The sequence below is a fragment of the Solanum dulcamara genome, chromosome 2, assembly GCF_947179165.1.
Source record: "Solanum dulcamara chromosome 2, daSolDulc1.2, whole genome shotgun sequence".
In the NCBI taxonomy this organism is placed as follows: Eukaryota; Viridiplantae; Streptophyta; class Magnoliopsida; order Solanales; family Solanaceae; genus Solanum; species Solanum dulcamara.
The window spans coordinates 10,717,464-10,774,560 of NC_077238.1; the positions used below are offsets into that span (position 1 = coordinate 10,717,464).

The 57,097-nt window shown below is 33.0% G+C and overlaps 3 protein-coding genes across 3 annotated transcripts; all 3 read left to right on the top strand.

The window, feature by feature from the left end:
- Nucleotides 1–3,716: 3,716 nt before the first annotated feature.
- Nucleotides 3,717–5,789, top strand: LOC129875300 (protein NRT1/ PTR FAMILY 1.2-like). Its single transcript, XM_055950753.1, has 4 exons — nt 3,717–3,804; nt 3,897–4,114; nt 4,201–4,742; nt 4,889–5,789. Exons 1-4 carry the CDS (start codon nt 3,732–3,734, stop codon nt 5,784–5,786), a joined length of 1,731 nt encoding a protein of 576 aa, XP_055806728.1. The 5' UTR covers nt 3,717–3,731; the 3' UTR covers nt 5,787–5,789.
- Nucleotides 5,790–20,465: 14,676 nt separating this feature from the next.
- LOC129880303 (protein NRT1/ PTR FAMILY 1.2-like) lies at nt 20,466–24,539 on the top strand. The gene is made up of 4 exons (XM_055954278.1): nt 20,466–20,645; nt 20,727–20,944; nt 22,835–23,385; nt 23,565–24,539. The coding sequence occupies exons 1-4, from the start codon at nt 20,573–20,575 to the stop codon at nt 24,451–24,453; spliced, it is 1,731 nt and encodes a 576-aa protein (XP_055810253.1). The 5' UTR covers nt 20,466–20,572; the 3' UTR covers nt 24,454–24,539.
- A 550-nt stretch (nt 24,540–25,089) lies between these two features.
- Nucleotides 25,090–33,752, top strand: LOC129880305 (uncharacterized). Its single transcript, XM_055954279.1, has 5 exons — nt 25,090–25,856; nt 29,880–29,958; nt 31,809–32,358; nt 32,475–33,085; nt 33,257–33,752. Exons 4-5 carry the CDS (start codon nt 32,579–32,581, stop codon nt 33,695–33,697), a joined length of 948 nt encoding a protein of 315 aa, XP_055810254.1. The 5' UTR covers nt 25,090–25,856; nt 29,880–29,958; nt 31,809–32,358; nt 32,475–32,578; the 3' UTR covers nt 33,698–33,752.
- Nucleotides 33,753–57,097: the final 23,345 nt, after the last annotated feature.

Consider the following 57,097-nt stretch of genomic DNA (forward strand, 5'->3'; position numbering starts at 1 on the left):
AACTAGAGAGAGAAGAGAACCAGCTTGGCACTCAGATTATTCTATGGAGAGTAATATTGCATATTGTCTACTAATAGAAGATGGAGAGCCTTCAACTTTTTACGAGGCTATAGAAGGCCAAGAATCATCTCTGTGGGTGGCAGCAATGCAAGAAGAAATTGAAGCTCTTCATAAAAACAAAACATGGGATCTTGTTCAATTACCACAAGGAAGGAAGGCCATTGGAAACAAATGGGTCTACAAGATCAAACGCAATGATAATAATCAAGTGGAGAAGTATCGTGCAAGATTGGTGGTGAAAGGATTCGCTCAGAAAGAAGGTATAGACTTCAATGAGATATTTTCTCCGGTGGTTCGACTCATAATAATTCGAGTGGTCCTGGCGATGTGTGCTACATTTGACTTGTACTTGGAGCAGTTAGATGTCAAAATTGCATTTCTTCATGGAGAGCTTGAAGAAGAAATTTACATGCTCCAACCAGAAGGTTTTGAAGAACAGGAAAAAGAGAACTTGGTTTGCAGGTTGAACAAATCTCTATATGGCCTCAAACAGGCGCCGAGGTGTTGGTATAAGAGATTTGATTCCTTCATTATAAGCCTTGGATACAACAGACATAGTTCAGATCCTTGTGTTTATTACAAGAGTTTTGGTGATGATGATTTTGTTATTTTGCTGTTATATGTTGATGACATGTTGGTAGCAGGCCCCAACAAAGATCGCCTTACAAATTTAAAGGCACAGTTGGCTAGGGAGTTTGAAATGAAGGACTTGGGACCAGCAAATAAGATTTTAGGGATGCAAATTCACCAAGACAGAAATAATAGGAAGATTTGGCTTTCTCAAAAGAACTACTTGAAGAAAATCTTGAGATGCTTCAAGATGCAAGACTGTAAGTCAATTTCTACCCCACTTCATATTAATTTCAAGTTATCCTCAAGTATGAATCCTAGCAATGAAGCAGAGAGGATGGAGATGTCTCGAGTTCTGTATGCATCAACAGTGGGAAGTTTAATGTTCGCCATGGTATGTATAAGACCTGACATTGCACAAGCAGTGAGAGTGGTTAGTCGATACATGGCTAATCCTGGTAGAGAGCATTGGAATACTGTTAAGAGGATCCTGAGATACATCAAGGGTACCTCAGATGTTGCAATGTGTTTTGGAGGATCAGACTTTAATGTTAAAGGTTATGTTGATTCAGATTATGCAGGTGATCTTGATAAGAGCAAGTCCACCACAGGTTATGTGTTTACTCTTGCTGGAGGAGCTGTAAGCTGGGTTTCAAAACTGCAATCTATCGTGGCTACATCTACGACGGAAGAAGAATATGTAGCACCTACACAAGCTAGCAAAGAGGCAATATGGATGTAGATGTTACTGGAGGAGCTCGGGCACAAACAAGAGAAGGTTGCTCTGTTTTGTGACAGTCAAAACGCTTTGCATCTTGCAAAGAATTCAGCATTTCATTCAAGGACAAAGCACATACGAGTTTAGTATCACTTTGTTCGTGAGAAGGTGGAAGAAGGCAGTGTGGATATTTAGAAAATTCACACTAATGACAACCTAGCAGATATGTTTACAAAGCCGATCAACAGTAACAAGTTCATATGGTGTCGATCTTCTATTGGCCTAGCAGAAACGTAACATTACAGCAATTGGGTAGAAAGGATGGTGTGAAGACTTAATTGATTCTCAATTAAATCTTCAAGTGGGAGAATGCAAGAGAAAGAAAGTCAACAAAAGTATAAAGCAAAAGGAAAAGTCAAAAAACAGTTGCCTTTGCCTTTTTTTTAAAAGTCAAAAAAGGGGGCACAGCTGTGTTTGTTTGAAAAAAAGCAAAAACGTGTAAGAAAAATGTTGACAAAAATAACGCATAAAAATTTTACGCATTTTCTTCTCCTATAAATAGAGGCCTCTTGCCCTCATTTAGAACCATCCCAGAAAGAGAGAGTAGGAATACAAATAAAGAGTTATACACCAAGATAAAATATTGTAGTCTTGAGTGTCCTCTTTAGTAGTTGTTCCTTTTACAAGAGATAAGTGTTAATTGTTGTTTTCTCCTTGTATTTGAGAGCTGTGTACTCCATATTAAAATAGTAAGATCCTTCTACCCCGTGGTTTTTCTCCTCTATCAGTTAGAGGGATTTCCACGTAAAATTCTCGTGTCCAATTTATTTTCATATTATTTATCATATCAAACTTTAGTTATGGTGCTTCCTCCCCCAACAGCTACTACTATTATCATCTTGTTGGCCTCTTTCTCGTATAACGCTTATTTGGATAGAGAGTTTAACTATCCTTTACAACAGGGAATGATTATTCTTTGGCTCACTGCCATGATTCCACAACTCAAGCTTTCAATTCAGTGGCGGAGCCAGAATTTCAACTGAGAAATGTCAAAATATAAAAAAGTTAAATGATGTAGAAATCAAGAAATGTCATATATAAAAATATTTTATCTTGCTACACATGACACCCCTCAAGTGTACGTGGCTCCGCCACTGCTTCAACCTGCTCTCAGTTTCAACAACTGGCTGTTCTTTTATCATCTTTCGGGTTTATGTCCGTTGGAACTGATTTTGTTAGACCTTTTTCCATAATATTTGGTGCCGATCAATTGGAAAAAAAGAGAACCAGAGGCTTATTGATAGTTCTTTCAATTGGTATATACTATGCTAGCATAGGGATTTCAACTATTCTTGCATTTACTGTTGTCATTTATATGCAAGATCATTATGGTTGGCAATAAAGTGTTGTCATTTATATTCAACTATGTCTTGATGATATGTTGTACTGCATTGTTGAATGATGCACTACTAAGTTAGCTAATAAAGTGTTTTTACATTTTAACAAAAATGTGAACATACACTTTGGATTACTTAATTAGTTCCAACACATTTTCTTTTGTCAAATGGAGGCTTAATGCAATGGTATCATTGTGTGTTAAAATAGACACCAGTAATGAATCTTTTGGATTCATTTTCCAGAGTATTAGTTGCCTCTTCATTCTTCTAATGAGTGATGAGAATGGCAAAGTTAAAATCATCTTATTGGGAGTAATTTATGCTTCACTAGTTCTGTAAAAACTACAATCCTCTGTCATGATCAATTTTTTCCTACTAGACGGATTCTTGGAGAAAATGACAAAAATCTAAATTTGTCAAATTTGAACATTTTCAATTTTTGCAGACTTTAATTGTTAAATTTAATCATAACTATGAAGATAGAAAATATTTAGTGAAAACTTTTTGTAATAGTCGAGTGAATTTTACGTATGGTAAAAACAAATTACAAGACTATTTTGTCACATTTTCTACCATATCCTTTATTTTAATTTTTTTAATCTTATTTTCTTTATTAATTTATTTTTAAAAAAAAATCTATTTTTTCGACAATTCTTTCCCAACGAATTTACCCTCCATCACCATTAACCGCTCGAGCATCGACAAGAATTAATTTTCGACTTATCGGTATCTATGATCAACTAATTTCAACATAACACACCACGGCAACAAAATGCCGTGGATACTGCCTCGATAGGCCACGCGTTGCAATTGCATGTTTTTCTTGTAAGAATGTGGGCTCGTTGAATTCTTCAATCTGACATTTTTTACTTGCAGCCTTTTCAATGTGTGAATATTATTTTATTGTTTTGGAAGCATCGAATTTATAAGGCCAAGTATTTTGGGGTAAAAGGGAAGTGAAGAGGAAAAACAGAGTGTTAGTGAAAATGGAGAGAGAGGGAGAATTAGTTGATGAGAAGCCAAGAAAGGGTGGTCTTAGAACCATGCCTTTCATAATTGGTAATCTACTACTTCTCTTGCTTTTTTTTTGTTCTTTAAATTGTTTGCATGCATTGAATACTAACTACTAATTAATTATTTTTTGCTTGCAGTGAATGAATCATTTGAGATGATAGCAAGTTATGGTCTACAACCTAACATGCTAATCTATTTGATGACATTTTATCACATGAGTGCTGCCACTGGAAGTATCATTATTGGAATATGGAATGCACTTTCAAATGGATTGGCAATTTTAGGGGCCATTACTGCTGATTCTTACTGTGGTCGATTTAGAGCTGTTGCCTTTGGATCGATCTCCACTCTTATTGTGAGTTGTGAACCATGAGCAACTTATGTTATCTGAATTGGTGATTGATTAATAAATAGCACATCTTTAACATTCTTCTTTAACAGGGCATGATTATTCTATGGCTCACAGCCATAATTCCACAACTCAAGCCTTTACCCTGCTCTCAATTCCAACATGTTTGTAATGGAGCAACACTAGTCCAACTTGTTCTTCTATTTTCATCTATTGGGTTTATGTCCATTGGACCTGGTTTTGTTAGACCTTGTTCTATAATATTTGGTACCGATCAACTGGAAAATAAAGAGAACCAAAGGCTTCTTGATAGCTATTTCAATTGGTATTATGTTAGCACAGGGATTTCAAATATTCTTGCAGTTACCATTATCGTTTATATTCAAGATCGTTATGGTTGGAAAGTTGGCTTTGGAATCCCTGTTATCCTCATGTTTTTGTCTGTCTCAATGTTTCTAATCGGTTCTCCTCTTTATATCAAAGTGAAAGCTAAAGAAAACTTGTTCTTAGGATTGCTTCAAGCAGTTGTAGCAAATTTTAGGAAAAGAAATACCCGTCTTCCATTGAATGATTGTGATGACTACTATCGTTGGCCACTTGAATCAGGGGTCTTCACACCATCAAAGGACTTCAGGTTCGTGCCTCCATCTTTACCCCAATATGCTATGCTGCACATTGTCTGAAACAATCAAATATGAGTTGGAAGACTTTATGATATATATGTCAATCACACAACTGTATCTATAATTCCTTGTAATAAGATTTTATTGTACGATATAGGTGCTTAAATAGAGGTTGTATGATTGAAGATCCTCAAAGAGATTTGAATCCTGATGGATCAGATTCAAATCCGTGGAATACCTCTAGTTTGGAACAAGTTGAATCATTAAAGGCTCTTATTAGAATACTTCCTATGTGGTCCACCTGTTTCATGATCTGTGTGGACATGAATGTATTCTCATTTTCCCTACTTCAAGCAAAGACCATGGATAGGCATATCTTCCCTCACTTCGAAATACCAGCAGCATCATTCAGTGTGTTTATGATTATTCCTTTAACAATGTGGATTGCTTTCTACGACCGTGTTTTTGTCCCTTTGCTATCAAAATATACTGGACGGCCAAGAGGGCTAAGTCCTGTCACTCGAATGGGAATTGGCTTAGTAATCTCCGGTATGTCTATGGCATTGTCAGCAATAACAGAAAGCATAAGACGACAAAGGGCAATAGAGGAAGGGCATGAGGAAGACCCAAGTGCTTTAGTGAACATGTCTGCTATGTGGTTTATGCCACAATATGCACTATTGGGAGTGGCTGAGGCTGCCCATGTAGTTGGACAGGTTGAGTTCTTCTACGCTCTATTACCCAAAAGCATGTGCAGCCTCGCATCAGCTATGTACACTGTTGGGGTTGCTGTGTCGAGTTTAATTGGAAGTCTTCTGGTGTGTGGGATGAACTGGCTTTCATCAATCGGAGGTAAAACGAGCTGGCTTTCGAGCAACATTAATCAGGGTCACCTGGATTACTATTTCTGGTTGCTTGCTTTCTTGAGCTTGGTCAACTTCGTATATTTTCTGGTCGTCTGCCGGTTATATGAACCTGCCAATGATGGGAGCAGTAGCTTATCTCAATGGGCAGAAGAGAAAGAATGTGATCACAGGCTTTTACCTGAATCTTGATAATATGTTCTACTTCATTGTTAGAATGATGCACTACTAAGTCAGCTAATAAAGTGTGTTTATTTGTTTGTTTCTACTGTCACGATCTGAAGTTTTGTTTGACCCGTGAGGGCGTTCACCATATCCCGTAGGTGAACTCCATTCCTTTATTAATCATTTTGTTGGGAAAAAAACATCGATTAATTTTCGTTCTCTTCGAATCGTCTCCAAACAAAAAATAATAACAGAGAAATTAAAGAGAATAAAAATAACATAAGATATAACATGAAAATTCAATGCGGGAAAAACCACAATTATCTAGAAAAATACTAACTATATGAAAAATTGCTACAATCATATAATACACAATATTTCTCTCACACACTCCAATACTTAAAATACTATACCCAAGAGATATCATCCCTAAATCTCTCAATGGTAAAAAAATATTATACCATATATTTTATATATTTTGATTTTGATGTATTTTGATGTAGATACAAATAATGGAGCTAAGCTCAGTAAATATCTAACAAAAGTTATCTTTCATTTGCTATATACCAATGTGTGATAGCCATTTTTGACTAGTATTTTTTTCTCCATTTTCAAACCTGCCAATACATTTGACAGTTTCAAACAATGTGAAAATAATATAAAATTAAGCAACTAACTTTTATAACTGCGAACGCCAGTCACTATCTGAATGACTACAGAAATACCGGCTAACGAATCGAACTCCCACCAATAATTAAAATTGTTCGGGGTTGAATAATGTTAGAATATGTTAAAATATATTATGCCTTTAATAATATATTTTGAATATATTCTAATTAATATTGTATTTTTGTATTTATAGCAAGCATATATTTAGGTTCCTTAGTTTTAACCATTACTATCAATCTTTGTATTTAGCATATCTTGTAATTTGTATATATTGACCAAGTTCAATGAAATTAAGCAATCAATTCACTTCCTTCATGGTATCAGATTAGTACGATCTCCTAATCCTAGCATTGTAACACCCCTCAAAATTTTTCCCTAAAATTCGGACCCTTCTTGTATACGGGTAGGATCGAACCTGAGTATTGAGGAGCGTATGCACGAGCTAGGATGAGTTCCCGAGAAAGTTAAGGATGTTGGAGGTGATGTGGGGTCACAAGGGGCCCCTAGGACTAGATTTAATCCAAAAGATTCGTCGTGGCTAAGTCTTGGGATGAGTTCGTATAAGGGGTCGACTTCTAACGACCCTATCTTTTTAAGGACGACAATATGTGTGGCCCACGACCTATCAAATTAAAGGTCGTCGAGTCTTCTTTCCAACGCCACCAAGAATGTAAATTTTAAAGTTCGGAGTCGAAAGATAGGACGATCCTAAGACAAACTAGCACGACAGGGATCTCAAGCCTGGATTGAAATTTCTGGAAAACGAATGGGCTTGGCGCCCCAGTGGAGCGATGCGCCACTATCGCGCCAGAAACATGCCTCAGTAGTTTTGTCTCTGGCGCGGCGCGCCACTAAAAGTTGTGCAGGATTTTTCAAGCCTAATCTCCAGAACCCAGGAAAAATGGCCTTGGCGCTGCAAGGGCGCGACGCGCCACTATCGCGCCAGGAGTATTTTAGCCTATTTTCAGAACTTTTGAGAAGGGGCAATTTGGGAATTTACCCAAATTATATATGTATCACCCTTGATCATTTTGGATCGTAATTTCCAGCCCTTTCTCTCTCTAAAAGCCCTAGGAGCCTCTCCCTCTCTCTCTTCTTTTCCTTCTCCATTTCCAATAAGAAGTGTTCCAAGAGTTTCAAGATTCGAGTTTCCATTGAAGACCCATCATCAAGGTTTTCTCCAAGTCTTCACTAAGGTATGTAAGGCTATCTAAAACATGGGTTAAGTCCACCCATGTGCCCTATACCTTCTTTAAGGATGAATGTCCATAGAAATGGAGTTTCTTGCTAGGGTTGTGTTCAAATGAGTTTTGTTGTCCATTAAAGTGATTCTTGCTATGTTGATGAGGTTGAGTCAAGAAACTTCTAAAAAGAGCCTTTATGTGAATATGAGTTAATGAGGAAGAGTTGTTAAATGTGATTTATTGATCTTCTTGACTATGTAGATTATGATAAATGATGTTACTTTCTTAAAAATGTCGTTTAGCTTGAATTGTTAATTTGAAGCCTTGAAGTTGTGTTGAGTCTTAGAGATTGATTAAATGAATAGAGGAAATGGTTGGTGATGTTTAAGAGTTGTTATAAATGTGTATTTAATTTCTCTTTTGAAAGATATGATTTGGAGATGATTGATTGTGCTAGAGTGGATGAGTTGAGAAGGTTTAAATGAGACTTGTCAATATGATTTGATTGAGTCGATTGGATGGAGTTTTATGAGCATTGAGTCTTGGGAGGAGTATCGAGCACCGAATTGGGTAAGAGTAAAGTCCATACTCGAACCCAATAACTACGTTGCCAAACGTAGGAGGGGATTGAACCGTTAAAGTCGGATGCTTCCCCAAAATATTTGTCCTGACATTATAGGACTTGGTTGGATTGGATCCATGATTGGTTGACTCGTTCATGCCCTGGCAAAGCATGGACGGACTCGACAACAACGTCGGTTTGTTGTACTGTCACTGGCTCATAAGTGATGGTTGTCGAATAAGAGAAACTCCCAAATAGGTCTTGATAGTACTCTGAGTCGTATTGAGTTGATTTGTATATGATTTGGTCCCGTCTAAACTATATTCTTGCTTAGACTTAGGACACTCGATTGAGTTGTTATTTCTCTTGAGTTGAGATTCCGAGTTGATTTGATTCTTCCTTGATGTTCATTCCATTCGGCCATTTTACATACTCGTACATTCCATGTACTGACGCCATTTGGCCTGCATCGTTTTATGATGCAGAGACAGGTACCAGAGGTCATCAACCGGCGCTCCATTGAGGATCCACACCCACTCCCAGATAGCGGTGAGTCCTCCTAGTTCCGGAGGATGTTAAGCCCTTTTTGTATAGTTTTGATGTCATTTACTTTGTTTTGATTGTTGGTAGCCATGGGCTTGTCATGGGCACCTTCTAGATTGTAGATAGAGGCTTCATAGACCGGAGTGTAGAAATGTTGAATTGTTCTTTTGAGTAGCCCCTTTTAAAATTTCTTATCGAGTTGATGGTTGTTTGGCCTTTTACCCTAATTCATGAATAATATATCATCAATTGAGTTTTTCGCTAAGAAAAGCTGATTGAATGAATGTGTGACTGGACCAGGTGGTTCGCTTGGAGGTCAGAAATGGCCTTCGAGTGCCGGTCACACCTAGGGTACCCTCCCGGAGCGTGACAAGCATCATCTCTTCTCATGGAAGATTCACCCAAATTTCATCCCGCTCTCACCGTCATTAATATTAAGTCTCTCGTACTCATAATATTAGACAATAAGCAAGATTTGTATCATTCTTGGGCTACTTTGTTCATTAATATTGCTAGGATTTATGATCTTTACGATCATTTGGTTCCACCCATGAAATCGTCGGCTTTGGCTGCCTACACTACGACTAAGTCGACTGATCCGGCTCTTTGAAAGCGTTTGGACGTTGTTATATTGCAATGGATTTTCACTACCATTGCTCATGATCTTCTTCTAGCTATCCTTAAATGCAATGACACGGCAGAGGGCGTGTGAAACCGTCTTGAATCTCTTTTTCAAGACAACAAAGCCTCCTGATCCACCTATCTCGAGGAGGACTTTACGAATGTTGTTTTCGAAGATTTCACCTTAATTGACAGTTATTGTAATTATTTACAATCTCTGGCGGATAAATTGGCTGATGTTGATGCTCCGGTGACTAATAGTCGCCTGATTTTACGTCTTACCAGCTCCTTACCGGAGTTGTATAGTGGTACGGTGGATTTTATACAAAATCAAGATCCATTGCCCCCCTTTGAAAGTTGTCATTCCAGGTTGAAAATGGCTGAGCGTACCATAAAGGCTCACCAAGCTCGTGAAAATGGTGTGTCCGAAAATCGGGCCGATAACGCTGCCATGATTGCCGCACCTTCTTCCTTTTCGAATGACTCCTCTGCTAGCAACAAAAGAAACAACAACAATAAAAACAGGAACAATTCGAAATCAAATGGCAAAAAAAAAGCGGCTCAACAAAGCCCAAGTAGACCTAGTGTAAGTCAGCCGCCACATCAGCAGCACCAGTGGCAGTCACGTCATCAGGGCCCACCACCACAGTGGCAGCCGAGGTGGCAGCCTAGTTGGGGAGGTTGGACAGTGCCTCTTTGTCCGTTTCCTGCATTCCAGTGGCAGCCAAGGCCCAATCTAGGGGCCCAACGCCCTTCAACCTCTGGGCCAAGCGTACTTGGGCCCAGACCTCAATCTTTTAGTGCTCTTGCACCTACTGCTCCTAGCTACACACCCACCAATATTGAGGCCGCTATGCATGCTCTTTCATTTTCTCAACACGATGGGAATTACTATATGAATACCGGTGCTATATCTCACATGACGACGGATGCAGGTATTCTCTCTTCTTATTTTAATTCAACCAATAAGCTTGGGCCCAGACCTCAATCTTTTAATGCTCACCTACTGCTTCTAGCTACACACCCATCAATATTGAGGCCTCTATGCATGCTCTTTCATTTTCTCAACCCGATGGGAGCTACTACGTGAATATCAGTACTGCATCTCACATGACGGCAGATGCAGGTATTCACTCTTCTTATATTAATTCAACCAATAAGCATCATAATATTGTTGTCGATAGTGATCATTTAATACCAATTATTAGTCACGATCGCACTATTTTGCCCCCACTCTATCCACCATTTACCTTAAACAATGTGTTACATGCTCCAAAACTCATCAAAAATCTAGTCTCAGTTTGTAAGTTTACTATAGATAATATGGTTTTTATATCATTTGACCCTTTTGGTTTATCTGTTAATGACTTACAAACGGGGAACAGACTAATAAGATGTGATAGCACCGTAGACTTATATTCACTTTTCTCCAACTCTCAAGCCATTTTTTTCACCAATCAATCTGCTTTTACTACTTTGCCTTCGAATATTTGGCACAATCGTCTAGGTCATCCTGGCGATAATATACTTAAGTCTCTTTGTAGTAAAAAGTTTATTGATTGTAATAAGGCTTGTAAAATTTTTTGTTCTTCTTGGAAAACATTCTAAGCTACCTTTTTATGATTCTGTTTCATATACTTTTTTTACGTTCGATATTATTCATAGTGATCTTTGGACTTCTCCCATTGTTAGTACTTCTGGCCATTGTTATTATGTTCTTTTTCTTGATGACTATAGTAAGTTTCTGTGGACATTTCCTATTGCCAAGAAATCTCAAGTCAAACACCTTTTCTTAGTTTTTTCATGCTTTAGTCAAAACTCAATTTGAACATAATATTAAGACATTTCAGTGTGACAATGGTACGGAGTACATAAATTGAACTTTTATGGAATTTTTTGAGAAACATGGCATGCTTTTCTTTCTTGCATGCCCTCATACATCTCCTCAAAACGGCAAGGCCGAAAGACACATAAAATTCATCAATAATATCATCCGAACTCTTCTTGCTCATGCATCCATGCCACTATCCTTTTGGCATCATGTACTCTTCATGTCCACATATCTTCTCAACTTCCTTTTTTTTAAGGTATTGAATAACCAATCACCCGCTCAAATTTTATATCAAAGTGATCCAAATTATTCGGATTTGCGTATTTTTGATTGCTTATGTTTTCCATTATTTCCCACATCTACTATTCATAAATTACAAGAAAGGTCCACTCCTTGTGCTTATTTAGGTCCGGCTCCTAATCATCGTGGTTCAAAATGTTATGACATGTTGAGTGGTAAAATCATAATCTGTCATCATGTTCGTTTTGTTGAAACTGAATTTCCATTCTCCAAACTTCACAAAATAAAACATTCGTATTATGATATTTTTAGTGACACTATTAATTTTCATTTAATATATCATTTGTCAAAAAATTCCATTCAACCTACATTGCAAATTAACCCACCTAATCAATCGGACCAACCTGTGCAACCCAAAATAAATTCGGCCTCTCTTCCTCAATCTAGATCGCAGTCTCACACGGGCCCAGATCACACCTCACCTCATGCTGCTTTTCCTTTAGCCCAGCAGCTACAGCAGCCTACTCCCTATCTTCCTCTCTCTGACGCCACTACCTCAAGTAGTGGTGTCCACGGCCCGTCATCTCCTACACCCAGCCCAGTTATCTTGACTCTTCCTCACACCACTTCTAGGCCTACTAACCTCATTTCACACCGCATGACCACTCGTGCATCTAACGATATTTTTAAACCCAACCCCAAATACTCTTTCAATTACCACACTACGATCACTAATGATATTTCTCCTATCCCAAAAAATTTTGTTAGTGCGCTTCGTGATCATAATTGGAAAAGTGCAATGTTAGATGAATTTAATGTTTTAATTGAAAATAAGACTTGGGAATTAGTGCCTAGGCCACCTAATGTGAATGTTATTCGGTCTATGTGGATTTTTCATCATAAACATAATTTTGACGGTTCTTTTGAGCGTTGCAAAGCTTGTCTTGTTGGTAACGGAAATACACAACAGCAGGGCATTCATTGTGATGAAACATTTAGCCCCGTGGTTAAATCGGCTACCGTTAGAGCAGTTCTCAGCATTGCTCTCTTTAAATCTTGGCTCATTCATCAAATGGATGTCAAAAATGCTTTCTTACATGGTCGTCTTAATGAAACAGTTTATATGCATCAACCCATGGGTTTTCGTAGCAAATAATTTCCATACTATGTTTGCCTTCTGAAAAAGTCTTTGTAAGGGTTAAAACAAACTCCTCGGACTTGGTACCAAAGATTTGCTGATTTTGTGGCTACCATTGGGTTCTCTCATAGTAAGTCAGATCACTCTTTATTCGTTTACAAGAATGATTCTGCTATTGCTTATATTCTGTTATATGTGGATGACATTATTCTTACAGCTTCTTTTGACCATCTTCGTAAGCATATTATGGCTCTCTTGTCTTCTGAATTTGCTATGAAAGATTTTGGTCATCTGAGTTTCTTCTTGGGTATTGCTGTCACCCGTAACACCCACAGTGTCTTTTTATCTCAAATCCAATATGCTACAAAAATTATTGAACGTGCTGGAATGTCTAACTGCAGTCCCTGTCCTACTCCTGTTGACACTAAGTCCAAACTTAGTACAACCGCAGATACTCCGTGTGATGATTTGACTAAGTATCGTAGTCTTGTAGGTGCTCTTCAGTATCTCACATTCACTGGGCCAGACATTTCATATGCCGTGCAGCAGGTCTGTCTTCATATGCATGCTCCGACTAATGAGCACATGCATGCCCTCAAACGTATTATACGCTATCTTCAGGGTACTTTAACCCATGGTTTGCATTTGTACAAATCCTCCGTTAATCGACTTATCTCTTATACAGATGCTGATTGGGGTGGGTGTCCTGACACCCGTCATTCCACTTCTGGGTATTGTATTTTTCTTGGAGATAATTTGGTCTCTTGGTCTTCCAAACGGCAACCTACTCTCTCCCGTAGTAGTACAGAGGCGGAGTACTGGAGTGTTGCTAATGTTGTTTCTGATTCATGATGGATCCTACTACTAGAGTTGCATTGTCCCATTCAAAAGGCTACCCTAGTTTATTGTGACAATGTGAGTGCGATATACTTATCTGGCAACCCAGTTCAACATCAACGCACTAAACACATTGAGATGGATATTCACTTCGTTCGTGAGAAAGTGGCTCGTGGCAAAGTACGTGTGCTACATGTGTCGTTCCGTTATCAAATTGCTGATATTTTCACAAAAGGACTTCCGTGTATTTTATTTAATGATTTCTGGGACAGTCTAAGCATACGTGAACCTCCCGCTTCAACTGAGGGGGTGTGTTAGAATATGTTAAAATATATTATGCCTTCAATAATATATTTTAAATATATTCTAATTAATATTGTATTTTTGTATTTATAGCAAGCATATATTTAGGTTCCTTAGTTTTAACTATTAGTATCAATATTTGTATTTAGCATATCTTGTAATTTGTATATATTGACCAAGTTCAATGAAATTAAGCAAGCAATTCACTTCCTTCAAATAATCTATCAAATGTTGATTAAGTGTGAAGGATATAGATTGTTTAAGAAAAGAGAGTCGTTGGTTCGTTGTAGTCATTTTTTTTCTCTTTTCTATCGTGACAACTTTGAATCAAAACTTAAAATGCTCTCAAAATCTGATGACATCATTACAAGAGCATCTACAAATACAGAGCAAGTCTGAAAAAATTAAACAGGTTTCTAAAAGGAAATAAGCCAGGAAATATAAAGAATCTCTAAAATCTTATGTTGTCGAAGAGGAAACAGCTCACCTAGAATCCTTACCGCAACAATTGCTGAGCACCTGAAAAAAGGTTCCTCTCAATTACAAAATAAGTACGAAAAATATGTGTACTTAACAAGTTTTGATTAATTATCCTTTCTAAAAGCGATAACGAGATATAATCCTAACAGTTTCTTTTCCGACAAGTATAACTTATATTAGAATAACAAAAAGAAAAAAGCATTTAAAATAATAATAATAAAAACTAATTAAAATGAAAATATAAACATAAAACTGTAAAAAAAAAATATAACTTTTTTAAAAATAATTTTCTTGAATTTTAAATAATTCAATTATTTTATATTATGAAAAATTTTCAATAATTTGACATAATATAAATTAAATATAAACCAGAGGGAGTAATATTTCATGAGCATGAAATTTGTGGTAATATCTCTGTGAACTTTAATAAGAATGGTCCATTAAAAGTCACATGAATGATGTTATTGCCATGTCTCTTTCACATTTAAATAGGAGTGTGTATCGGTGGGTTTGGTTCGATTTTAAGTATTATTGATTCGATTTATCGATTTTTTATTTTTAAATATGTTTAACTGATAATCAAATCAATAAAATATTTGTTATCGATTTTCGGTTTATCGATTTTTGGTCTTTAACTGTTCGATTTTCGGTTTAACCAATAAGAAAATGCTTTCAAAATAAATATACGACTTCTCTAAGAATTTTCAAAAATCTTGAACATTACTGAAAAAGGAAAAAGAGTTTCTTAAGGAAAAAATTCAAATGTTCATCAGATTTAACCCTAATTGAAATGAAATAATCTCTTAATTGTTTACTAATGAAGTAGAATTTTTTGAGAAAGTGGGTATGGAGAAAAAAAAAGAGAAATCAAATTCACAACTCACAATCATAATTGTCGCCTAACCCTTGTTGTTGTAGTTGCAACTTGCAAACTATAGCCATCGTTTTAGTTCTTTAGGTTTTGAGTTTTGACTTTGTGAACCTAAAGCGGCAAAGCCTAAAGGATAAATACACTGTGAACTGTGAAGTAGTGTGAATTGTGTAGAGCAATGATAGTATGATATAATGATTATATATTTATATTAATATTTTTTGTTTGATATTTGTGTATGAGTAAATATTAAAATAGTAAAATATAAGTCTTAATGGGTTATCGATTTACCCAATATTAAAAATCAATATCAAATCCATAACTCAATAATTTTTTTATAAACCATTAAATAACCGTTAACCCAACAACAATAAATCAATAATATTTTTTTTGATTCAATTTATCGATTGGTTCGATTTTTACACACCCTAGACAGTTTTTGTCTCTTTTAATTTCACTAGATTGAGAAAATGATCAAAATGATCCTTAACGTGGGGGTTTGAAGTGTTATGGTCTTTCATATATATACTATTTAACTGAAATAGTCCTTTATATATGTAAAATGTGATCGTTGTGATTCTAAATCTTAAAACATAATGATTGTCGTTAAATTTAACGGAAAAAATGCAAAACAGTTGTCACTTCCACTCTTTCCTTCCTCCGCCTCCATTTTGTTTCATCAGTTCTATGAGAAGCAGAAAAGCCAAAATTGACCCAGATGTACACTGAAACAAAACTAATCAATACTTCATTAAGGTGATTAAGAAAAGCCAACTCATATTTTCTAATTAACATCAAAAAAAATTACAGAAACCAAATTCAAAACTTCTAAACACTAATTGCACCAATAAGAGTCAAATCCATTAAAGTTTCAATCTTCGTACGGCCTCTTTTCTAGTACAAAAAATGATAAGTTCACAAGAATCCTTTTTTAGTAATTAAGGTATCATTTGGAAATTAAAAGGTCCATTTCGCGAGAGAATAAAACATTCATCGGATTTCGTCGAGGGATGGAGGTATCAATGGAGTCAACGCCGGAAGATCCACCATGATGCTGATGAACACCAATTCAGTCCCAAGTTCAATCCACAGCCTTTCAGGAATAATTCCTAAGCTCACTTCAAAAATCATCAATTGAAAATCCGATTTTAATTTGCAAACATCACTCGCCGGGCTTCAACAGTGAGTGAAGGCAACATTTTAAATTTCTTGGTTAGAATTTAACAGCAACCGTTATGTTTTAGGGCTTAGAATCAATACGATCACATTTTACGTGCATGCCAATTTTTTTCCTTAATTAGAGATTTTGAATATGAAATTTCATACAATTTTTTTTTATCCATTTGACTTTCAGAAATTTTAATAATTTCTTATGATTTGTAGTCATCCGCCCTTCACTCGGTAATAAAAAATTAAAAAATTAATGTTGAAAAATTAATTTTTAGTAACTTTTTATTGGAGAAATATTAAATGTGAATTTGTACAAAAAGTGACACTTTTATTTTTCAAGTTATTAGTGCAAGATGCAATTAAAGAGATTGATATTTGTAAATTATAAAAAATCCAGATATGAATAGTATATTTTATGAGGAGCTTAATATAAAAGCTTGAGAAGAAAGATTGACAGTGACTTTAAAAATAAATTGTAATATTTGTAAGTCCGCTATTGTATTTTGAATCAGTTGTGGATAGTTAAATTTTAAAAGATAGCATCTCTATCTTCTCAAAGATAGAAGGTTAGGTCTGCTTACATTTTTTCTCTTTTCAAATCACATTATGAAATCACATCGAGTTTATTAGTGTTGTTGTTCTTTAGAAATCATTTTAAAGAAAGAAAATAATTCTTCTGACAAATTAATAAAGAGAATAATTAATTATCACTTTTAATAGGACTTAAGACAAATAATTATCAATTTTATTTTATTCCATACGTCCTAAGTTATTACTAACTATGATGAATATTTGTTAAGACAAATAAAAGCCATGAAAAAAGAAACTTTATGTTACGTAACTATTCATTTTTTCTTTATAATTTTCGTTGTTTTTTTTAAAAAAATTGTCAATAATACATCAAAAAAATTAAAAATAAGCACAAAAAAGAAAAAAAAATATAAAGATATATGTTTGCTTTATATTATTTTATTACATAATAAATGATCACTAAAATACTAAATTAATGACAATGACTTTTGGGCTTTCTAAACTTAAAAGGGGATGGATAATTAAAAGAATGTAATTAAGAAATAATTTTTGGAATTTCTAATATATCATATAAATAGGAGAAATAAAAGAAAATATCAAAATATTGAGAAAAAAATGTCATTTTTGACTTTAGAGGCATGCCACATCACCTCTTCTAAGTCTAGCTTTTATAATAATAATAATAATAATTATTATTATTATTATAATTATTATTATTATTATTTTTATTATTTTAATTTTCGACAAATATTTTGAGGATAATAGAAAATAAAGAAATCAAAAAAATTCACAAAAAAATTAAATAAAGAACAATAGTGGTAGAGAGGTGCCACAAAAATGATGAATTTTTGGCCAAAGAACTATGTCGCATTATCATTCTCCCTCTATATATATGTATTATATTTAAAAGGTAAGAAGTTATATATTGAAATACCAATAGGTTTATGTTAACAACAAAATAATTAATCTTATATTACAAATTTATCCCTTGATATATGAAGTGTAAAACTTTGTAATAGAGTATATTTTGTATTTAAAGTAATTAATTGAGAATACTAAAAGAAGCAACAAAAAGTGTATTTATATACATTTTTGTAAATCATTTAAATTTTCATTTTATCAAATTAATCTAACCATCTCTCTTGATGAATCTTCCAAGATCATCAAACTTCCTTTTTCATCTTGATGAACTTGTACCAAATTAATGCGATCATCATTTTTAATGAATCTTACACTGCCATCAAATTTCGTTCTTAATCTTGATGAACTTGTGTTTTGTAATTATGACACATGAAAAAATTCTGAAAAATATATGTATGATCTTCATCAAAGTGATGAACATATTATCACATCACATTTTCTACATCCTCTCTTTTGATGATTAAATACATGATCTATGAAAAAAATGAAGAAAAAACAACAAAAAAGAAGAAAATATTATACTACTAATAAAAAAGAAGAACAAAAAGAAAATGAACATTCAACAACTCCACAAATGATTGTTATTTATAGATTGCTTAAGCCATAAAAAATAGGTAGAAGGAAGTTGAAGAGACATGCTATTTAAGTAGAGAATGTAAATATGTGTAGGTTTTTTGTAACTCGTAAATTATAATTAGATGTAATAATTATATGATAGAATTTATTTAATTATATTAAATAAATTGATTAATGAAAGAATGAAGGAAAGATTTCAAAAATCAGAAAAAGGATAAATGCAAATGAAAGTCATAGAGAAATGTCACATCATTTTATTTATGTTTCTCCTTTATCATACATATATATATATATATATATATAGAGAGAGAGAGAGAGTGTGACTTGGACCAATTTCTTTTTGAAATTGGTCAACAATGATAATTATTTGCAATATGGTAAATTACATATGAAATATAAACCACATTGGACAAGTTCTGTACATACTCTACTAAAAAAGTATTAAGAATAACTAGTATATGTACTTACGTGATGTGCGGATAATATTAAATTAATATTTTTAATTATTTCATACGAAAATATGTTGTTTGAGCATGTTAAAATCATATAACTTTAAAATAAAAGTTGAACTATCATCGTATTACTCAAAAAAATATAGAAAAAAAATATTTACGTTCACCCCTACACCCCACCCTTAATTTTTCTTTTAAAAAAAGTGTTCTAATACCCCCACCTTTAATTCAATTTATAAGAAAATCTAATACTCCAACCTCTAATTCAGTTTATACAAAAAAAATATTCATCTAATCGTAAAAAGAAAAGACTTTATTCTTCATATTTTTTAATTATATTATTCAAAATCTAAAGATATAAGATTGATAATATCTCCCTTCCACCCCTCAATTTATTTTTTTAAAAGAAATATTCTACTCTCCTCACTCCTCCCCCCCCTCCCTCCCCTTCCTCCCTTCCTCTACCTCTAATCAAAATCTATATGAGTGAAAATAGTTATGTAATTAACAATAAAGCTTTTGCGTTTAATCTTTTTTCTTATTATATTATTTACTATATAAAAACTTTATGTAATCAATTGTATTTATTGTTATAAAAAAACTACAAGAATAAAATTAGAATAAAAAATATAATTTACTTGATTTCAGACTTGGATATAGTATGAAAATAATTTAGCCTAGAATATGACCATCACTATTTGCATATGAAAAGAAAAATATTAAAACAAAAAAAAAGCTTTAGAAAATGAGAAACGAAGTAAATAAATTCACTAATAGAGCTAATGATCATCTATATATATATAAAAAAAAAACTTAATATTAGATATAATTGGAGCATATATAAGAAGATGTTAAGAAGGTAGAATTTTATTTTAATTCAAATTTCATTTAAGTTTAAATTCAAATATTACATCTATTTATTAAAATAAAATTAGTTTATTACTCTTCCTTATTTTTAATTTTTTAAATACAATTCAATTATTTTTTATAGTTAACAATAACTGAATAAAAAGAGACCAATCTTTTTCCAACATTTTCTCCCTCTTTTTCTCGTTTCTTCTTTTTCTTTTTTGATTTTTTTTTCTCGTTTCTTATTCTATTCTTTTTTTTCTCGTTTCTTTTTCTTTTCTTTCTTCTTCTTCTTCTTTATTATTATTATTATTATTATTATTATTATTATTATTATTATTATTATTATTATTATTCTCGTTTCTTATTCTATTCTTTATTTTTTTTCTCGTTTCTTTCTTTATTATTATTATTATTATTGATATCATATTTTTATTTTTTATTTAATATTTAAATCAAATGTAATTAAATATATTTTATAACAACTTAATGATAAGTTTATGAAATAGTCTGTCATGAATTTTTATAAATACGTATTTCTGTAAGTTATTATTGAATATAAATCGTAGATTTAATTTTCTAATTGAATATATATTTTTTGAAATTATCCATACTCCCAAATTTAAATTTAAATATATTTAATAAATAAATTGAACCATCTCGAAACTTTGGAAGCATCGAATTTAAAGCGAGGTAATAGTGGGTTACCTGAGGTTAGTGTTTCTACTATTTCTTATTCCTTTTGGGTTATTTAATTTTGTGTATTAAATTATTTTAAGATTACTTTTCATTATAATTTTTTAGATTATTTTAAAATTATTCTTCAGTTAGTTAAAAAAAACTCATTAGAAGGAAGGATAAATACGATAAAATAATCTCATTGAGATACACCAACTCATAAAATATCCTTTGTCTTACTCGTCCAGACTTAATGGTGCATATCCCACCTACCCCTCTTATCTTTTAGGTCATATTTAAAGCTAAGAGTGAACTGAATAGCAAAAACAGAGAGAAAGAGAGACAGTGGTAGTGAAAATGGATAGAGAAACACAATTAGTTGATGAGAAACCAAGAAAGGGTGGTCTTAGGACCATGCCTTTCATCATTGGTACACTCTACTACTTTTCTTTCATTTTTTGTTCTTCAAATTACTTGCATACTAATTTTTTTAATTTTTTTTTTGTTGCAGTGAATGAATCATTTGAAAGGGTAGCAAGTTATGGTTTACAAACAAATATGATAATCTACTTGATGACGTATTATCACATGACTGCTGCTGGTGGAACTAGCATTCTTGGAATTTGGACTGCACTTTCAAATGGGTTGGCCATTGTTGGGGCAATTATTTCTGATTCTTACTTGGGTCGGTTCAAGGCTGTTGCAGTTGGATCCTTTTCTACCCTTATTGTGAGTTGCCATTTTGCTTGCTTCAGTTATTCTAATTAGAGTAGTAACTGAGCAATTTATACTTTAATTGACAAAAAAATAGTTTTTTTGAGTCTTTGACTTAATGTTAGAGTGAGAACAGTTGTGTTAAACTTTAATGTGACAAAAAAATTAGTTGGAATGAACTTGCTGGTATAATGGGTGTGAAGCTAATTGTTTCTTCAGTCCGAGGACTTATTTTAAGCCACTTAGTTGAAAACTACTTATAGGTTTTTAAAAAAATAAGTAAATAGGTACAGTTCAACTTATATGTTGTTTAAAATAAGTCAATTCAAACAAATTCAATTATTTATTGTGGGTTATTTTAAGCACAAAATAATTTTAAGTTGTTCAGTCAAATATTCAAAAAAACTGAAAACAGCTTGTAAGCAATCCAAACGGCTATGTGTCAATCTGGATTTCATTTGGTTGTGATAATTGCGCTTATACTGATTAGAATAGACACACTTCCCAGTACCATAGTATCTGACTGTAGCTTTATTACTTCATCAGTTATTGGGTCTAAAATGGTACCTTAACTATAAATTTATCGGATTTGATTTTTTAAACTATTCAAAAATTTATCAGGTTTGATCTCTTAACTATACATGTATCAATTTTAGTTCCTTAATTATACATTTACCGATTTTAGTCCTTTGAGTATTTAAAAACTTATCATTGTTGGTCTTTATCCATTTTTTATATAAATAACTTAGGTTTATATTAACATAATTTATGCCTTAGTGAAATTAAAATCTTAATCCATTTTTTCAGTTGTTTTTCTTTCCCTGCTAGTTTTTCTTCAAATTACTCTTATGAAAAAAAATTTAACCTCAACAATTCAAAATAAAATCACGAGTAAAAAAAATATAAGTCATAACTATATTCAACGGAGGATAAAATGAAGCATATTGTTGCTATTAATGACTTAAATATGCTAAAATTTATCATAAAAAGAAAAAAATTATTATCCACTAGATGTGGGGAGAAGTTTATTAATATTTTAGTAGAAACAATTTTTTCACAATGAAAATAAAACTAATAGTTTTTTTCTCACATGTTTTAATTCCAAATCTTGTACTCCAACGACTTTATTGAAGGGAATTTGTTTAATTTTTCAGAAGTTAAAATTTATAAATGGTAGATTTGCAACCTTTTTTTAGTTTTTCTTTTAATTTTAAAATAGATCGATTTTATTATTCTATTTGTTTTATTTTATGTAGAAAAATTTGAGTAATAAGATCAAATCTTTTATTTTTTTTCTTTTGTATGAAAATTAAAAAAATTCATGCTGATTATGAACTGTCAACCATTAAAGAAGGAAACATAGCATATTCAAGTCATTCACAACAATAATATGATTCATTTTATCCTTCATTGAATAAAATTAGGACTTAATTATATCTTCTTTCTTTATTAATTTTATTTTGAATCGTTGAGGTTATTGTTCTTTTAATAAGAGTAATTTGAAAAAAAAAGTAGGGAGAGAGAAACAATTGAAACATGGATTAAAGATTTAATTTTAGGAAGACATAAGTTCCGCTAATATAAACCTTAGTTATTTGTATAAAAAAAATGGACAAAGACCAAATTTGATAAGTTTCTGAATACTTAAAAGACTAAAACTAGTAAGTGTATAATTAAGGGACTAAAACTGGCATGTGTATAGTTAAGGGACGAAACTAGATAAGTTTTTGAATTGTTAAAGCACTAAATCTGGTAAATACATAGTTAAGGGATCATTTTAGAGCTACTCATATAGTCAAGGGACTATTTATGACATTTTCTCACCCTTTAGCAGATTGTAAACATTCCTTCCCCTTCTCGTATTGGACTTGTACGGCTGCAACGTTTAACATTCTTCTTCGACAGGGAATGATTATTCTTTGGCTCACAACCATGATTCCACAACTCACGTCCTTACCCTGCTCTCACTTCCAACATGTTTGTAATGGACCAACAGCATTCCAGCTTGCTGTTCTATTTTCATCTTTTGTGTTTATGTCCATCGGAGCTGGTTTTATTAGACCTTGTTCTATAATATTTGGTGCCGATCAATTGGAAAAAAAAGGGAACCCTGAGAACAAGAGACTTGTTGATAGCTATTTCAACTGGTACTATGCTAGCATAGGGATTTCAACTATTCTTGCAGTTACCACTATCGTTTATATTCAAGATCGTTATGGTTGGCAAGTTGGCTTTGGCATCCCTGTTATACTCATGTTTTTGTCTGTCTCAATGTTCCTAATTGGTTCTCCTCTGTATATCAAAGTGAAAGCTAAAGAAAGCTTGTTCATAGGATTGTTTCAAGCAGTTGTAGCAGCTTTTAGGAAAAGAAATACCCGTCTTCCATTGACTGATTGTGATGACTTCTATCATTGGCCACTTGAATCAGAGGTGTTGACGCCATCAAATGACTTCAGGTCAGTGCCTCCATCTTTTCACCAATGGCATTTCCATTGTCAATATTTGAGTTGAAGACTTTATGATATGTTAATCATAAAACTGTAGCTACAATTTCTTGTCTCTACTCTTTTCACCCTTTTTCCATCGCAATATGATATTTCAATTCATTGTCATAAGATTTTATTGTACATTATAGGTGTTTAAATAGAGCTTGCATGATTCAAGATCCTCAAAGAGATTTGAATGCTGATGGATCAGCTTCAAATCCATGGAATCTCTGTAGTTTGGAACAAGTTGAATCACTGAAGGCTCTTATTAGAGTACTTCCTATGTGGTCCACTGGTTTTATGATCTATGTGACCATAAATCAATTCTCATTTTCCGTACTTCAAACAAAGACCATGGATAGACATGTCATCCCTCAACTCGAATTACCAGCAGCATCATTCAGTGTTTTCTTGATTATTGCTTTGACAATCTGGGTTACTTTCTATGACCGTGTTTTGGTCCCTTTGCTATCAAAATATACTGGACGGCCAAGAGGGCTAAGTCATGTCACCCGAATGGGGATTGGTTTAATGGTCTCTTGTATATCTATGGCATTGTCAGCAATAACAGAAAGCATTAGACGACAAAGGGCAATAGAGGAAGGACATGAGGACGACCCAAGTGCTTTAGTGAACATGTCTGCTATGTGGCTCGTGCCACAGTATGCACTACTCGGAGTGGCCGAGGCTGCCCATGCAGTTGGACAGATTGAGTTCTTCTATGCTCTATTTCCCAAAAGCATGTCCAGCATTGCGTCAGCTATGTACACTATTGGGACTGCTGTGTCGAGTTTGGTTGGAAGCTTTCTGGTGAGTGGTGTGGATTGGCTTTCATCAACAGGAGGTAAAACAAGCTGGCTTTCTAGCAACATTAACAGGGGTCACCTGGATTACTATTTCTGGCTACTAACATTTTTGAGTTTGCTCAACTTCTTTTATTTTCTGTTCGTCTGCCGGTTTTATGAACCTGGCAATGATGGGAGCAGTAGGTCACCTCATGAGAAAGAATGTGATTATAGGCTTTTACCTGAATCTTGATGACATGTTGTTAGTGCATTGTTGAATGATGCAACTATTACTTATCAAGTTAGCCAATAAAGTGTTTTTATATGTTTAGACCTCTACATTTTTTGAAGTATCTTGTGACTTTGCTCGGACAAAAATGTTTAACATGCATTTTGGATAACACATTTTGTTTTGTCAAATGGTATCAATGTGTCAAAAGTAGCCTACATGGATTCATTTTTCAGAGTATTAGTTGCCTCTTCGTCCCTCAAATTCTTGGAGTAATTTATGCATCACAAGTTCTTTAAAAACCACAATCCATAAGCATATGCATGTATTATTGAACTTTAACCACTTTAATAATGTAGTCGCTAACCTTTTACCTCATTATAACAATAGTCACAAAATTATTTTGAACATTAAAGTACCTTAACTTTTCTCACTATAAAAGAGTTAAATGTGCTTTGCCATGAAAATTGTGAAATTTGAATAAAGTGCTATAGTTTTATTTTTTCAAAATAAAAAATGGTATTGGAACATTGGAATTGTATTTGATCATGAATTGAAGTTGTTTTTTTAATGATTTGGAGTGAAAATAGTAAAAATAATAATAGTATTTGATATTTTAAAAAATAATTATATTTGATATTTTCAAACTCAAATAGAATATCAAATTTTATGATCAAACATAATTTTTGAATAAAAAAAAATATTGTTGATGAAACGTCACTCAAAATTAAAAGTCTCTATCATGGGGGGACCTGCACACATTGTTGTGTTGCCAATTTTATAGCCCCTCCTCTATGGCTGGTTGGAAATAGTGCTCTCAATGTCAAATCGAAGATGACACGAGTAAAATGAGGTATTTCCTAGTGGATGGCCATAATATTTTACAAGTGATTGTGAACCTCATTTGCCACTTTAAATATAATAAATTTCAACATTATTAATACATTTTATTCAATGTACCTTTCATCACATGTAACTCTTTTTCATTGACGCAAGATTATTTAGGTCATATTTATTTATATTTAATGAAGGTTTTAACTTTTATAATTTAGATCTATAATTAAATTTATTTGTTTTTTATTTTAAAATTATAATAATTCAAATCTTAATTATTAAATATGTTTTTTTTATGTCACAATCATTTAATTGGTATGAGCCTGTAAGGACATACACTATTTCAGCTGATCGAAAATATGATCTTACATAAAAAGACATGGAGGTCAAAGGAGATTAGGTACTTTAGTATTTTTATACTACTAGTAATATGATTAAGGTGTCACTAATGTCTTTTTCTTCGTTGTGTATTCATATTTGTTTCTGCAAGTATTTTGTTCATTGTTTTTTTTAGATGATAGCCTAAAAGGGGCAGCCCGGTGCACTAAAGCTTCTGCTATGCGCAAGGTTCGGAGGAAGGCCCGACCACAAAGGTATATTGTACGCAGTCTTACCTTGCATTTCTGCTAGAGGCTGTTTTCAAGGCTTGAACCCGTGACCTCCTGGTCACATGACAACAACTTTACCAGTTACTCCAAGGCTACCCTTCTTTTAGATGATAGCCTATTGAGAATAATTTTTTTATCTCACAAAAATAAAGATAAGATTTTGATATATTCTACCCTCCCTATATTCCTACTTTTGAAATTACACCGTATATGTTGTTATTGTTGTTAACCACTTGATTAATCTGAATATATCTATAATTGTGAATTTGAGTTCAACATAAGGAATACATTGTACATGCATTCACCATTGAAGCAGATCTCTGAACTTACAGAGATTTAGAAGAAGAGAGAAATATGAACTGTTTTATTGAATCAGCGAATTGAAGCAATTACACATGATGCTCACTATTTATAGATTCAACTAATTCTAATTAGTTGGGTACAACTGTCAATACTTGCAAGTGATCTAACAACTAATTCTTCCAACTAACTACCTTCTAACAAACTTCTAACAGTACTTCCGGTGATTAACAGAAAAGGAATCAGTTATTCCAATATACCTCCTCAAGTTGTAGGGTGGAAGACATCTAGAACCCCAAACTTGGATAGAAGGAAATGGTGTTGTGCCATTCCAAGACCTTTGGTAAGCAGGTCACCTAACTACAAAGTAGTAGATAAATGTGTGGGTTTGATTAGCCCTGTCTGAATTTTTTCTCTCACAAAGTGACAATCAATTTCAATATGTTTCGTTCGTTCATGAAACATAGAATTTGAAGCTATTTGGATTGCAGCCTTATTGTCACAGTATAATTCTACAGGAGTAGGAACATGGATTCCAATATCTTGCAACAGACCAACCAACCAGATGACTTCAGCTACCACTGAAGCCATGCTTCTATATTCAGACTTTGCTGAACTACGACTAACTGTATGTTGCTTCTTAGATTTCCAAGAGATCAGGAAACCTCCTAGTTGAATCACAAAGCTTGTCGCTGATCTCCTAATGTTGGGACATGCTGCCTAATCTGAATCGCAGTAGGCACTCAATTTCAAGGCAGATCCTTTCTTCATGAAGACTCCTAATCCAGGAGAGTGTTTGAGATACCTTATCACCCTGAGTGCTGCATCCCAATGAGATCTTTTGGGTTATTTCATGAACTGGCTGAGAAATTGTACAGCAAAACAAATATCAGGTCTGGTTATAGTTAAGTAGATCAATTTTCCAACTAGTCTTTGATAAGCAGGAACATCTTCTAGTAGAGGATCATCAATCACTTTTCCAGAATGATCATCATAGGCTACACTTGTCAATTTAATGTTGGCTTCTAATGGTGTGGAAGCTGGCTTAGCTCCACTTAAACTAACATCAGTTATGACCTCCAAAGCATATTTCCTCTGGTTGAGTAATGCCCCATGCTTGGACCTCAGGACTTCTATTTCTAGGAAATAGGTGAGTTGTCCTAGATATTTAACTTTAAACTTGGTGTGCAGATATTGCTTCGCCTCAGAGATAAAAACTTGATTATTTCCAGTAATGAGAAGGTCATCCACATAGATAAGGATGATCATAATATCTAATCCTTGCTGCTTAGCGAACAGTGAATGATCATGGGAACTAGGGCTGCTTATCGGGCGGATCAGACGGATTATTATGCTTAACGGTTTGACTTAACGGTTATCGGCTTTTAAAAGTATTAATCCGCTAGCCAACCTATAAGATATCGGTTGGTTCGGTATCGAATTAGCAATTATCGAACGGTTATCGGACGGTGTATCGGTGGTAACATGTAAGCTACGATATGTAAGTCCCTGTATTTCAATCAACAACCCAAAAATAAGCTACGATATGGATAATCAATTTTATACCAATAGTTTAATAACGCCAAAATCAGTGAAGCACATACTAAAATTAACAGAAATAATCAAAGCAGATTCGAAGCCGATTTAGACATAAAGTGAAGATTTAGCACATTAACATAAAGAATCAGTGAACCAACGATCTGAAATCTCAAAGAAATTCATGCTTTAGCCAAAATTCACAACAAGAGTAAACATGCATCAAAAGAACATATTGAAAAATCAATAGACAAAAATGACTAAGAGGACCAAGAAGGCTGGAATCATTGGAAAGTATGGTACCCGTTATGGTGCCAGTCTGCATAAGCAGATTAAGAAGATGGAGGTTAGCGAGCACAACAAGTACTTTTGTGAGTTTTGTGGAGAGTATGCAGTAAAGCGGAAAGCAGTGGGAATTTGGGGTTGCAAAGATTGCGGCAAAGTCAAAGCCAGTGAGAAGTACAATCCGAAGACTGAGGGAGCAGACTCAGAGTTAGAGAAATCGTCTCCTTATAGCGGTTGTAGCTTATGATTTGTCTACTTGTTTCGACAAGATTTTCAATTTTGAGAGAGAAAAAAAATGAGAGAATAGAGATGAGAGTATGAGACAGATGCAACAGCCAGCAAGTGCAAGTGTGCAACTGGCAACTTATTTAGATTTAGATAAAATTAGGGTCTTATACTTTAAATGGGCTTGGCCTATTTAATTAAATGGGCTTGGCCTATTTAACTAAATGGACTTGTCCTATTGAGGCTTATTTTTAGGTTTACAAATTATAATTACCATACATATTTTATATGTTTAGGGATAGAAATATAATAAAATATAATAAATTTTTAACGGGTTAACGGTTTACTCAATAACAAAATTGAGTAATCCGTCCCCCACATCGATAAGCCATTAATTATAAAATTTAAATTCATTCCCCACCCGCTAATCCGATAACCCAATACCAATAAGCCAATTTTGCGTTTGGGTTATCGGTAGTGGTCGATTTTGAAAAGCCCTAATGGGAACTTAGTTTATAATTATCAGCCAAGAGAGCTGATGTGAGTTTAATATTCCACTGCTTTGAAGCCTGTTTAAGGCCATATAATGACTTCAAGAGCTTGCATACTCTAGTCTCCCCTTGTTTATGGAAATCCTAAGGAAGTTCCATATACACAACTTCATCCAAGTCTCCTTGAAGGAAAGCATTACTGACATCCTTGTGAAACATATCCCATTCCCTAGAAGCAAAAACACTGATGATAGTCCTGACTGAAACCATCTTAGCAACAAGAGAAAAGGTCTTATAATAATGTAGGCCTTTTCTTTGAGTGTAACCTTTGGCCACTAGCCTGGCCTTATATTTGTCAATCTTCCCATTGGCTTTATGCTTGATCTTGTACACCCACTTAGCACCTATAGTTTTCTGACCAACAGGTAAACGAACTAGCTCCCAAGTATGATTAGCCTCCAAAGCATCTATCTCCTGTTGCATAGCATGAATCCACTAAGGATCTTGAGAAACTTCTTTGAAGGAGGTAGGCTTGTTGACACCCAATTTTCACCCTCCACAAAGTAAATTAGCTATCGAATTTTTTTGAATTTCAAACATTTTGAAATAATTAGCTTTTATAAAAATAAAGATATTTTCATATTATTCTTAACTATTTTTTTTATTTATAAATTTTAGTATAATATACATGTTTTTATATAATAGTATCTTTGATTACTATTTACGTAGTTATTCGAAAATCATTTCAAAAAGATTTTATTTTTAACTAAATACAATGTTAGTTAGGTTATTTTAATTATAGTTTGCATTTTTGAAAATTTTAGTTTTTTCTAAAACAAAATAAAAAATAAAAAATCTCCAATCTCCCACATCGAAAATTGTAAGAAAATTTGAAGTTTTTGGAACCTATATAAAGGATCATATTCTTATTAAGAAGGGAGAAGAAGTGGGAGGTTTTTTAGCCACTCCAAAGTTAGAAATTTTCTTAACTTGGCTAGAATTTTGGACTCTTGTCCCCAGCCTAAAAGTTGTGAAAATTTCTAGCTTTCAATCTATATTTCTCTTTAAGGAAAATAGGAGATTGAAGTCTAAATTTAGGCTAAAAACAGTGTTCTTATAACGTCGAACCCACGAAGGTTCGAGTCTAAATTTTTAATCTTTTTTTTGGTAGATTGGAGTTCCATCAAGCTCTTGGGTGGTGGTGGAGTTGTCTTCCGCTCATCATCTTAAATCTTGCTGCCCGGAAAGAGGTAAAATCTTTTCTCAACTTTATTTTATTTAATTATTTTATATTTTATATTTAGTTGATTCGTAGTCTTGTTTTTTTCAGTTAGCATGTATTAAGAATAATTAGATTAATGATAGAAATTTTTTAGTAAACTTTACCTAAATGTCATAGTGAAAATACCCAATTACAATGCATTCCTCATTTTTCTTAAATTACCCAATTTCCTCTTTTTTTCAAATTTCTAATACATTACATACTATGCCGATACATCAGATTTTGGGTGTAAAATAATTAATATTGTTGGGTTATTTATGGGTAGTAACGTAATTCAAGCTATGATTGATTGTTTTAATCAATTAAAGTGCGAATTAAGACAAAGATTCCTTTAAAAAAAGAAACGGTTCTGAATTTGAAGGAAAATTCAAAAAACAGAGCATAACTTCTAACAAAAAATTCAATCCAAATTTTGAGTTCTATCAATCGAATCAAGATGAATATCGCGATACTACTGAGACATTCTGGAGTTTGGCAATCCGAGGTGAGTTATGAACTATAGAAAAGTGATGGAATAATAGTGGGCGACAATGTATCGTACTCGTCTCTAAAAGCAGTAATAGCTATTAAATTGACCATAGATAAATCATTAAAAAATATTGAAATCCGATACATAGTTCAAGGAAACGCGTCTCCAATGATGATTCGTAATGATATGGGTGTTAATCTTTACATAGAGTTGAAAAAGAACGAACCGAAATTCGTAAAGTATCCCCTATGCATAACAACATCTGATAGAAAGATACGTGATTTACAAACATTTGACGCTACATTTGGAGCAATTGTTTGTGCCGAACCAAACACGAATGAGTCACAAATTTTTGGTTTAGTGGAATCTGGTAATGCTGTAGCTTGTTATATACCAAAATTTGATGTGACGAACTACATATCTGATACAAATGGTGCGGAAGTGAAAGAGAATCAATTGTATAAGGACAAAACATTACTAGTTGATTTAATGGCCTAATACAAAATTGATAATGGATTCAATTTCAAAGTTAAAAGATCTGACAGTAAAAGGTATGTGCATATGCTGAGTTTGGAAATCTGATTTTGTAGAGATAATTTTCGTTGTTTAATGTTCATGATACATACTGATACATACAAAGTATTATGTATCAAGTAAAACAATTCAAAAATTTGCTTTCAGAATGTATCAGATACATAAGAATCGTTGTGTATCTGGTACAGGGTAATATATATTTTTTATTTTACATGTCATGATACATCATAACATTATGTATACAACTAAATTCAATACCTTTTCCAGATATACTGTTGAATTTTTAGAGTTAATTTTACTGATTTATATTCATGATACATACTGATACATACTAAGTATTATGTATCAAGTACAATAGTTAAATAAAGGCTTAAAAATAGTTGTAGAAATATATCAGATACATGTTAATATTTTTTAATTTTACCTGTCATGATACATCATAACATTATTTATATAACTCATTTCAATACTTTTCCCAGATGTACTGATGAATTTCTAAAGTTAATTTTGTATTTTATATTCACGATGCATACTAATACATACTAAGTATTATGTATCAAGTGCAACATTTAAAAAAACTGTTGTAGGAATGTATCAGATACATAAGAATCTCTGTGTATTGGATACATGTTAATATTTTTTAATTTTACCTTTCATGATACATCGTGACATTATGTATATAACTCAGTTCAGTACTTTTTCCAGATGTATTGTTGATTTTATAAAGTTAATTTTGTTGTTTATATTCACGATACATACTGATACATAGTAAGTATATTTGATACATGTTAACTTTTTTTTCTAAAATTATGCAGTTTTGTGTTAATATGCTATTCTGATGACTGTTGTTGGAGAATAAAAGCATCGTGTTGGAAAAAATCAGATATATTCAAAGTGAGATATATCAATAGTGAACATTCATGTGCATTAAGAGATAGGATTTTCAACAAAGTTCATGGTACAAAGGCTTTTTTAAGTGCATTCACGGCACCTAAATTGGTTAATCATAAAAGAATTCATACCCCAATGATATACAAAAGGATATTAAAGCAACGTATGGAATTGATATTACCTATCAACAAGCATAGCGTGCAAAATAACATGCTTTGGAGATGTTAAGGGGGAAACCTGCTGATGGATATAGACAGCTGCCTGTATACATACATATGCTAAAAACCGTATATCCAAATTTGTACATAAGTATGCACAAGTCACCAACTGATGAGTTCATGTATCTATTCATAGCATTAAGACCATTGATGAGGGGGTTTCAGTTTTGTCGATCTGTAGTTGTTGTTGACGGTGCTCATCTTGATGGACCTTATAAAGGTACATTTGTATCAGCTAGCACACTTGATGGGGCAGGTATTACTTTTTGTTACTGTTATATATTGAATACCATTTTATCATCTAATTTGACACATTTGCTATGATTCTGATGAATTCTAATAAATATATTATCACTGTTAATATTTTTTTAGGTTGCATATTGCCATTGGCGTATGGTGTTGTAGATACAGAAAATGATTCATCATGAACGTGGTTTTTTCAGAACTTCAAAAATGCATTTGGTGAGAAGGACAATATGTATGTTGTATCAGATAGGAACGAAAGCATAATCAAGAGTGTAAACATGGTATTTTCCAATGTCTCTCACTTTGCATGCATATGGCATATATCAAAAAATGTGTGTACTAACTACAAGAGGAGCAAAGCTGTACTAAGTGACATCTTCTACTCGATGGCAAAGGCATACCGAAAAGATGAATTCAAAAAATTAATGGCAAAAGTTGAAAAAATTAATCACCGGATGACACAATATTTGAAAAATGTGGGTTACGAAAAGTGGTCGAGAGTTTATGCAACTGTCAACAGGGGGAGAATGATGACTTCTAACATCGCAGAATGTATCAATGGATGTCTTGTTGAAGCACAAGAGCTGCCTATAATTGATTTTTTAAAGCAAACGAGAATGTTATTTGGTGCTTGGAACTGCAAAAATAGGGAAATAACAGCTTATACAAAATATACTTTGGGTAGGAAATTCGAAGATATCCTAGTATCAAACACAATGAAGTGTTCGAGAATGAAGGTACACACTAGTTATTTTTTTAAGTAGATATCTACTTGATATATATTTGCTTGATACATAGCTATATGATACATCAGTTCTGAATTTCCTGTGATCATTATTTACTGATACATCAGTTTTGTATTTGATACATCAGTTCTGATACATATCTTTGATAATTATTTACTGCAGGTTGTTGCTTCATCAAAATATTTTTATTCTGTTTATGAGTCGGGTGTAAGATACATTGTGTGTCTTGAAAGAAAAACATGCAATTGTGGCAGGTTTCAACTAGATGAGATACCATCTCCACACGCAATTGCAGTGTTGAAGAGCAAGAACATTACAGACATGCACCCATACTTTTCTGATTACTACAAGCCAGAGGCGTTGGCAAATACATATGAATTGCAAATGGTTCTAATGCCAGATAAGAAAGATTGGTCTATTCCAAAAGAAATTTTGGAAGAGATCATCTTGCCACCAAGATACAAAAGGATGCCAGGAAGACCAAAGAAAGGAAGAAAAAAGTACTCTAGTGAGAAGATAAGAACGAGCATAAATTCTTGTAGTCGTTGTGGCCATGAAGGCCACAACAGAAAGACTTGTAATTTCATGCCCAAAGAGAAATGATATTTTGTTATCCCAGGATACATTCTATTTGTACTTACATCTACATATTTTTTTCCAGTGTAGGATTGTATTTGATATGTATATCAATTAACCAGAATATTAATTGAATATCAATAATTGATACATGGATGGTTGGTAATTATTTTTACAGTAAGTTACTTGGTATTGATATAGTAATTTCGAAACTGATACGTGAGAATAGCGGATACATAACCATTCGAAGTATTCAGGATTGATACTTTGAAGGTGGTTGTATTATTTTTCAACTGAATTGTGGTTGATACATAACATGTTGTGTTAATATAGTTTGTGTATGTATCGGGAGCTGTAAAGGTTGATACTTGAATTTCTGATACATAATGTAGATGTATCAAATTCATTAAATCTTGAAACATCTGAATCTAATACATAAAGTAGATGTATCAGGAGCTATAAAGGTTGATGCATGAGTTTCTGATACATAAATGTATAAGTATCAGAATCATTATATCTTGAAACATTATAATCTTATACATATAGTATATGTATCAAGAGCTGTAAAGGTTGATATATGAGTTTCTGATACATAAATATATATGTATCAGAATCATTAAATCTTGAAACATTATAAACTGATATATATAGTATATGTATCATGAGCTATAAATTATGGTAAATGAGATTCTGATACATATACATTCATGTATCAGAAACTTTTGAAACATTATAATCTGATATATAAAGTATATGTTTTCAGGAGATGTAAATGTTGATACATTAGATTCTGATATATAAATGTAGATGTATCAGAATAGTTAAATCTTGAAACATTAGAATTTGATACATAAAGTAGATGTATCAGGAGCTGTAAAGGTTGATACATGAGTTTCTGATACATAAATGTATATGTATCAGAATGATTAAATCTTTAAACATTATAATCTGATACATATAGTAGATGTATCAGGAGCTGTAAAGGTTGATATATGAGTTTCTGATACATAAATTTATATGTATCATATTCATTAAATTTTGAAACATTAGAATCTGATACATAATCAAGATGTATCAAAAGCATTGAAGATTGATAAATGAAACTCTGATAAATAAATAATATGTCTTATAAGCATTCTATTTTGATACATCAGTATCTGATACATGCATATGAGAAAAGCTTAAAAGTCTGCTAAGTTGTTGAACAGAGAAAAAAATATTTACTATTGGTGCAAAAACAAAATTGTACATTCTACTACTATAAAATTAAAAAAAACTACTCGACGTCCATCGGTTCTCCTTGACTAGGAGAGATGAAATCTCTCTTAGGTTGTTTTGGATTGTCGTTTTCGCTAACATAACCATCCTTGGACTTCCAACAACCATACTTCCACAGTAGTGCGCCATATCTTTCACAGAATAATTCGGCTTGTAGTCCAGTAGTTGGAATAGAAATTCCATCACTAAGATATTCAGCAAAAATATCCAGGAAAACACCACAATCCCTGCATAGAAATGAATACACAACTTTAAAAAAAATTGACCTATTAATGATTTAAATATGAATACTTGTTAATACTCATAAGCTATCGCTTCCTTGTTGCGCAATGCCTTCAACGTATTCAACTGCAAAAGGGTGATGTAATTCAAGCATATTTCTGGTTGATTTGTCCTTGTATGAATCAAGCAATGACCAATCAGTATGTTCATTTTTCTTTAAAAAAACCACTATCCTGGAGGTATGTAGGTAGCATTACTGCTATCTTTTGAATCTCTGGTGAATGGTTGCTAGTTCTTCTTCCCGTCGATGAATCATACACGCGTATCAACCTCTGTTTCAGCACAACAACCGCAAAAACCCAATGAAAATCCCTATCGCAGTTTATCGGTATGTATACCTCATCTACCAAATGCAGGGTAAACCGGCGGGAATTGAGAAACCTCTTATTATGTTCTTCACAGATCTCTCGTGATGAGCTATAATAGAGGCCCGTGCCATATCATCTTGGGTAGAAATATCAGGTGGAATGTGATAGTATCGTGCGTGTGCAGATTCAATGAAAATTTTGAAAATATAGTTTGTTGTTGTGTATTGATACTGATTCCCCAACTGCATCTTCGATTTCTTCTGAAGATAGTATAATATTACATCGATATGCTGCACAATTTAAGAAATTATTAGTTATACAAAATGATACAAAGTTATTAAACAGATTAGAAACTTCTGTACTGGATGTATCTGATACATATTATTTATGTATCAGACCTTAAGTCTGACATGAAACATATTAGAAACTTCTGTACTGGATGTATCTGATACATAGTATTTATGTATCAGACCTTGTGTTTGACATTTAACAGATTAGAAATTTCTGTACTGGATGTATCTGATACATAGTATTTATGTATCAGACCTTGTGTCTGAAATGTAACATATGTTATATCAAAAAATGATTACCTCATCATTCCAGCATCTGTTCGGCTGTGACATAACGTAGAACCAGTTCTTATCTTGAGAAAATGCCACTACAAAGTCCATTTTTTCGAACCCGAATGAAGAGAACTTGGATTTGTAATGTTCCTCCTTTGGTTTTCTAAATGAAAACTTATATTAAAATGACAGAACATATATAATAAACAACTTGTGTTGATATAAGTTATAAATGTCATACTTACTTGTTTGCATGCGATTTTAATAGACTTTTATCAATTCATTGGGTGTATTTCCAGATAAGCTCGGATGGAGGATTATAACATATGCCCAAACCCTCAAATGGGTGTGTTTGATGGCTAAAAAATATCACTTTTTCCTTATCCTTTTCACTCGATCCAAATTTTGTTAGATACGGCGATTGTAATATCTTAGAAGGCAGCCTACTTCTTGGAAGAGGTGTCTTCGTTTCATCTGGCAATACGTCGGGTTTTGATGGAAGAGTGGTAGGTAGTTGGCTATCACGTAGAAGACATTCATCCTGAACTACCTGTTTATGGCTAACAGCAGTCAATGACTTTGTAGGTAATGGAAGTCCGTATATTAGAGCATTTATCACTTCCATAGTTTCGGGCAAAATCGGCGCTGAAGTATTTGATTCCTAATTTTGAAGAATTACAAAATATAATGACTTTAGTATAATAAAATTTATTTATTAAATTTAATGAATCAGATACAATTGATTCATAGTACTGATGCAGTTGGTTTGATTTTTTCTTTATTAGTCTGTTGAACATGCTTTTCATATTGATCAGTCTTATCAACAGCCTCACTCACATCTTTCATGGCATTATTCTAAAATTAATGTATAACGTTACTACTAAACTTATTAATATTTAATGTATCATAATAATTGATCTGATACATTACCTTTGATGTATCAGAATAAACAGTCACTTGAAAATGATCTGCTCTAGTTGGTTTCATCTGTTGTGCTGATACATCCTCTAATTGGTGTGGAATAAATGATGGTTCTGGTTCCTACAAATGTAATAATAACAATTATTTAAGAAAATGACTACTGAAATGATACATTATCTTTAATAACTTTGGTTCTGATACATTACCACCAATGTATCAGTTGAAGCATGCTGTTGAAAAAATTCTGCAACTTCTGATACAATATTGTGTTCTGATACATCATCCACCTGTTGTATCATGTTGGATGGTTCTGCTTCCTGTAAATATAATAACATTTACTTATGATATATGAACATGAAACATATCAAGATCTATATAGCATCACATGTTTAGCAGGTACAATAGCTATGAAGTATCAGCTTGGTAATATATTTGATTCTGATACACTACCTTTAATGTATCAATTAAAATATGTTGTTGAATATATTCTGCAGCATCTGATACAGTGTTATACCCAGATACATCATCCACCTCTTGTATCCTGTTTGATGGTTCTGCTTCCTGTAAATATAATGACATTTACTTATGATATATGAACATGAAACATATCAAGATCTATATAGCATCACAAGTTTAGCAGGTACAATAGCTATGAAGCATCAGCTTGGTAATATATTTGGTTCTGACACATTACCTTTAATGTATCAGTTGAAATAGGCTGTTGAATATATTCTGCAGCATCTGATACATTGTTATGCCCAGATACATCATCCACCTCTTGTATCATGTTGGATGGTTCTACTTCCTGTAAATATAATAATTATGAGAATGATAAATACAATGACAATTGAATATCTGATAGATGAAAATGAATTATATCCAGTAGTTTAAAAGTATATCAAAATATAAATATCAATAATTACATGATGTATCTACCTTAATATCTTCCTGGACATGAGATTGGACATTTGCTGGAGGGATATCAGATTTATTTGCTGGAAATGATGTGCCAGTCATGTGGTGCACTATGTTGTCCATGGCTTTCAAAATATCAGTGTGATTTGAATCAATTTTTTTCTCTAATCGCTTGAACTTCCGATCAACCTTAATACAATAATATGAAAAAACATAATGTATCAACTTATTAAAAGTATATTGTGTGTCTTAGTTCTTATAGTAATAACTTACGTATTTCTTTAGAGACTTCTTTATAGACTTGTTTAATGCTTTGAATTCCACATGAATAATTTGATCCGAATGACCGAAAGATTCACCGCCTACCCCTGACTTTGCCGCAGGTTCCATAGAAGTAGAAACAGTCTTTTCTGATGAATTTGGTGGTATGACATCCTTATCCATTTTAGTTTTTTCTACTTGAATGGTTTTTTTTACCAGGGGTAGTATTCATTCTTTTGGGAGGAGGTGGAGAAGATGTATCAGAAACATGACTGAATCTTCTTAATAATTCTGCGGGTGGTTTTGTTGAGAAGTCCTTAAATCTGGGGACTTCTTGAGGTTCTGTGAATTTAACCTTGGCAGTTGATGTATCAGCTTCATAATGATGTTCACTGCCAGGAATGACAAGTGATTCAATTTCATCTTGAGATGGCACAATATTGGAGCATTGATACTGCAAAAAAATTCATGAGAGGAATCATATGTATCAGAACAAATTCTATTGTATCAAAAGCAAGATTATATAATGTATCTTAAATGTTATGTATGATGAGTCAGTGCATACATGAATAATCTTTAAGTACATTTAATAAGCAGGAGATGGTATGTTCATTTGCTATAATTATAAAAATAATTTCATGAAATATACCTCACTGAAGATGGTAGACATGAAGGTCTCAAATTTTGTCTTGACGGCAACAACACGCCAATTAAGAATTCTGGGAATTCGATGTCCCACTCTAACAGTAATCTCAGAAGGCACCTGGGATGCACATTCGTATATCCATGCATTTAGAGCGTATGACATGCTGCCCAAACGATACATTTATTTGGCATTTGAAAACTCTTGCCTAATTCCTTTTATCAATTTGGAATATGCTATTTTCCCCCATGGGTATTGCGCATACCTACCATCCTCTACCATCTTAAAATCATCAACAGAAATAGGTGAATCACCTAGTTGAGAAAAAATAAAAGTGTGGATGAAGTAGAGAATGACCATCTGAACAGCGTCTTCATTTGTTTTCCATCCTCCAACCAGAAAACGCTGAACGAAACATCCTTTGTTTACCCCATTTTTTGCACCAGGGAAATATTTAGACAACAATCTACTTGTTGGTGCATTTGGGTACTGAAAATCATTGATATTACCGGTACATCGCAAACTAGTAATAATAGCAAATTCCTTGATTGTGAATGTGAGTATATTACCCTGCGTGTGACGAATGTGCAATTCCTCTTTGTTTTTTTGCTCTACCTTAAGGAGTAAGAGGCATTTGATGATTTGCCCTTGAAAATTGCACTGTGGCATATCTAGATAGTGATAAAATATGGTTTGTCGAAATAATTATATAGCTTCATCACCTATTGATGATTTGAAATCATCAATAAAATTAGTCGTATATGAAGTGTCGAATCTTAGAGAGTGTGAGGGGATCTTCTTGATGACGTACTTCATTCCCTGCATTGACATGGAAACTGATTAAATATAACTTAATCTTAATACATAAACGAGAAGTATCAGAAGCAGTATATCTTGATATATGAGAATCTGATACATAAACAAGATGTATCAGGAGCATTAAAGCTTGATATATGAGAATTTGAAATAAAAACATGATGTATCAGGTATATTAAAGTTTAATATATAATAATATGATACATAAACTATATGTATCAGGAATTAGTAAATCTTCAGCAAAATGACATTTTTAAAAAAATAATATAAACAAGATGTATCAAATACTATGAATCAGGAATCAGTAAATCTTCAGAAAAATGACATTTTTTAAAAAATAATATAAACAGGATGTATCAGATTTTATGTATCAGGAATCAGTAAATCTTCAGAAAAATGATATTTTAAAAAAAATAATATAAAAAGAATGTATCAGATTCTATGTATCAGGAATCAGTAAATCTTCAAAAAAATGACATTTTTAAAAAAATAATATAAACAGGATGTATCAGATTCTATGTATCAGGAATCAATAAATCTTTAGAAAAATGACATTTTTTAAAAAAACAATATAAACAGGATGTATCAGATTCTCATGTAAGCTTGCTGCATGAAAATGTGATACATAAATGAGATGTATTAGAAGCAGTTAATTTTAATACATGAGCATTTGATACAAAAACTATATCAGAATCATTAAATGTTGATACATACGAATCTGATACATAAAATTATATGTATCAGAAGCAGTAAATATTTATAAAAAACAACATTAAAAATAAAAAATCTTATATAAACTCATACCTTTGGTAGATTAGGGCGTGTTGAAACCCCTTCAATCTTCTTGTCGACTTCTTTGGGTGAATGTTGAACTTGGGATTTCGACTTCAATTTCTCACGTAGCTTATCCATCATTGATAGATCGTTACGATGTTTGGATCTAACCTCGACCGGTGAAACAAGAATTTCTTGATTTTTATTCAACTGGGTGAGACCAATACTAAAAGATGAAACGGATTCCATGTGTATCAGTGAAGAATATGAGGAAAAAAAATTAGAGAAGAAAACAGAAGAAATCGAATGAGGTGAGAAAGAAGAGAGATACCACTAAAGGAAAAACTTGAATATACCTTACTCAGAAACTTGAAATTGAGTAATAGATGGACTGAAATTGAACAGAAGATACTGCCGGCGATGAGGCTGAAGATTAGGCGAGAATTTAGGAAAAACTGATATACGGTAAAAGTGATGTATCAGTGGAATAGTGATAGGGTTAAGAAAATAGGGATTTTTGATATTTTTTCAACTATTAGGGAGTATTAGTAAATATGGTAATATACCATGTGTAAATGGGTAATTTTCCCAATTTTTTATAGTTAGCATGTATTAGAATTAATTAGCTATCATGTGTTAGGATTATTTTATGAAAGATCTTAGTTTTGTTCATTATTTTTCCAAATAGTTTTTTTTGACAATATAGATTTTCATGTTTTTAATTTCTTCTTTTAACATGATTTAGATAACAAATATATGCTTAAAGTTATTATTCAACTAGAACTTTCATAGCCTAATTGATTTAATTCTTTCTTTAAAATTGAGTTAGTATAGCGTATATATTAAATCCGTGTTCTTTAGTTACTTGAATATATTTCTTCTTTCATTTCCTTTGTCCACATATATGCATGTTGTTAGTCACTTCTAGGATGCTCATCAATTTCATAATTTAAAATATCATGATATGTTCCTTGGTCTAGCTTAAAATAAGTAAATACTTATGTATTTTTATTTTGGTGCATGTGATATCAATTCGAGTCTATCTTTGGACCCCATCATTGCATATCGTTGAGTTTTGAGTCTCTCATCATCTTGTTTGAATTGCTGAAAAGTTGATAAATGGAAAAAGAAGGTAATATTCATGATTTATATATTGATATTGGGTTGTATACACAAAATTCAGGTGAAAAATAATATCGTATACACTGATATATAGTATCTATATAGTCTGATATGTAATAAAATAATATTGTATACACTGATATACAATATATATACATTCCGATATACAGTGTATATACATTTCAATATACAGTGTGTATATAGATGCGATATACAGTGAAATTGTACTTAAACCCAAAACGCAGATGACCCAATAACTTAGTTCAGGCGTACAAATTCTAAGTGTCGGGCAATATTTTCATGTGTTATTTATTGTTTATATATATTAATTCGGGTTGTAATTTATTCACTTATGTTATTTATGCTTGCTTAGATATTAATTTTAATTTGTTTTAACTTAATTAGATTCACCTAAAGATAAACCAATTCATGTTAATTTACTCTTTAGATGATTTTCTACCTTTACTTAGGCATTTGGTAAACTTTACTTTTTTTTTATACATGTATATTATTTTTCAATATTTAAGTTTGATCATTTTTTCCAAAAAATAATTTTAAAGTCTTCGTTTCCTTTTAAATTAATATTTTTAAAAGTTAGTCAAATAATTTTCAAATCGTCGGATAACCGCGCGTTAGCGGCCACTTTGAATGCTTAATACCTTCTCAAAGTGGAAATAAGAACCTCGTACCTTTTTCTCTGAATTTTTAAGACTTAAATCTGTTAGTCTTTTAAATTAAGTTTTCTTAATTTCTTTAAAAAATCAAGTGGCAACTCCTCTTTTCTAAAATTAATTTTTTCTCTATAAAGTTGAAATTAATTTTAAACCGTCTTTTTCCGACATAACAAGCTTCAGTGACAGTGGAAAAGTTGGATAAGTACACTTGATAAGCTGTGAACAAATGGGCATAAGAAAGTTGTTGTGAGATAGGATAGGAACAATTCCCTTTGGGCTTGACAGTAGAAACATAATCAGTGAGCCATATGGGAGGTTTAGTTGCCCTGACTGGTCTAATGTGAGCAGGGCTCATTGGGACAACATCAGCAGTTGCATAATCAGGCGGAGAGGCATCTTGCAACTTATCTTCCACCAGAGCAGTATTCTTCTTTTCAAACAAGGTAGTTTCCTGCATTGCATCAGTTTGCACCTCCTCAACTAAGTCAGGTTCTACTGGTGCAGGAGGAAAAGTAGGGACAGTTGAAATAACATGCTCAGCACCTAGGGGAACAATATGATCAGCAGGCAGACTGTAACAGAAAATTAAGGCTAAGCATGTCTGTGTCTTGTGAGGTATCAGTCTTGAAAGGAAATTCAGATTCCCTGAAGCTGACATCCCTATTAACAAAAAAGATTTTTTCATCTAGATCATACAAATTGTAGCCCTTTTGAGTTTCAGAATAACCAACCATAACAGTTCTTATGGCCCTTGGAGCAAACTTGTCACCTCTAGGTAGTTTGCTGGCATAACATAGAAAACCAAACACCCTTAGGTGATCAATCTTCGGCTCCTTGCCATATAGCAACTCATAAGGTATTTTTTCTCCTAAAACTTGGGAGGGCAATTTATTGACTAAGTAAACTGAAGCCTTGACACAGTCACCCCAAAAGCTAATAGGCATACCACTTTGGAATTTGAGAGTCCTAGCCACCTCTAAGATGTGTCTTTGTTTTCTCTCTACTGTACCATTTTGCTGTGGAGTATAAGGGCAAGTGTTTTGATGAACTATGCCATGAGAGACTAGTAATTGTTTGCACGATGAATTGAAGAATTCAGCTCCATTGTCATATCTCAAAATTTTCACATATACACCAAACTGAGTCTTAATGAGGCACAAAAAATTTGTTAAGACAGAAGCAACTTCACATTTTGATTGTATCAAACAAATCCATGTATATTTTCTGTAATCATCAACTATGGTAACAAAGTAGTATTTCTTATCATATGTAGGTTGTTTATAAGGTTCCCACAAGTCTACATGGATCAAGTCAAAACAAGCAAGTGTCGTACTACAACTAGTGGGAAAACTTAATCTGTGAAGCTTAGCTAGAGGACATATGTGGCATTTGTCCTGGATATTATTATTGACATACTTTTGGAGTGAAGGTATGTGTTGCATTGTAGTGGAGGAAGGATGTCCTAATCTGAGATGCCAAAGAACACCTTCAGCATTAGTCTTGAAACTTGCAACATTTGTAGTAGGAGTAACCTTGTCCTGTAAGAGATATAGCCCTTCATTTTCTCTACCAATCCCTAAGACCTTGTCATTGTAAAGTCCCTGAAAGGAACAAAAATCAGAAAAGAATGAAACAACACATGACAAGTCCTTGGTTATCTTAGATATTGAGAGAAGGTTGAACTTGAAATCAGGAACATGAAGTACATTCTACATTTTAGAAGTCCCAAAAATAGTAGCAGCCCCTGCACTTGTGATTTGAGATCTTCCACCAGTTGGTACTTGTACCTTATCAGTAAGGTGTTTTTCTAATTTTCTAATTTCAAATAACAGCTCTTTACAAGGTGTAATGTGGTGAGATGCTCTAGAGTCAACAATCCATTCATACGAAAAAACATTTGACAACAAGGAATGTATATCTGCCATGTTAGATACACATTCATTAGTGGTGTTTATTTGATCCTGTTTGTTCATCAACTCCTGGTATTGTTGCTCTGTGAGGAAATAGCCTGATCCTGAATTTGAATGTTCGTTTGAGCCTGAGCAGCCTGAGCTTTGTGAATTTGCAGGCTTGGCATTAGTGCTAGTGTTGTCTGTAGGTTTGAACTGGCCAGCTTGTGTTTGTTGTGCCTGCTGTGAATTTTTTCTCCTACTTTTACAGTCTGGAGGATATCCAACTACTCTGTAGCAATCATCCTTCAGATGGACTTTGTAACCACAATGGATGCAAAGGATTCCAGTTCCTCCAGATCCACCATAGCTTCCTGGCTTCTTTGGTCTGTAATTCTGAGTTCTTCCTGTCAACATAGTTAAAGGATCCTTCTGAGCATCAACCACTCCCAATGATCTCTGACTTTCCTCTTGTGTTATAGTTGCATAAGATTCATTCACAGTCACATTGGAATTTCTAGACAAAAATACTACTTCTCAAGGTACTATAACTTTCATTGAGTCGCATGAGGAACTGCTAGAATCGCTGTGATTTCAAATGTTCCACATAAAAGTTAGATTCTTCACAATCACAGGAAGACAGTGGTATCATCACATCAAGTTCATTCCACAAGTCCTTCATTCTGGAGTAATAGCTTGTCACAGAATCAGTACCCTGTCTCAAATTTGCAATCTCAGTCCATAGGTAGTAAATCCTTGTCAAATTCGATATATCAAAACGCTCCTTGAATTCCTCCTATACCTTTCGAGCATTCGAAGCATACACTATACTTGGAACCAATTCAGTAGAAACAGTGCTCCCAATCCATGATAACACAATTTCATTACATTTCTCCCATAATTCCTTTAGGTCTCCTTTATATTTGCTCTTAGGGCAAGTACCATCCTTAAATCTGAGCTTACCTTTACCTCGCAGTGCTAGTTTCATCATCTACTCCACAGGAAGTAATTTTCGGACCTGTGAGTTTTATCGGAATTATTACTAATCCTGGAGAATTAGAAGCTTGGAGATAAAGAGGATGATGATGATCGAGTGCCGTTGCAGCTGGAGCCGCCATTGATGCAGCCACCATTAATGCAACAATTTGTTCCTCTGTCATTTTGTACCAATTGAATATTGGGATGAACTTAGAACTCTATGCGCAACTAAAGGTGAGATCGTTGCTATGATACCATAGAAAATTTGAGTTCAACATAAGGAATACATGGTACACGCATTCACCATTGAAGCAGACCTCTGAACTTACAGAGATTTAGAAGAAGAGAGAAAGAGGAACTGCTTTATTGAATCAGTGAATTGAAGCAATTACAAATGATGCTTACTATTTATAGACTCAACTAATTCTAATTAGTTGGGTACAGCTATCAATACTTGCAACTGATCTAACAACTAATTCTTCCAACTAACTACCTTCTAACAGCACTTCCGGTGATTAATAGAAAAGGAATCAGTTAAATAATAATAAAGTTTAATATCATTAAGATGTTTATTCAAAGAATTCCACGCAGAAATGGTAATTCATCAATTTCATCTCTTCAACACTATTGTCACCACTCACAATTACCATAAAAACTCCCAATCACTAATGATAATTATCATTATTAGTCATCGTCAAAAATCATAATCATTGTTCACCACCATTAAGGCATTAATTGTCACTATAATTATGAACTATGAATTGCTTTCTCTACTTAAATTTATTTATTACTCTCTTCCTTCCATTTTATGTGACACCATTTGATTTGACATGGTGTTTAGGAAAAAAAGGAAAACTTTTGAAACTTGTGGTCTAAAACAATTCTTTGATATTTGTGTGGTTGTAAATCATTCTATTAAAGATAAGAAGAGAAATTTTAATATTAAATTTTTTCTATTTATAGTAAAGTTGACATTCTTTTTGAGACAGACTAAAAATGAAAATGTGCAACATAAAATTGAGACGAAAAAAATATTTTTTTAGTCCATCTTAAAAGAAAGTATTTATTTTTTGATAAATTTTTAATTTTAAGTTTTCATAATAACATATTTAAAATCACAAAATTGAAGAGTATTTTAATATAATTTAAGTATCTTTGTTTAAGACCTTTTTTTATTGGTTCTGTTAACTAGGGAGTTAGTTAGGCAAGCTATCAGGGTTAGTTAAGCTAACTAAAGTTGTTAGAAGTTTGTTAGAAATTAGTTAGAGTTAGTTGGAGTGGTAACCTCCACATGCACTCTATAAATACACACTCTATGCACATGTATTGTATGAATGAAGATGATCTAACTACTTCTCTTCTTCCTTTCCTTTCTTCAGTTTTCTCTGTTTTACAAACTCCATCAATGGAGTTTATCATGGTATTAGAGCATTGGTAGTTCTCAGACCAAAAGCTTCACTATGCACTGCAGTATGGTGTACTAAAGTGCTAAGTTTCGAAGCCAAGAAGTAGTTGAATCACTAGTAAGCATCTAAGAAGAAAATTAAGTCTCAGAGCTATGAAACAATGGCAATTACAACAGAGTTTGAAGCTGGATCAATGGAAAATGGCAACCTAAACTCAAATCCAACAAATACTATGACTGGAGCAGTAAGTTTCAGTTCTCCAATTATAGATCATAATCATCCGTTGTATCTTCGACCTAATGACACTCCAGGTAGCTCCTTAATCTCCTTGCAACTCACTGGATCAGAAAATTATGCAATTTGGAGTAGATCCATGCGCATTGGACTGCAGAAAAGAGTAAACTAGGCTTCGTTGATGGTAGATTTCCTAAATCTAAATTTGGCCTTGAGTATTGTGATATTTGAGAGAAGTGCAATGTTGTTGTCTTGTCCTGAATTATGAATGCTGTGAGGCCAGGACTGCTCAGCAGCGTAGTGTATGGTGGTGATGCTCACAAAGTGTGGTGTGATCTAAAGGAGAGGTTCGACAAGATCAATGGTGCACATGTGTTTCATCTTCATAAGGAGATTCACAGTCTCAGCCAAGGAACTTTGTTAGTAACAGATTACTACACCACACTTAAGAGTCTATGGAGTGAGTTCGACTCCATCATGCCTCTTGTGATGAATCTAGGAAATTCAAAGAACACTGTGAATATCAAAGATTGCTTCAGTTTCTAATGGGATTGAATGAATCCTATTTAGCTGCTAGAGGCCAAATTCTATTACAGTCTCCCACTCCTAATCTAAACAAAGCATTCTCACTCATTATGGATCATGAAAGTCAGAGAAATCTGATTCATACAAGCACAAATACTTCCCTTCATAGAGCTCTTGAAAGCACAACTATTTAGTCAGAAAAATTACCCTAATGGGAATGGTAACTTTGGACACCAACAAGGAGGTGGTGATGGTCATCTAAATAGGGGACATTATGATTCTCAATACAAGCCACAACCACAGAAGCCTCAGAAGGTTTTTGTTGTGTGTGAAGTGTGTGGATACAGGGGACACACTAAGGAGCAATGCTTCAAGGTTAAAGGCTATCATGTTGGCTGGAGATCAAAGAAGAAAGGTGGAACCACCAACTCCTATGCCAATCAAGCTGAAACCTCTAAACCTCCTGGTAATGCTACTCCAGTCTAAATCCTCCAGCTCCAGCAGCCTTCTTCACACAAAATCAGTATCAACAGATCATGCAAATATTGGCAAAAGAAAGTGAAAATACAGGAGAGCACTCAGCTAAAGCAGCCACTGCAGGTAGTACCTTGTCTGCCTTAGTCTCCAAATATGTGCCTATGCATTGGATAGTTGATACTGGAGCCACATACCATATGTCGGCTAGACTTGATGTACTTGATACTGTTCAACCTGTGCCTAGTTCTGAGATGAGAGGAGTTCATCTGCCTACTGGTAATGTAGTGTCAGTTTCACATACTAGGAGAACAAAAATACTTGGTGGCCAAAGTATTAATAATGTGTTGTTTGTTCCAAATTTTAAGTGTAACTTATTATCTGTGTCACAACTTACCAAAGAGCTTCAGTGTATGACAACTTTTTTTCCTGATTTTTATATTTTTCAGGATCTCTCCAATGGATAGGTCAGGGGGATTGGTAGAGAAGATCAAGGTCTCTACATCCTCAACGAAGATTTCCTCAACTCAGTCCCAGTTTCTCCTCATTCATCACATTCAACTAATAACTCCCCTTCTCCATCAAGTCAATCTGAGTCTATTCCTTTGAAATTTTGGGGGTGAGTGTGTCACTACTACTGTCTATCTTATTAATAGACTTCCTTCCAAACTTCTTCATTACAAATCTCCCTTTGAATTGTTACATTCATCACCCCCTTCTCTCTCATATATAAGAACTTTTGGATGCTTATGCTATGCTGCATGTCCAAAGGTCTTAGACAAATTTACTTCTAGAGCTATTCCTGCTGTCATAATATGGTACTCTCTATCACAAAAAGGGTTATCTCTTATATGATTTGCACTCCAAATCTCTGTTTATCAATAGAAATATACTGTTCAAGGAGGATGTTTTTTCATTCAGAGACTTGCAAGTCTCTTCTAATCTTATTTTTTCTGTTCTTACTTTTTCTACACAAGCTGTTGATCCTTCTCCTGTGCCACACTCTTCTTCTGTTGTACTATCCCAATCTTCTCCTCCTTATATCTCTTGTCCAGACTCTTCTTCACCCTCCTCAGACCTTCATATCACCCCTCAGCCAGATGTGCTTCCTCCTAGAAAGTCTTCTAGATAAATTAAACCTCCCCTTTGGCTTCAGGACTTTGTCACTGCACATCATAAAACTTCCTCTTCATATCCCATTTCTAATCATCTGTCATATGCTCATTTGTCCCCCTCTTATGCTCATGCTCTAGCTGCCTACTCAGCCATAATTGAACCTACTTCCTATTCTGAAGCATCACTTGATCCTCAATGGGTCTAGGCTATGGAACTAGAGATTGTTGCACTGCAGGATAATCATACTTGAAGTGTGGTGGACTTGCCTCCGGCAAGCAACCTATTGGCTTTAAGTGGGTATATAAGGTGAAGTACAAGGCTTCTGGTGAGGTAGAAAGATTTAAGGCAAGGCTAGTGGTCAAAGGGTACAGCCAACAAGAAGGCCTAGACTATACTGAAACATTTAGCCCTGTTACATAGATGGTTACTGTTAGATCCATTATGGCTCTTGCTGCTTCTAAAGGCTGGTGCATTCACCAAATGGATGTTCACAATGCTTTCCTCAATGGTGATCTCTTGAAGGAGGTATACATGAATATTCCTGCTGGTTTTGCAAGACAGGGGGAGCATGGTAAAGTCTGCAAACTCCACAAGTCACTATATGGCCTCAAACAAGCTCCTAGGCAATGGAATCTGAAATTAACAAAAGCTTTGGTACAGTTGGGGTTCATTCAGATCCACTATGATTACTCATCCGAATAATCTTATACAATTATCAATTTAAATATCAATGAGGAAGATAAGACCCATTTCAATTAATATTTAAAGAATTCAAAAGAGGAAATCCAATTCGACTCTTAATAAGAAAAATAAATCCAACTAACCATAAGTATAAGAAACCTCTACTAACAGAGTAACAATGTCTACGTCGGGAAATGGCCCCTGACATACCGTGAAAACCAAAAGAAAGACTAGTAAAAGAAAATGCGCTTTCTAAAAAATGGAAAGCTCACCACAATGCTAAATGTTATTCCTGAAAGGTCTACTGTTGTCCGAAATCATGAAAAAGAATGTATCTCCAATCCTACATCATGAAATGATGTAGCGTAGAGGACAGTCAGTATGACGAGTACTAGTATGTAATCTGGTGAAAGGGACAAACAATATACATATATATAATATAACCATAAAGGAAAGGCAAAATCATAAGTGGACCCAAAGCATTTAGACATCAACCTTTCGAAAATCATTAATCCTGAGTAGGATAGTATTCACTAACATAAAGCGACCTACATGCTATTTGGGTCTGGTCTCCACCCGATGGAGGGCTGATGTGTTTGTGAAATCTTAGTATTTGGGTCTGGTCTCCACCCGATCGTAATTGAGTTATTGTTGAGTTTTACCCTAATTCTTGAATTCTAAATGAGTTAATTCTTCTTCTATTGAGTTAGATATATTTATGCATTGAGATTATTATTATTTTTATCTCTCATATTATTAGAATTATTGTTCGTGGCTACTTTTCCATGAATCTTAATTGATTTGATGTTCATGAATATTTTTACGCGTATTTTGAGTAAAGATGTTGGCTTTTAATATTCATTGACAAAAGAGTGATTTGAATTAATACTATATATGTACTTTATTGAGTTTTGAAAGAGCAAAATAATTGAGTTTAAATGAATTTGATTCTTTGGATTAAATGATATTTTGAGCAAGATATTTTAATGGGATGTAAATGATGTTTTGAAGTGTAATGATTGATGAAGAGGTAGTGAGATGAGTTTGATGTTTTAAATAAAAGTCTAATAAGACTAGATGATGAGGTTAATATGAGCACATATTTGGGGAGTAGTATTGAGCACCAAGTTGGGTAAGAGTTTAATTGATTCAAACCCCAGAATTAGGTAGCCAGCGTAGGATGGAGGCTATGCCTCTTAAGTCCCCAAAAAGGACTTTGATGATTGGATCCAAGATGATGATGTCCTTTACCGTGGCAATGTATTTGATGAATGTGGCAACGAGATCGCTTCGTTGTATCATCACTAGCTCATAAGTGATGGTTGTCGGTTAGAGAAACTCCCAACTGAGTAAGCATTGCTTATTATTATTTTTTAAACTTGCATTACATATTGATGTTGAGTTTTGAGCTTAGTCTTCCTAAGAGGAGTTTCTTGATATATGCCCTTACTTTCCTGCCATTTTACATACTCATACATTCCATGTACTAATTTCATTCGACCTGCATCATTTTATGATGCAGATACAAGTGTTAGAGATCCTCAGCAGGCGTATGGTTGAAGATCATTACTTTCCAGCTATTTGGTGAGTCCTTCTTGTATTCGGAGGAACTCTTTATCTTTTTATTATTGTTGAGTATTATGTTTCTTTTGAAATAGCCATGGACATGTCATCGGCATCGTCTGATAGTGTTAGAGGCTTCATAGATAGAGTTTGATGATGTAATTGGAGTAGTTCTCCTTTGAAACTACTTCTTCTAAGGATTATTTCTTTTCTTTGATGTTGATGATGGCGAACCCACATAAGTATTATTATTTTTACTTAAGTCTTCCGCTGATGAACGAATGAGTGGTGAGACCAAGTTGTTCTCTTGGAGGCCAAAGATGATTTTTGAGTGCCGGTCACGCCTAGGATACCCTCTCAGGGTGTGACAATACCAAACTCTCTTTAATCCCCATTAAATTTTTTACAAAATTCTATCTATTAAGAGTTATTCGAATAAGACATATTTCTATATGCATCATCATACCAAGACTTGCAATCATTGTAACCATGTCATAATGTATAATTAACAAACTAAAATGCTTAATTGATCCGTCCTTTGAAAATCAAAAACTCATTTATTATAAAGCATTCCATTCAATACCATCATCCAAATCTTTCCAATTTATAAGACGATACTTATTCCATCATAACTAATCCATCATAATTTGTATCTCAACCAAACCACCCATAAATGTGACTAACGAGGCATAAAATGTCAGTCGTGAATGAGGAATATGTGCACAATTTGGCTAAGCCATATGATACACTTTATTAGTATAATAAAATATTAATATTAAAATGTCACAAATTCCAACGTGATCCAAAGTTTCTAGCATGCCAAATTCATTTTTATTCTATTGTTAAGGAGTACTTTCTCTCGTTTATTTTATTCTTCATTGTATTAAAAATAAATGTCTAATAATTTTTATTTAATTTAAAAAATTAATGAATTATTTATTTATATGTTTATTTTATTTTTATTATTAAATATTGTTAAATTTTAATATATTTATTATAGCATTAAATATACTATATTTAAGAGTAATATTATTTACTGTTTCGTAAGATATATGTCAAGTCGATAGTGGACAATTATCGTTAGATGAAGAAAGTTATTTCATTAGTGAAAAAAAATTAATTAAACCCGCTGATGTGGCATGCCTCATTAATTAGGAAATTGATTTATCTATTTTCTCAAATTTTAGGATTTACTTAACATTTTTAAAATAAAATTTAAATATGAAAAATAAATGTTAGTACCGTTTTAAAACGTCTACTGAAACGTGGCCATATGAAGAATTAAATTCTAATTACATCTCTTACCTTTTAATTACATATTTATTACTATTCTAAATCCATAAAAACTATCTCCTTTGCTGAAAGTTTCCTTTTACTTGATTTTTGTATTACTTTCCTCCTCTCCCTTCTTTTAAGTTTCAGTTTCCCTACTCATCAAAAATATAATTTTCCTTCTGTAATTCCCTTCACATGACTGTTTTTTTATAATTATTCTATATCCTTCATTCTCATTTGTTTACACTTTTATATAATTATTTGTATAGATTCCACAAACATATGCTAATATATATTTTGTTGTTTTTCAGATTCGATCAGAAGAGATTTATGATTTGAAATTTGATCACTACAGACAGAGATTTATGATTTAAAATTTGGACTTGACAAAAAAAAAGCAGATTAGACTATAGAAGAAAGTGAGATGAAGAAGTTTCAAATATAAATTGTATAAATCTGTATATTTAATTACATGAGAAAGTATATTTTAAAAATGTGTCTAGAATTTATTATAAAGGCAAATTAAAAGATGAAATTTCTTTCTCTTTTCTTGCATAATCTATTAAAATAGTTTAATTTGTATCGTCTTCTCTTTTTTGTTTTGCATAATTCTCTTCTCTTTATTATTTTGAAAAAAATGACCGAAACTATAAAAGAAAATGAAATGAGATGTTCCGGATGTACGTTGCATAAAATTGTGTGTTTAATTGTATGAGATAGGTGTAAACTATATAAATTTGTGTATTTTATCATATACACAATAGACCCTTGTGGTTGGGCCCTTCTTCGGATCCTGTGCATAGCGAAAGTTTTAGTACACCGTACTGTCCTTTTTTTATCATATATGAGGTATTATATTTTATAGATGTACTCACATTTTATTATAAAATCAAATTAAAAGAGGAAAAGAGTGAGTAATGACAAGTTAGGATGAGAAGGAAAAAAAGAAAAGAAAAGAAAAATAAAAGAAATTACATACATTTCTTTCTCTTTTTAAGAAAATTTAATTTGTCAAAATAAAAGTAATTTCCTTAGTCTAGAGGGGCAAAAAGAAAAATTAATTGTTTATTTTTAACAGTAATTTTTTTATATATCTTTTAAATTTGTATTGTCAATCATTGTGACTTATAATACTTTTTACGTAATTTACAAATATATAAATTTCATTTCAAAAAAATTGAAGATTCTATATGTGCAAATTTCCGATCAAACTTAAACTATTTGACTCTCAAAAAAACAAAAAATGCCACATAAATTGAGACAAAGAAAGTGGTATTATTTATTATTTTTACCAAAAAATATTTTTTACTAAATGACATGTAATAAAATTAAGTATGCATAGTTGTAGTCACAGTATCAATTTTTGTCCACAAATTAATATTTCTTGAAACTGATTAAGAATTTTTAAAAATAATTAAATTATTTTTGTGACCGCGTGAAGCGCGGACATATTCACTAGTGTTAAAATATTAAAAGGTCATTTCTTCAAGTTTCATGTAAAATTTAATAATCTTTATTTTCATTATTTCGACAATTTTTTATTATCATAACTATTTAATAGGCATATATTCAAGACATTATTTGCTATTTCATATTGTAGTCCTTTAAAAAATAAAAGAGACATTAATAATTATATTAGTCTTTTAAGTTGTTATGTATCTGGTGCTTATTATATTCATATTTTAGTTGACTTGAAGAATAAGCTGAAGACTTTAAATGGTATCGGCTAATGGGAATGGATGTCGATGAGAGTTCGAAAGATTGTTCATTCATTTCATATTTTTTTTCTTATATTTTTTAATTATTATGATCGTAAAAATGATGTTGCATTATTAATTTTTTTGTACATTCTCTCTATATTTTCTCTTTATTATATATTTTCTATGAATTTCTGATTGTCATAAATTTATAATTTATTTTGATTCAAAATATCTAGTCATGACTTTGTTGAAAGTTTATTAACTAATAAAATATTTATAGATAGATGGAGATAGTGATGGTAATATTTAATTAAAAATTGGTATCTTATCGTATTGTCTAACCGTGCGAAGCGCGAACAAATTTTCTAGTATGTTATTATTGCTAATCACTTAATTGATAAATATATAATAAAATTTTAATATTATTAAGATATTAATTCAAAGGATTCTACAAAAATGAAACTTCACAAATTTCATCCATTCACCGATATTGTTATCATTCACTATTATCAACGACCGACGTTCTCTTCCACCATTATCAACTATCACAATTTACAATTATTGTTATAATAACTCCCAATCGCTAATAATAATTATTATCATTATTAATCATCATAAAAAATTATCACATTCTCCACCATCATTAACACCCAATATAATCATAAGGCCGAATTCATCGATAGCCACCTAAATTTGATATCAATTTTTATTTAAACACCTTAATTAGATTTTATTTATTTTAGATAACTCATACCATATATTGTGTCATTTTTACAATTTTTTGTTGAATCAATTATTGACACCAAATGCGTGTTAACCAAATGTGTATAAATGGATTAAATGGTCAATTTTATCCTGACAACTCATTTAAAGTCACACGGAGTATTAAAGAGAAAACAGAAGAAGAATCAATCCACTTGATAAAGTTATAATGACATGTTTTTTTGTTCAAATAATTACAAAAAGGTTTTTGACAAATTAAAAAGGATTAAAATCCTTTTTTCCCGAAGTTTGATGTAAAAATTAAACTCTCCCACAACTTTCGATAATAGTTATTTTATCTTTTGTATTATCAATCTTTATCTTTTTTTTTACTACATTAAAATCATAATTTTTTATTTTTTATTCTAGGTAACAAATTTTCTAGTAAAAACAAAAATTATTTTTTCTATTCGAAAAAATTAAAGTAATTTTTTAAAAATTGAATATATAAATTATTGATGTTCTATAATGAAATAAATGAGTAGAGTAAAAAGTGAATATTTTAATAATAATCAAAACTCCAATGTATACTATTTATCTTTCGCAATCTAAGTATTTATAGATTTTTATTTAAGCACATTAAAATTATAAGTAGAATAATTTTTTATCAGTTTGTCATTAAAATTTATATTATTATTTATGATTATTATTTCGGAAGTCCTGCTTATGTTATGTACAATACCCAAGAAAAATCAAAGTTGGATCCAAAATTCAGAGAATGCATTTTCTTAGGGTATGCTGATGGAGTCAAGGGGTATCGCTTGTGGGATTCCACTGCCCGCAAGGTGGTAATCAGCAGGGATGTTGTATTTGTTAAAAACAAGATACAAGCAAAAGAAGGTAGCACTTCAAAAGAAAAATCAGAGACTACTATAGTTGAAGTTGAAGAAATAAAAGAAGTTCCAGTTTCTTCTGAAGCAGCACCAGAGCACGAAGAACAAAAGCAAATTGAGATCGAAACTCCACAAGTTCGAAGGTCAACTAGGGAGTGAAGAGAACCAGCTTGGCACTCAGATTATTCTATGGAGGGCAATGTTGCATACTGTCTATTAACAGAAGATGGAGAGCCTTTAACTTTTCACGAGGCTATGAAAGACCAAGAATCATCTCTGTGGATGGCAGCAATGCAAGAAGAAATTGAATCTCTCCATAAAAATAAAATATTAGATCTTGTTCAATTACCACAAGGAAGGAAGGCCATTGGAAACAAATGGGTCTACAAGATCAAACGTAGTGGTAATGATCAAGTGGAGAAATATCGTGCAAGATTGGTGGTGAAATGATTCGCTCAGAAAGAAGGTATAGACTTCAATGAGATATTTTCTCCGGTGGTTCGACTCACAATAATTCGAGTGATCCTGGCAATGTGTGCTACATTTGACTTGTACTTGGAGCAGTTAGATGTCAAAACTGCATTTTTTCATGGAGAACTTGAAGAAGAAATTTACATGCTCCAACCAGAAGGTTTTGAAGAACAGGAAAAAGAGAACTTGGTTTGCAAGTTGAACAAATCTCTATATGGTCTCAAATAGGCATCGAGATGTTGGTATAAGAGATTTGATTCCTTCATTATAAGCCTTGGATACAACAGACATAGTTCAGATCCTTGTGTTTATTACAAGAGATTTGGTGATGATGATTTTGTTATTTTGCTGCTGTATGTTGACGACATGTTGGTAGCAGGCCCCAACAAAGATCGTCTCACAAATTTAAAGGCACAGTTGGCTAAGGAGTTTGAAATGAAGGACTTGGGACCAGCAAATAAGATTCTAGGGATGCAAATTCACCGAGATAGAAATAATAGGAAGATTTGGCTTTCTCAAAAGAACTACTTAAAGAAAATCTTGAGACGCTTCAAGATGCAAGATTGTAAGTCAATTTCTACCCCACTTTCTATTAATTTTAAGTTATTCTCAAGTATAAGTCCTACCAATGAAGCAAAGAGGATGGAGATGTCTCGAGTACCGTATGCATCAGCAGTGGGAAGTTTAATGTTCGCCATGGTATGTACAATACCTGACATTACACAAGCAGTGGGAGTGGTTAGTCGATACATGGCTAATCCCGGTAGAGAGCATTGAAATACTGTTAAGAGGATCCTAAGATACATCAAGGGTACCTCAGATGTTGCAATGTGTTATGGAGGATCAGACTTAACTTTTAAAGGTTATATTGATTCAGATTATGCAGGTGATCTTGATAAAAGTAAGTCCACCACAGGTTATGTGTTTACTCTTGCCGGAGGAGTTGTAAGCTGGGTTTCAAAA

Bases quoted from the DNA above. Each gene is read 5' to 3' on its own strand.
- LOC129880303 (XM_055954278.1), top strand. From the start codon at position 20,573: ATGGATAGAGAAACACAATTAGTTGATGAGAAACCAAGAAAGGGTGGT. The intron at 20,945-22,834 runs GTGAGTTGCCAT...CTTCTTCGACAG, and splicing joins GATCCTTTTCTACCCTTATT to GGAATGATTATTCTTTGGCT. The intron at 23,386-23,564 runs GTCAGTGCCTCC...TGTACATTATAG, and splicing joins ACGCCATCAAATGACTTCAG to GTGTTTAAATAGAGCTTGCA.
- LOC129875300 (XM_055950753.1), top strand. From the start codon at position 3,732: ATGGAGAGAGAGGGAGAATTAGTTGATGAGAAGCCAAGAAAGGGTGGT. The intron at 3,805-3,896 runs GTAATCTACTAC...TTTTGCTTGCAG, and splicing joins AACCATGCCTTTCATAATTG to TGAATGAATCATTTGAGATG. The intron at 4,743-4,888 runs GTTCGTGCCTCC...TGTACGATATAG, and splicing joins ACACCATCAAAGGACTTCAG to GTGCTTAAATAGAGGTTGTA.
- LOC129880305 (XM_055954279.1), top strand. From the start codon at position 32,579: ATGTATGTTGTATCAGATAGGAACGAAAGCATAATCAAGAGTGTAAAC. The intron at 33,086-33,256 runs GTACACACTAGT...TATTTACTGCAG, and splicing joins TGAAGTGTTCGAGAATGAAG to GTTGTTGCTTCATCAAAATA.